The sequence below is a fragment of the Lolium rigidum genome, chromosome 1, assembly GCF_022539505.1.
Source record: "Lolium rigidum isolate FL_2022 chromosome 1, APGP_CSIRO_Lrig_0.1, whole genome shotgun sequence".
In the NCBI taxonomy this organism is placed as follows: Eukaryota; Viridiplantae; Streptophyta; class Magnoliopsida; order Poales; family Poaceae; genus Lolium; species Lolium rigidum.
The window spans coordinates 190,058,891-190,130,979 of NC_061508.1; the positions used below are offsets into that span (position 1 = coordinate 190,058,891).

Below are 72,089 nucleotides of genomic sequence, written 5' to 3' on the forward strand. Positions count from 1 at the left end.
GCCTCCTCGAAAACTGCTGTGGCATTGAATTTTTTCACCGTAGCCCCCTTTTATTTAACCGCTCCGAGCAGTTCGCCATTTCACCATCCTCGCTCTCGTCCCGGCCATCGGCACCAAAAAACCCCAAACTCCCACAGCCATGTCTTCCTCTTCTTCCTCTTCCTCGTCGGTCTTCCACGACTCCTCCTCCGAGCTTTCCTACGGGTCCTCCTCCTCCCGCGAGACGCCGCCGGACATCCGCGCCCCAGAAGCATGGGACCTGGAAGACCACGCCTCCTCTGTCCAGGTCCGAAGACGACCCAGTCCCTGACCAGCGGGGACGAAGATCTTCAGTTCCTCGCCGTCGGGGAACTGGAGTCGGAGAGCGAGGACGACCAGTTCCCCTGGGACGGCTGCCCCACCTCTGAAGAAGAGGAAGAGGAAGACGACGACGACGACGACTCCCTCGAGGGTTACCCGCCAGCGAAGCGTGTGGTGACCCGGCATACCACTGCATGGTGTAGTATGCAAGTCTGATATAATACCAATGAAACACCGTTCCACTAGTATTATATCGCTCAGAGTGGTACAACAGAAACATATGCGGGTCCAAGGCATGTCTATAGAATTACAACAATGACTCTGTTACATAAGATCATCACAGCCTCCTACTTTACAATGAGGTAAATCTGCAAATAACTCCAGAAGAACGACTCGTAGACTAGTCTAATCACGAACTCTATTTGTAGAGTATTTAACTAGCTACAGAGGATATGAATAGATTCTAACTAAATAGGAGCTAAGTTTAGGAAGCTAGTTCCTTTCTATTGCTAATCTAGGTTTCTCCTTGTTGAATGTGGTATCTGACTCTTCGACGAGTTCCCGTCCCTTGAAGTATTTGTTGACTCCTCGGTCTTCGTGTTGCACTCGTAGATCCTCCTTCGGTGCCTCCATATCTAAGCGGGGGATTTAAGAGTGGGATGAGTACGAGCGTACTCAACAAGTTCATTATAGGAAAGAGGTGTTTAATGCACTAGCTACGGCATTAGACCGAGAAAGTCTAATACCAATGCAGGTTTTCATAATCATTTCTTCAAGAGATTGCTTTTATTCGGAAGAACTATGTCCGTCGGCCTTCACCGGTTTACTAGAACTTCATGGAGCTCCTTTCCGGCCGCGTTCGCGATTCCATATCCCGGAACAGGGAGTGACAGGTCACGGTTCTTTACACTCTGCAGAGGTGTGTTGCTTTACCCATAAGAGATCTTAACCTTGGTGCCAACCGAGCTTAAGTTCTCGTCCACACTTCCTTTGGTGTGAGGCCCGGTATAAGGTCTAGCCAATCATGTTCCTCCGCTACCTCGAACACCCACCCTTTGTTGCATACCCCGACCCTGGGTCCTCGTCGGTCCTCTTATACCACTTAAGGATGGACCCCGACCACGACAACAGTTTGGGATCGAACCAAACTCCTTCGCCGGTAGCTGCAACCCATCATAGACCGCAATACCGTGGGGACTTTAGGCTTCCCCAGCCCACCGCTTGCACTTCGAGCGACAAGTGTCTACGGACTATGCCGTGGGGACTTAAGGCTTCCCCAGCCCACCGCTTGCCCCGACGGATACAAGTGTCTACGGTAAAGCGCATCCGTTGATGAACGAGAGGTGGAAACACTTTTGACTACTCCGTCCCACTCCGGATCTTATGGTTAACACGGATATTACGGCACAAGAATCACTGGCGACATTTGTTGTTTAATCCTAGATGGATATAAGCCCGTGCAATGGAACCTCCACCATATCAACACAATCCATGGTTCCATTGCCCACCACATAGTCATATTCATAGTTATGAAAGTAGTGGTTTTGATTTTTGTGCAATAGTGATAACCATAATACTCTGCAAGTAATTTGATAAAAATACTCAAATGACATGAGCAAGTGATGAACTTGCCTTTCTTGACTGCAAGATTATGCAGGCAAGGTCTTCGTTACGCAATAACTCCAAATTCTGAAATAGCATCATCGTCCGGTAAGGACGATGTTTAAAAGATTGGCAAGGATGCAATAATGCATAAGAATGAGATGCAATCGCTCTAAGCGTGGTCTAACCCCGATGATTTGGGATTAATGAGTGGTAATAATTGATTCAGGGTGTGTTGCACTTTTAGAGTGATTCACAAACAAGGTTCTTATTCAGGTGTGTTTACTTGGTATCATGAGCATGGAGATAATAAAGCACAATAATCAATTAAGCACACAAAGAATGATAATTGGCCTAATGTTAGCATGTAAAGAACAGTTGTCATTTTTAGTACTATATGGCATGGTTAATGATTACTTGTTATATTCTTCAAAAGAAATACTTTTGAAGAACATGTTCTTTAATATTGATCAAGTATGACAATTGGGTTTCTGGTTTGTTATAATTTATTCTGGTTTCAAGTAGTTTCTGGAGTAAGTATAAGATGGATCACGACATAGTTGGATTCATCAGCAACTAGGGCTTGTTAGGTTGAGATAAGCTTAGGCATCCTAAGCAATTCATTATACATGGTTGTTGTCAAGGTTGGTTTATCTTGCTAGTGATAGCTGGCTAGGATTTATAGGTCCTTATAAGCAGGGTTGGTGATGATTCCCTCTTTGCTTCAAAAGAATAACTTTTGAAGAACATACTTCTTAAATAATAAGAAGTATATCAATTAGGGTTGAAGTGATCTAGGTTTTACTTGTTGGTTCTATTAAGTAAGGAGTAGTTGACCCTTGAATAGGATGGTTCATAATTATGAAGTATTTGTAGGGTTCAGTGGACTATGGTTATGTAATGCTAAATATTGGGCCTAGATGCTATTTGGGTTCATCACCATGGTGTGATGCTAAATAGGAATGAATAAGGATGATGGCTTTGGTAATAAGATCTAGGGTTTACACTTGGTTAACGCTATTTGATTATCTAGGTCTAATGAAGATGAACATATGGGATACCCATATATTAGTGATAAGTCTTCTACCTTTTATGTGGCCAAGACAAGTATCTATGTTCTAAATGGTTCTATGTCTTGAAATGAAAGTATCATGATCACATATTCTAACCTAGGGTTTAGGTTAGAGGTAGGTTAAGGTTCTCATATAATATTAGAACTAGGTTTCTAAATGAATTTAGGGTTTAGGGTTACACATGAAATGATGAGTTCCAAGTTTTCTTCCATATGGAACTAGGGTTTACTATTTACCATGAAGTTTTATGTTTAGTAACTTCATTTTGAATTTGAAGTTATTAATAACTTCTAAAAATAATATTGAATTTGGCATTTATCATTTTTTTTAAATAATTAATAATTAAGGTAATTATTAATTAGGGTTTGAATTCCACTAATAAAGATTTAACAAATTAACAAATAAAGAAAATTAACTTTAATGTTTTCTTTATTTTTCTTACTGGTTTTTTATTTATTTTATACCTTTTTCCTAATTATTGGATTTTTAATTTAATTTAGAATTAGAAATAATGGCTTAAATAACAAGTATTAAATAATTGAATTTTTATTAAAAATAAAAATTTCATTTTATATTTTTATTGGATGGAGTTTTCTTTTCTAAGAATTTTAATATCTCATTTATATTTTTCTGACTTAAAATGAATTTTCTAAATTATTTTAAAGTTTCTGGAATTATGAAATTGATTTAAAATGACTCTAAATACTAATGTTACCCGGACAGAACACCCACACAGTCAATGACTGGTGGGGCCGTGTCCACCTCACCTGCCACGGGGCTCTTGACCAAGTCAAAATAGCCACCGTGGCAAGGAGGCCACTGACCGGCGGCCGAGCGAGATCGCCGCCGGCGATAGGGTGTTCCCGCGGGCGTGAGAAGAGGCTCATTGGGCAATACTCACCGAGGCGAGTCTAGTGGTGGCAGCGCCACCCCCTATTGGTCACCGGAGCGGCGGCGACGGTGATGCCCGACGGCGGTGTTCCCAGGCAAATGGTGCGGCGAGGCTACGGAGTGCTAGCGAGCCAGGCGAGCATGCTAGTTGGTAGAGGGGCTCACCGGGAGCACGACGAGCTTGACGGCGAAGCGAATGGAGCTCGGACGGCGACGAAATCATCCGAGAACCTGGCGGCAGTGGTCGGAGAAATTGGCCAAATTTGCCAGTCCAGGGGCTCCTCATCTTGCAAGCTTCGACGAGAAGAACGAGGAGAGGATGGTGGTGCTCGGGAGTATCCTCGGCGAGGCTCAGGGATGCCTTAATCACCGACGGTGAACGGAGGCCGGCGGGCTAGGGTTTCGTCGTTGGGGGAGAATGGAGCAGAGAGAGGAAAAATGGAGGGCGTCTGGGCGTTTTATACCTTCTCCGCCGTGCGCCGGCGGTCAATATTGGCGGCGGGGACGCGGGACGTGGCGACGTCGGCTCGGTGGCGAGCTCCCGTGCGCCCGCAGGAGAAGACGAAGACGACGACCTCCCTCCTCGTCTTTATCCATCGCGAAGGGGTACGGGCCGGTGCCTGGGTGGTGTTTCGAGCCGGGCCGGGCTGCTTACTCGGGCTGTGTTGTCTGGGTTGCGGTCGGGCTGCACCATGGGCTGCACGGCCGAGTGAGCCGAGTAATGTTTTTCCCTTCTTTTCTTTTTCTGTTTTATTTTCTGTTTTCTATTTTGAATTCTGTTTTATTTCACATCTGTTTTGCAGGATTCTTAATGCATGGATCCTTTTGGGAGTTTATAAAGATAATGATATAGCTTCATATAAGATCTTAAAAATATTATATATGTTTAATTACACCCTTGTTTATTAAATGTTATTAGAGATTGGAAATGGGCATCTATATAGTCAAAAATTTCAATATCAATTTAAGTTGGTCCAAACTATTTTCCAATTGGCCCTTTTAAGTACATGTTGGTAGTTAGGTTTATGTTACCTTGCAAGAAACAACTTTCAATGCATAGTTCATTATTTAGCTTCTATTTAAGAATATGATCCCATGACATTATTTCATGTGATCATGGTTGTTAAGGATTTGGGGAATTGTTTAGGCTATCTTCCAGTATTAATCTCTTCTTCTAAACCCTTTCGTTTAAAATAGTTAAGATGGATCTTATTCCTCTCATTAGACTTCTATTTATCGGAAAACAGTAGTTAGTTGCACCTATGTAGCATGGCTTGAGAAATAGGTTAAATTGGTATCTGGATTCATTTTAGGGTTGGCTGAACAATTCCCTTATTCCTATTTTAGCTTAGGCATGGTTTTAGTTTTATATTATGATCACCATAGTGATACATAAACTAGGGTTTGAGATTTACTTCTAGGGTGTAGAGATGAGATGACACCATATTGCATGTGATAGGGTTTAATCTCCCTAACCATGATAAGGTGGTTATTTACTTAACATTTTATGTTCTCCTCTAGTTATGATGATATTGAGAATTAGTTTTATCTTCTACCAATTGGCTTCTATTATTAAACTCAATTTAGCATTTAAGTAACTACAGTGGTTGTAGTTCTTTTTATAGTTAACTTTGGTCCTATGGATTGATGATTTCTCCAATATAAAGTATGGAGTTTTACTCTAAAGCTTTCTTAGATGAAGAACAAGTGGAATGTATGTGTGGTAGAATTCTACTTGTGATCACCAAGTGGTTCACAAGTTAAGGTTTAGGATATAAGCCTATTGTTGCATACTAATGATCTCCCCATGATTTCATGTGGTGAATGATATCTACTTATCCTATTAGGGTTTAACTTATCCTCACATTTCTCAAGGGCATGATCATGGTTTAGGCATGATCAACTTGTTCTTAATATCTTTACCTCAAGTTCTTAGGGTTTATGATCATCACTCAATCTATAATGATCAAGGTTTGGCTTCCTATGATATCCCTCATTTATTATTAGTGTACTCCATAGCTTGAGTTCTCTCATATAGGAATGGTTTATTCTAGGGTTTATGGTGTACTCTTTATATTTATTTAGGTTGCTGAGCTAATGATTCAATTGTCTAATTTAGTTGGATTAGTCCAACCCTTATTTCACTAATTCATGGATATAGTCTTATTCCACTTGGTATTTGGTTATCTCACCACTCCAAGATGAAATGGGTTACAACCCAATACTTTAGTTCAAAGATTGTCCTCTATTCATTAATAGGTAAAGATGGAATTGATATGGATGGGCTCTCTCACTTGAGAAGGACTTCAATACTAACCTAAGGTTATTCTCCAAAGATAATGATGTGGTCACCAATAACTATGGTTAATAGAAATGGGTTCTCTCTCTAAGGATTGTTTTGATTAACATCCTAGGTTTTCTCGAAAGATGATGGTTTGATTACATGGATGTATATCCAAGGTTTGTTAATGCTTCTCTAATAATTATAATAGAACTCTCACCTCTCTAGGTTTGGTGCTTAACTATTTGGAATAGAGAAGAATATTTATTTCTAGAGTTGATCTCCTTGTCATGTTTCCAAGAATGAAGTAGAATGAATACCATAAGGTTCATGGTAGGATCATGGATTTGTTTAAGACATGGAGAAGATAAGTGAGGAATAGTTTCTCCAATTATTGTTACTTGATTTCCCATTATTTGTATGTTCATATGTTATGTCAGGGAATTCCATATTATGATCTTTTATGAGATCAAACATTTGATCATTGATTCTAGTGTTGTTGTGTTGATTTTAATTCCATTTGATCTAACCCCTTAGATCTAATTATCTCTACCCAAAACAATGTTTTAACAAAGTCACATTGAGGTTTATAGCGCTTGACTTGATGAACTACTTCAATTCCACCAAGGTCAAGTGAAACTTCGATTCATTGTGACTTGTTTTACTTTAAAGCGCGAAAATTCCCCAGATTTTCTATGCATGAATGCAATGCACACATCTGTTTCCTCTATTTTTGTAACCCCAATACCTGGGATATTACAAAGCGCCTCCGCATGTGGTGGGACGACGACAGCAGCGACGATGAAGACGAAGATGAAGCTCCCGTAGAGGGCTATGGGAGCAGCGACGAGGAACCCATCGGCAGCAGTACCGATGAGAGTTCCGAGGACGACGACGAAGGAAGCGATGGCCCGTAGATTAAGATCTACTAGTATAGGCCTAGCAGTAGTAGATTGGTCAATAGACCCTTCTTTTGTTCTTCCTTCCCGAGCAATCGGCTCTTTCTTTGTAAGAAATCCCCTTATCAATGAAGAAAATCCCTTAATTAATTTTGCTCCCTTGCCGATTGTCGAATGGAGTTGTCGTACAGGGAGCCGACGGCAGAACATCGGCTCATCTTGCTGTCTGAGGCCAAGCTATTGTATAAACTTATTTCGCTAAAGTCGATATCAGCGTATCGGCTCTGTTCTCTGAAGTCGATGCCCGTGCATCGGCTGTACTTGCATACTGTTAATCTCCATACGTTTTCTCAAGTCGATGCCCGTACATCGGCTGTGATTTTCTATATATATATATATATATTTTTTTTTACTGGCCGATTCTGGAATCGGCCCCCACATCTTACTGTCCATCATCCCACATGCTTGGGAAATATTTCTTGAGGTGTTGACCATTAACGGCCACGGGGAACTTTTCGCCGCTCAATTCCTCCAGACATGTATGCATTACCCTTCAAGGCCTGGACAACTTTGTACGGACCGTGCCAATTAGGAGACCACTTGCCATATGCCTTATCCCCGGTTCCCAATGGCAACACAGCTTCCCACACAAGATCGCCAACTTGGAACTCCTTTGGCCTAACCTTTTTGTTGTAAGCACGAGCCACCCTGGCTTTGTTCTCCTTAATCTTCTCCAACGACCAAAGCCCGAGTTCCGTTGCATCCTCAATAGTGTCGCTCATCAAAGCTGCATATTCTTCAGCTGTCAGATCATTCTGAAACGTGACACGTCTTGATCCAGCCGTAATTTCCCAAGGCAATACGGCCTCCTGTCCATAGACAAGCTGGTACGGCGAGGTCTTTATAGCTCCATGGCACGACATGCGGTAGGCCCGTAATGCTTCTGATAACTTCTCGTGCCAATCCCGAGGGTTCTCGTCAATTTTCCTCTTGATCAGCTTGATCAGGCTCTGATTGGACGCCTCGGCCTGTCCGTTAGCTTGAGCATAGTATGGGGATGATCGGATCGGTTTAATCCCTACGTCATCACGGAACTTCCCGAATTCTTTAGAAGTAAAGACCGAACCTCCATCGGTCGTGATAGTCTGGGGAATTCCAAACCTATGAATGACGTGTTCTTTCACAAACTTGATCACGTCCTCTGATTTCACCTTTTTCATAGGGACGGCTTCCACCCACTTGGTGAAGTAATCTGTGATGACCAAAATCCATTCATGTTTTTTACTTGATGCCGGATGGATTTTGCCGATCATATCCATGCCCCACCCCCGAAACGGCCAAGGCTTGATGATGGGGTTCATCGCTGATGCTGGCACCATCTGAATTTTTCCAAACATCTGACATGCTTGGCACCCCCGTAATAATTGAAGCAATCTTCAAGCATAGTGGGCCAATAAAACCCCGATCGCCCGATCAACCACTTCATCTTATGAGCCGACCGATGTGTTCCACGGGCGCCTTCATGCACCTCATGTAAGAGCCGATTAGACTCGGTCGGTCCTAGGCACTTGAGTAGCAACCCTTCCAATGTCCTCGTAGAACATATCGTCTCCTATAAGGACATACTTCATGGCTCTGTATCTTACCCGTTTAGGTGCCCCCCGAGCCGAATCTTTCAAATAATCGAAGATCTCGGCTCTCCAATCATTCTGTTCCAAGAATTGTATCTGAACTTCCGATCCGTCGGCTATATCTATGTAGCCTGACGCCATTTGTGCGAGATTGTTGGCATCGGTATTCCGGGACCTTGGGATCCAATTAAAGTTGATGTACCGGAACTGTGTCATCAACTCACGGCATTCCACCCAATATGGGAACAACGATTCACTTTCGCAATTATATTCCTCCGTGAGCTGGTTAATCACCAACTTTGAGTCTCCAAAGAGCTCTACAGCCTTCCGCTCCAGCCTTCCAATAGCAATTCCATTCCCTTACGTATTGCCTCATATTCTGCTACGTTGTTGGTGCAAGGGGTAGATAATCCGATGGAGAAGGAGTATTCTGCCCCCGAGGCGACACGAGCGAGAATGCCGATGCCGCAACCATCGTCACAAACCGATCCATCGAAGAACATAGCCCATGCACGTATGGATAGTGCTGCTATATTGGTGCTGATCCGTTCAGCGATGAGATCGGCCAATGCTTGGCCCTTGATCGCCTTCGCGGTCGGTACCGGAGATCAAATTCCGACAGGCGCAAGCATCCATTTACCGAGTCGGCCTTTCAAAACAGGGGCCGACAACATGTGTTTGACGACGTCTGATTTACGGATGACGATGATCTCTCGCCGTCGAAGGATGTGATGAAGCTTGGTGCAGGTGAAGAATAAGCGAGAGGCAAAGTTTCTCGACCTCGTGGTATCTTGTCTCCGCGTCCGAAGCATCCTTCCGCCGAGGTAGAAAACGACTCTCTCAACGCCATCGTAAAGTTGCACCACCACCGAAGCAATGGACGTGTCGGCTACCGACAGGTAGATGTAGAATGGCTCTGTCTTGCTCGGGGCGGAACTAGCACGAGCGGCGTCGTCGGATATCGCTTAATTTCATCAAACGCCCGTTCGTCGTTCCGCCCCCAATGAAACTCGTCGTCAGATTTAGTCTTCACCAGCCGCCATGAACGGCTCGATTCGTCCCGACAGATTAGAGATGAACCGCCGGACGAAATTGATCTTGCCGATGAGGCGTTGAAGCTCCTTTTCGTGGTCGGCGGCTGCATGGTACGCACCGCCTCCCGACTTTTCAGGCCGATCTCAATCCCCCGTTCATGAACCAGAAAACCTAGGAATTGACCAGCCGTCACGCCAAAGGCACACTTCTTCGGATTCATTCTCATCCCGAATTTCCGAGTCCGGTCTAGGACGCGCCGTAGATCGTCCAAGTGCCCCTCCACGGAGACTGATTTGACCACCACGTCGTCGATATAGACCTCCACCAACTTGCCGATCAGATCATGAAATATATAATTCATGGCTCGTTGGTACGTTGCACCAACATTCTTCAACCCAAAGGTCATGACCACGTACTCGAACAAGCCTACTGCCCCGGTACCCCGAATGCGGTCTTGTGTATGTCTTCCGGAGCCATGAAAATCTGATTATAACCGGCGTTGCCATCCATGAAGCTCAACACCTTGTGGCCAGCAGCGGCGTTTATCAATGTTTCCGCCACGGGCATCGGATATTCGTCCTTTGGGGTAGCTCGTTAAGATCTCGGAAATCGATGGCCACGCGCCATCGGCCGTCCTTCTTCTCCACCGAACGATACTCGGAGATCCACTCGGCATACCCGCATGGCCCGATGAATCCGGCGGCCAACATTTTCTCAATCTCCTTCTTGACTTCTTCCGGAATCTCGGCCCTCATCCGACGTGCTCGTTGTTGGAACGGCCGAAATCCTTTCTTCGGGGGAGGCGATGCTCAATGATGCTCCTGTCCAACCCGGGCATCTCTCGTGTAATCCCATGCAAAGCAATCGGGTATTCCTTCAACAGGGCTATCATCCGTCCCCGAGCCGCGGATCTAACTTCTTGCCGATAAAAGTAGGTCGAGGCTTATCCCCGGGACCGATGTCGACTTCCTCTAGCTCATCGACTGATGTGAACCCGTACCCTAGCTTCCCGTCACCTGTGAGGTCGACGCCGCATACCGGGAGAGCGGGTGATACGGATACAACGGGCCGATTACTAGCGTCGGCTTCTACCTTGATCATCACCGGGATGTTTTGGCGGTGTCGGGGCCGATCACATGGAGCAGCCTCTTCCTTGTCTTCGCCACGAGAGCAGATTGCCCTCGCCTTTATCTTCATCAAGGGGGTCCCCGGCTCTATCATGTTGATGTTGAACGGATGTCCCGGTTGGCACCTCCCGGGGTGAGTACCGTTAATTCCTGTCAACGGTACGCGCCGGTGAATTATGCGCTCTTGGTGCCGCCGATGTGCGCGACAACGGCAGACGGAGCTGGAGTGGCACTTTTCCTTGGTAGGTCCTGAGAGCTGGCTCTAACAAAGAGTGCTGATTCTTCATGACCTCCTTGATCATCCGAACGGCGACATGCTCCAAAGTATTCACCAGGCTCTCGGAATGGAGACGCAACGAGTGAGCCACCATGTCACCAATCTCATGGCGTACGGCCCTGGTACGTTCCTCTGACGGGACGAGATAGGTCCACTTCATCGAGTGCGCCTTCCGGTGAGAACTCCTTCCGCCCGACGCCATGCGAACGGGTTCCGTGATATGAGCCGATGAGGTCGGCTTCGAGGGTAGCTTTGATCTCGTTGTATCGCTTCTTGAGCTCGTCGGGCAGCTCCTCGTAGGTGATCGGCGTGCCGTCCGCCATCTCGGATGTAGATGGCGATGTGGTTGATGTAGACGTTGGTCCCACCGGGCGTGCCGAATGTGTTGATCGCCAAAACCCACCGGCGGGCAGCGGCCTTGTCAACACCGTAGAGCCGGGAAGAGCCTAGAGCTGCGGCTGGCCGAGACCCCTCCGAGCGACGGCCCGCAATGCTCTTCTGGTCACACGCGGCGATGCGAAGTGCAAGGGCGTGCCACCCGACCTATACCCGGTCGGGAAGGTGATGGGGATGCCTCGCTTAGTTTCCTGCAGGGCATACATGTAAACATTAAATACGAGCCTCGATCGGCTCTCGGGTTATCCCGTGAATCGGCTCAAAGAGCCGATCCACCCATGATTCGTACGGGGTGCACGAATACTTGGTGGTCCTGCTTGATCAAGATAAAGCTAATGAGATCTACGACGATTTAGGGTTTTCACCGCATAATCGGATCATCCTACTCCAGGTTGGGCCTCGCGGCCACGCACGGTGCTCGTAAGCCGATCCTAAACAAGGCCTAAAAACCAACATGAAGTTGATCCTCGGAACATCCGGTTTAGGACTTGCGAACGCCACCCTACGTGCCACTCGGATCCTCCCCCTTTGTAAGGCCTAACTATTGCGGATATTAAACTAATCCTTGTAGAACAAGGAGCAATCGTAACGGATCAGATCTACTAAATAATGATCAAGCGGGGTGCCGCCCCACACCTGAGATAGGTGTGAGGGCGGCTAGATATGCAAGGGTTGCACTACGTAAGCATGCTTAAACGAAGAACAATGCTAACCCTAACACATCTATGATAACTACGTTGCTCGCCATCAAAAGCGCTTCAGATACGAGCAACGCATGAACAACGTGGGGCTTGTGCTGCCTAGATCGCAAGATGCGATCTAGGCAGCATGTCGCTACCCGATAGAAACCCTCGAGACGAAGGAGTTGGCGATGCGCCGAGATTGGTTTGTTTTGGGTTGAACGTGAGTTGTTGTTTTTTCCATAAACCCTAGATACATATTTATAGTCCAGCGGACTTTCTAATTTAGGCGTGCACCTAACCGTGCACGGGTAAAACTCTAACTCCTAACTTTAATATACGATCTAATATATTACAGATAAATGGGCCATCTAGCCCAACTTTGCATACAAGGCCGATCTTCGTATTCTCTCCATATATAACCTTCAAGCTTATCTCGATCGTGGCCCACTTCCACCTTGGTCAAATTCTGGTGATAACAGTAGTCATATGTGAAGAGTGACCCGGGCTTGGAGAAAGCCAAGCCGGCCACCCCGGCCTCCTTCTCCTCATCTTCCTCTTCATTATCGGACAAGTACTCGGCCCCAACAAAGGCTCTTCCCTTGTTCTTCTTGAATCGATCGTTGATTGGGTTTGGCTTCAATCTTGGCTTGACCCCTTTGATGAATCTTGGCTTGTCTACCCTTTTCTCATAAGGGCACTCATTTGCAAAGTGGCTATCTTCATCACAATTGTAGCAAGTTCTCTTCTTCTTCTTGTCATTGAGGAGCATTGGGAACTTTGCCTTGTATTTCTTGGCAAAGAAAGCAAAGTCGGTAGCAATGTCACTAGTTGAAGTCATCTCTTCTTCTTCTTCTTCTTCAATTTCATAGTCTTCATTGCTTCCATGATCGGCCCTAGCTTTGAGAGCAAGGTTGTGTGACGCTTCATGGTTTTGTGAGGCTTCATCAACACGGTTCATTGCCATGAGCCTCTTTCCCGCTTTGGCCATGTTTTCATTGGCGGCCACATAGGAGACGAGATCATCGGAGTTGAGATCGGCACTCTTGGTCATGATTTGCAAGTTGAGAGCAAGGTTGGTGTCTTGTTGCTTGACGGCAATCATAGCAATGACCTTGGACTTTATGAATGCTTCATTCATCTCGAAGCCATCATTGTACTTCTCAACACCAAGTCCCTTGACTCTTACTCTAAGAGCACCAAGCCTAGCATATGCATCGGACACGGATTCTCCATCTCGAATCATGAACTGGTGAGCCTCTTGCTTTGCGGTCTCATAAAGAGCCGATTGGATCAAATCGGTTCCCTCTTGGAGTACTACGATCCGATCCCACAACTCTTTAGCGGAGTCGATGTCATTGACTTGATCAAGAAGCTTGCGGTTGATGCCACTTCTAATCTTGTCAGGTGCGGAGGCATTCAGTTGACGGTTGTAGAATTCGGTGGAGGTCAACCGAATGGGATCTTGTGGTTCCCGGTATCCATGAACAATGATCTCCCATAACTCCACACTGCAGCTGCGAATATGAGATTCCATAAAAGATTCCAAAAAGGAAAGTGAGTTCCATCAAAATGGGGAACATTCCCACTATGGTTTATATGAGGCATGGGTGAAGTGTTTTTGGGATAGTCATGATTAACTTCATGGAAATTCCCTAGAGAGGCCGAGGCCGTACTAGGAGGAGGTCCACTAGTTAATTTCTTAAGCATGGAAGACATTTCTGTCATTTGGTTTTGTAGCTCATCCTCCTTTTTCTTCTTCTCGGCATCATATGCGAAGAGTCTAGATTTCATCTCTTTAACCGAAAGGTTAGAGTCGTCATCTAGACCCTCGAAGAGTTTATCCATCTCACTCTTAAGGCAGTGAAGCCCTTAATAAGAGTCCAGGCTCTGATACCAATTGAAAGTATAGAGATGGTAAACCTAGAGGGGGGGGTGAATAGGTTTCTACAAGTTTTAATTATTTCTTTGCAATATTAGGCTTTGCGGAATATAAAGGTGAGCCTAATGCAAACTAGGTGAAGCAACCTATATGAGGATACAACTAACTCGAGCACGAAGGCTCTCTCGAGCGCTTAAATCACAAGTAAGGAGTTCGGTTAGAGATAACCGATAGCACGCGGAGACGAGGATGTATTCCCGTGTTCCCTTGCTTTGCAACAAGGTACGTCACGTTTGGAGGGTGGAGGTCCCACGAAGGATTCCCCACGCCACGAAGGCTCACCCTATTCTCCGGAGCCTATCCCACGAAGGAATAGCTCACTCACTTGTGGTATACTTTGAGGTAGCCTCCAAACCTTCACAATCTTGCCCGGAGCAAATCCACAGCCCGGATGCTTCCGGACTCCTTCTTGCCCACCTAGGGTTTCCAAGGAACCCTAGGAAGCAAGCTTCTCGATGAATACAAGGGGGAATGAGATTTGGCTTGGTAGAACAGGTAGATCGGGTCCTCCTCTAGCGAATCCCCGGAGGGATTTGAGTTTGGGTGGAGGAGGAGGTAGATCTGAGGCTTTTGGTGTTTCTAGCAATGGAGTAAGAGAGAGAGAGAGAGAGAGCTCAAGAACAGCTTGTAGTGTAGTGCCTAACTGTTCAGAGGTAGGAGAAGGCCTATTTATAGTGTTCTTCGAAATATGGCCATTGGTCACTTGCCACCTCAGGTTTTTCCTCGAGAAACCCGGTTGACCGGGCCACAGACCGGACAGCCCGGTGGTGAGGCTGGTCAGACCGGATCAGTGACCGGACGCCCTTTGCTGGTCCTGGAGTTCCTCCGGTTGGCGGCCGGTTGGCGCCGGCTGGCGACCGGTCGGCCGGGCCGTGCGCCGGACTCGCCGGTCCGTAGGCCGGTTGACCGGTCGGCAACCGGATTTGCTTGTGTTCGGGTGTAGAGCCCGGTTGGCGGCCGGTCGACCGGTCGTGCGCCGGACTGCCCCGGTTGTCGACCGGTTGACCGAGCTGTGCGCCGGACAGGCCGGTTGCTGGCCCGGTTGAACCGGGCTGCAGACCGGATTTCTGCTGTAGACCCCTTTTTGATTGTTGTTGAAGTGGGGGGGGGTCTCCTTTAGCCTTCTTGTTCCTTTGATACATCATTTATGCCTCATTGCCTAATACCTGAGATTATCCTTATAAACATATTAGGCCAAATACTCTAGCACGGTGTCATTGTTACCAAAATAATGGATAAGGGTAAAATACCCTTACACATGCTCAGATGGAAAAACTCCAGTTGAACGAAAGTTGCGTACATATCTGAGGATTACTCATGATTTTTTTCAGAATTTATAGATTCTTCTGCAGAGAGAAAAGCTCAAATTCGTGACAGCTAAAAATCTGTTTCTGCGCAGAAATCCAAATCTAGTATCAACTTTCTATCAAAGACTTTACTTGGCACAACAATGCAAGAAAATAAAGATACAAAGGTATTGCTACAGTAGTAACAAGCACCTTGACTCAAATATAAAACAAAAATTGCAGAAATAAAATAATAGTTTGTCTCTCATAAGCGCTTTTCTTTAACGCCTTTCAGCTAGGCGCAGAAAGTGAAAATCAAGTAACATCAAGACAAGAAGCATCAACATCATAATTTGTTCTAATAATAGAATCAAAAGACATCTTCATTCTCTTTCTAGGGAAGTGTTACATACCTTTCTTAAGAGGGAATTGATATTTAATATCTTTCATATCAATAATAGCACCAACGGTTCGAAGAAAGGGTCTTCCCAAAACAATAGGACAAGATCCATTGCATTCAATATCCAAAACAACAAAATCAACGGGGACAAGGTTATTGTTAACCGTAATGTGAACATTTTCAATCCTCCCCAAAGGTTTCTTTATAGAATTATCAGCAAGATTAACATCCAAATAACAACGTTCCAAAGGTGGCAAGTCAAGCATATCATAAAGTTTCTTAGGCATAACATAGATACTTGCACCAAGATCACATAAAGCATTACAATCAAAATCATTGACCTTCATTTTAATGATGGGCTCCCAACCATCTTCCAACTTCCTAGGGATAGAAGCTTCAAGTTTTAATTCCTCTTCCCTAGCTTTAATGAGAGCATTTGTAATATGTTTTGTAAAGGCCAAGTTTATAGCACTAGCATTAGGACTTCTAGCAAGTTTTTGCAAGAACTTAATAACTTCAGAAATATGACAATTATCAAAATCAAAACCATTATGATCTAAAGAAATGGGACCATTGTCCCCAACACTTTGAAAAATTTCAGCACTTTTATCACAAACAGTTTCAGCAGTTTCAGGCAATTTTGCACGCTTTGTAGTAGAAGTAGAAACATTGCCAACACCAATTATTTTACCATTGATAGTAGGGGGTTTAGCAACATGTGAAGCATCAACATTACTAGTGGTGTTAATAGTCCAAACTCTAGCTATATTATTCTCTTTAGCAAGTTTTTCTTCTCTTTCCCACCTAGCATGCAATTCAGCCATCATTCTAATATTGTCATCAGTTCGAACTTGGATAGCATTTGCTGTAGCAAGAATTTTGTTATCATTATCCTCATGTTTAGCAGCCATCTTATTAATTAAAGAAGCTTGTGACTCAGACATGTATGAAATTCGGTTTTCAGCATTTGAAAGCTTAGTTTGCAAACCAGAAATTTCCATATTCAAATTCTCAAGTTGATTCCCTATATTTTTCAACAAGGCAGATTGTTCATTCATAGTTTTAGTAAACAATTGATTTTGCTCATATTGTGATTGCATATAGCTCTTAGTAGCTCTTTCAATTTCCAGCATCTTTTCCTCACTAGGCAAAACAGATCTACCATAAGAATTACCATAACCACTACCACTATTAGAAGGATATGGCCTATAGTTGTTGTTACCAAAATTATTCCTATAAGTATTGTTGAAATTATTATTTTTAATGAAGTTCACATCAACATGCTCTTCTTGAGCAACCAATGAAGCTAAAGGAACATTATTAGGATCAACATGAGATTTACCATTAACAAGCATAGACATAATAACATCAATCTTATCACTCAAGGAAGAAGTTTCTTCAACAGAATTTACCTTCTTACCTTGAGGAGTTCTTTCAGTGTGCCATTCAGAGTAGTTGATCATCATATCATCAAGAAGCTTTGTTGCAGCACCCAAAGTGATGGACATAAAAGTACCTCCAGCAGCTGAATCCAATAGATTCCTTGAAGAACAATTTAATCCTGCATAAAAGGTTTGGATGATCATCCAAGTAGTTAGTCCATGGGTAGGGCAATTCTTTACCAAAGATTTCATTCTCTCTCATGCTTGGGCAACATGTTCATTATCCAATTGCTTAAAATTCATAATGCTACTTCTCAAAGATATAATTTTAGCAGGAGGATAATATTTTCCAATGAAAGCATCTTTACATTTAGTCCATGAACTAATACTATTTTTAGGCAAAGATAGCAACCAATCTTTAGCTCTTCCTCTCAAGGAGAAAGGAAACAATTTTAGTTTTATAATATCCCCATCTATATCCTTATACTTTTGCATTTCACAAAGTTCAACAAAATTATTAAGATGGGCAGCAGCATCATCAGTACTAACACCAGAAAATTGCTCTCTCATAACAAGATTTAGTAAAGCAGGTTTAATTTCATAAAATTCTGTTGTAGAAGCAGGTGGAGCAATAGGAGTGCATATGAAATCATTATTATTTGTGCTAGTGAAGTCACACAACTTAGTGTTCTCAGGAGTATTCATTTTAGCAATAATAAAGCAAAACCGAATTAAATAAAGTAAAACAAGTAACTAATTTTTTTGTGTTTTTGATATAAAGAAAGCAAACAAGACAGAAAATAAAATAAAGCAAGACAATAAACAAAGTAAAGAGAATTGGGTGTGAGAGACTCCCCTTGCAGCGTGTCTTGATCTCCCCGGCAACGGCGCCAGAAAAGTAGCTGCTTGTGACGGTAAAGCACACGTCCGTTGGGAACTCCAAGAGGAAGGTATGATGAGTACAGCAGCGAGTTTTCCCTCAGTAAGAAACCAAGGTTATCGAACCGAGTAGGAGATGAAGATCACGTGAAGGTTGTTGGTGAAGGAGTGTAGTGCGGCGCAACACCGGGGATTCCGGTGCCAACGTGGACCCCGCACAACACAATCAAACTACTTTGCCCCAACTTAATAGTGAGGTTGTCAATCTCACCGGCTTGTCGAAAACAAAGGATTAAACGTATGGTGTGGAAAATGATGTTTGCTTGCAGAAAACAAAAGAGAACAATGATTGCAGTAGGTTGTATTTAAGATGTAAAAGAATGGACCGGGGTCCACAGTTCACTAGTGGTGTCTCTCCAATAAGATAAATAACATGTTGGGTAAAAAGAAGTGAGCCTAGCTCATTCGGTTAGGGAAAGTGGATGTACAACCCAGCCACCCAGGTTCAAGTCCCTACGGATACAGAATTGGGTTCTTATTATTTAAAAAAAATCAATGTAGGGGCTTCCCCTACCGTATTCCTTTCAAAAAAAAACATGTTGGGTAAACAAATTACAGTTGGGCAATTGACAAATAGAGAGGGCATAACAATGCACATACATATCATGATGACTACTATGAGATTTACTTAGGGCACTACGACAAAGAACATAGACCGCCATCCAAGCATGCATCTATGCCTAAAAAGTCCACCTTCGGGTTAGCATCCGCACCCCTTCCGGTATTAAGTTGCAAACAATAGACAATTGCATTAAGTACCGTGCGTAATGTAAACAATACAAATATCCTTAGACAAAGCATTGATGTTTTATCCCTAGTGGCAACAAGCACATCCACAACCTTAGGGGTTGCTTGTCACTCCCCGCATTCAATGGAGACATGAACCCACTATCTAGCATAAATACTCCCTCTTGGAGTTACAAGTATCAACTTGGCCACAGCCTCTACTAGCAACGGAGAGCATGCAAGATCATAAACAACACATATATGATAGATCAATAATCAACTTGACATAGTATTCCATATTCATCGGATCCCAACAAACACAACATGTAGCATTACAAATAGATGATCTTGATCATGATAGGCAGCTCACAAGATCTTAACATGATGGCACAATAGGAGAAGACAACCATCTAGCTACTGCTATGGACCCATAGTCCAAGGATGAAGTACTCACGCATCAGTCCGGAGGCGGGCATGGTGATGTAGAGCCCTCCGGTGATGATTCCCCTCTCCGGCAGGGTGCCGGAGGAGATCTTCTGAACCCCCCGAGATAGGGTTGACGGCGGCGGCGTCTATGGAACTGTTCTCGTATTTTGGCTCTCGGTGCTAGGGTTTTCGGGGATGAAGGAATAAATAGGCGAAGGGGCAGCGTCGGGGGAGCCAGGGGGCTCCCTCCCCACATGTCGGTGCGGGGGGGCCCACTGCCGCGCCGCCCTATGGTGTGGGCCCCCTGCTGGCCTTCCTCGACTCTTCTTCGGTCTTCTGGAACACTCCGTGGAAAATAGGGCCGTGGGCTTTTGTTTCGTCCAATTCCGAGAATATTTGTAAACCAACATTTCTGAAATCAAAAACAGCTAGAAACGAGAACTGGCACCGTGGCATCTTGTTAATAGGTTAGTCCCAGAAAATGCATAAAAACATTATAAAGTGTGAATAAAACATGTAGGTATTGTCATAAAACTAGCATGGAACATAAGAAATTATAGATACGTTGGAGACGTATCAGTTATTTATTTTTGGGTACCACAAAACAACCCTTTTCTTAAAGTTCATTGGAATCCGTATTAATTCAGCGTTGGATGTATATGTACAAAAGCAGAACCCACGAAAAGAACAAATTATAGCATGGCCTTGACTTGTACACAGAACACTATGCATCATATCACAAAAACGTGACTGAGTCCAAGCTTTTCGCCGAACAAGATAACCCTGCTAGCACAACCAGCTCTACCACCGCCCGGGACATGGCCACTTGGGGTAGTACAAGCGCATGATGCCACGTCGAGGCTGAAGAAGATCCTCCACAGGAGGATGACAAACTCGAGCAATTCGTGCTCAACACATCGATGCCAAGCTCTTGGCTGAAGATAGTGGGGGTGGAAGCAGTGGCGGAGCTGTGACTGCCAACTAGTGTTGTCAAAGCTTTAAAAAATTGTAGTGATGTCAAAAACTAGAATTTATGGGGTCAATCTTGATGTATCCATAGCTAAATTTTCTTTGCTCGCCATTTTTGCGTGTTGTCAATTGACCACACAAACATAGTGCAGCTCCGCCACTGGGTGGAAGGCGTACTCACTTGGGGACCACCGCAACAAACGCAGACTCCGCAAACTCCGATCCCTTCGCCATCTCCTAGAACCAGAGCTTTCACTTTCCTCTCCCTCGCCACCGAGGTCAGCCAAGAGGAAGAATCTAGCTTGAAAATTGTAGATCAAGAGAGGGTAACACTTATTGACTTAGCCCGCGTCGACACTCTTCTCCCCTTCCTTGCTCCTCATGACCATGATGAAGAAGCTCGACGATGAGGGCCTAGTGCCGCACCAGAGCAACAAGATGCAGAAGCTCGAATCCATAGCCTTATTGGCGGAGATCCTTGAGGCCAACTCATCCGCCTACGACAACTATGCCTAGGCATCCTTCGGTCCATGCCTAATGCCAGGCCAAAGAAAGCCCGACACACATAAACTAGGCCTTGGCTTGGCTCGGCCCAAAAGCCCAAAAGCCTGTCAGGCTAGGCATCTTCCATATATTATGTATTTGCACTACCCAAGCCTAGCCCGCCATCGGGCCAACATTTTTAGGCCCATGCCCAGGAATTTCAGGCCGGGCTTCGGGTCAAGCTATCCATGCACAGGTATAATGGCATGGCCCGCCAGTAGCGCATCATCGCGAAGAAAGATCTCCCACATGTTTTACCAGATTTGTCTTGGAAGACCTAGTGTTCTACACAGAGACGCCATATAGGATCAAACACATTTAACCCTAGACCTACTATGCACACTACGCTGATCGGCACCTCGCCTAGCCACTCTGGCCTTGGTCTGCCTCGGGTGTGAAGAGAAATCTCTCAAGATAATGTAGCAAAGAAAGAAAGGGGGAGCGTGATGACCGCCATCGTTGGTGTGATAACAAGTTTCGCTAACCAATGAATATAATCATCATCGAGAAGATATATTCCTTCAGCTAGAGAAAATACTCTGCACCATTTTTTTGCACACAAGGCGGGGTCTACGACCCCAGAGGAGCTTTTTCATTAAAGCAGACGTGGCAGGTACAATTTGCAGTAAGGCCCCTTATCATCACTTGCCCTAATAAACCAACTATTTGAAGATAAGGCCTCACACTTTACACAAAGCACCCTAAAAGTATAGAGGAAATGCGATCAAGGACAGTGCCTCTGCCACCAGCCGCCGACGAGCTCCAGGCGTCTCCACCGAGCTCCGATAGCAGAATGCTCGAAAGCTCTTCTCTGGCGTGAAGATCCAGCTGCTCGCAACCAGAAGAGGGCCGGGGACGAACCACTTGGCCTTCTAATGGCATCGAGCTCTAGCAAATGAACTTGAGGGCCTCCGAGCTGGAGGTTGAAGAAGGGTTACCCTTATGACCAAGGATCACGGCGACGAACCTATTCACCATGTAATACGCGCAATGAAGGACAGCGGCTCCAGATTTCCCCTCCATGGAATTCCCAACGATCGAACCTTCCAGCCTCTCCTCATCTTGCCCACCACCGCGGTGGCTTGGAGGAGTAAGAAGCAGGGAAGCACCGCCAAGATCCAGGGAGAGAGAGCTTTATTGAAGGGGGCGATGAAGCGCTTCCGCCATCCGCTTCTGGCTCCACCCATTGGAGCACCACGGCCAACATCCACGCTACCACCGGCCAACGGGAGCAGCTCAAGCTCCGCCGTGACCAAACCCCCGATGGCATGACGCTAAACTTCACAGGGGTAAGATCTACAAGAGTAACACTAGACCTAGACCTAAACCTAACTACTCCAACACCTCTCCAAGTCCTACTTTGGCTGGCTACTCCGTCGGAGAGGGCCCTGGATCGGCCCGGCCGACCACGGGAGATTCTCAAGGAACTGTAGAGGACTGAGAGAGGGGGAGGGGGAAATGAGCCGGGCAATACTCTACACCATCTGCATGCCCTCCTCAGCTCCGCTGCACTATGTTCTTCGGTATTTACCTTGTATAGTGAATCAAAAGAATAAGTAGTACTTCCTCCATCCCATAAAATATGTTTTAACATTGTCTGAATTTAGATGCTGCTAAATAATAAATAGATATATCTAACTTTTAGACAAAGTTTAAGACATGTTTCATAGGAGGGAGAAAGCACATAGAGTATTTGTATATCTAGATTTACTTGATCTATCTTAACCAAGGCCATATAATAGCGAAGCGCTGTGTATTTTCCCAATTAAGTCAGCAACTGTGCTTTTTTCTATGAAACTTATGTGTAGGTCAAGTGAGACGTTGACTCGTAGCTACAATGCAAAAGTGGGCCGGTTTGAGAGCAACTACTACGGTACAGTAGTACAGGGAGGCTGAGAGCAACCGGCTCTGTCTATACGCACTCAAGAAAATGATTGGTCGGATACATCAGAATCAATGGCGCCTGGCCCCTTGGATAGGTGTTGGTTACAGCGTTTTCGCGCCAACCAATTTCATTTCCAGCCCAACCACAAGTTCGCACCCAGATCTCTTGCTGCTAATTTCCAGCTCACACACAACATTCTGCTCTTCTCGCCTAGTGACAGCGACAACTTCCGTGTCCGGATACCTGGTACTCCACTGTACCGGTGTCTGCGTAGTGCGTAGAGCGTGCCGGACATACGCTAGAGCCATATGATTCCTGAAGCAGCCGAAAGTGAATCAATCGAACGCAGCGGCAGTGTGGGCATTGTCATGTCATCATCAATCAGTTCGATCGCGCTTGCTTGTGTCTGTGGGAGCCATGTGGCCGTGCTTTGCCTTTTCCCCGTGCTCCTCGCCACTTTGCTTGCTGTTCAATAATGCAACTGCAAATGTTCGTTAGTGCTACTATAAAACCTCAGCAATCTATCTATACATACATTACCAGCAGCAGCAGATAGTCAAGCCTACAGTACACAGCACTGTATTCTGCATCCGTGTCCATCCCACACAGGGGAAACATCAATGTAATGTCAAATTTCTAACTATGCGAGATACTAGCTATAGTAACAAACAATATGAAAGAGAGGACTAGAGTACTATGTTGTAGACTATTAACGTATAACCACGAGTGTCTTGGAAAGAATCAAACAAGAGAGTTAAGCTCAACATTCTTTTTCCCTCTAGATGCCATGCCCAAATCTCTCATCTGTAAAGCTATTCTCTCTCACGTGCTTTTCTTCTTCCGATGACACTGCTTGCTACAGCCCAGCCTGCGCTCTCAAACATCTCCAAATCCAATGCCACGCTGGTCCTGCATTGGCACCAGAATCATTAAAGTACTACTGGTACCAAGCGTGATTACTGTACAGTGCTGGGTACAAAATACATGACAACATACGCAAACAAAACATACAACAACAAGCCATTATTCCTTTCTTCCCTCTTCCAGCGGCGCAGCTCCGCAGAAAGCCAAGGCCAGAGCCAAAGGCGCGCCCTTTGACCCACCACTCCTCGCCGTCGCGGTGCCCATGGCCGCGGAGAGTGTCTCCGCCTCGTCGTCCTCCTCCCACCCTCCCGCCGCTCCTCCTTTCCCGGCCACGCGCCAGGAAATCCAGGCGGCCATCGCCAAGGCCACCGAGCTGCGCGCGCTCCACGCCGCCCTGCTCCAGGGCGCCGGCCCGCCGCCTGGCGCCAATGTCGGAGCGTATGCTGCTTACGCCGGCGCCGGAGCCGGCGGTAGCTGGAGCCCCGCCGTCATCCGTGTGCCGCCTGCCGCGTCGCCGGCGCCCCCGAGGGTCGCCGCTGTCGCCGAGGACTACCCCGTCTTTACCCCGGTGAGCAGGCTCCTACCTTTCCGCAGCAGCACCCTTTGCAATCCTGTGTGATTTATGTGATGTTTCAAGAGTGTGAGTGAGAGGTAGCTCGGTAGCTCCTTTGTGGCTAGATTTGCCCGTTCTGCCTGGCATGCTAACATTTCCACATTTCTGCATCTGTCTGTCATCATTGTAGGTTAATAGCTGCAGGATTTGCTTCTTATTACTGCGAGGATGTTACTGTGTAGGTTGGTAGCTCGTAGTACTTGGCAGGCACCATTGAACTTTAACTTTCTTTAGTGATGGACCACGATGGAATGGAGGCTAAAATAATGTTTTTTTTTGCTATGGCAATCTCTGGCTTTATTTGTGTGATGGATTTTAGGATTTTCTGTCTTAGAATTTGCATTTGCCATGACCAAGTTAGGTTAACCAAGAAAGGGTGGTGATTATCATTTTCACGGATAAAAAATTGAAGGACCCTTTTCAGATATGTTTAGGCTGTCTTCTCTCTAGTTTAGGTTGCAACATTCCACAGCAACCTACATGTATAGATTGCTGAATGAGCTAACTTCTCAGCACCATAATGCATTTACTAAAATGTAGCACTACCAAGCTGTTAGATTGGCTGTTAGTAATGGATTTTAAGTTTTTCTGTATAAGCATTTGCAGTTACCATGTTGGAAATAATCACGAAACGATGGTGATTATTATCTTCCACAGCAACTTACATATACAGATTTACTAACAAGCTTTTAGGTTGGCTGTAAATGTTGTTCTGGTACAGATTAAATTACAAAGCAGGAACCGCTAGTACCCAGAACAATCGTAACAAACTGTTGATGGATAAGATAGCAAATGCCTATTATCTTAGCATCCTCGCCTTTTTTACCCAAGTTCTGTTTCAAGTTGTTGGTAACTTGGTGTATATCACTCTTTCATGAAATCACATTCATTTTGCTTTCTGAATTGTCTTCTGCGATCAGACATTGACACATGTTGCTTCCTTGATAAATCCCCTCAGGCTTATGGTGAAGAGCCCTTGGGTGGAATGAACTACATTCGGCAAGATAACCGGAGCCTATCTGAGAACTGGAGCGGAATTGGTCTCGACCATGAAGGTCAGGAAGATGAGGTGGCCTTCTCGGATGTCGACTATCACAACACCTTCTCTTCATCAAACAGTGAGCTCCACTTCTCTTCATCAAACGAACATCTGCGCAACAGAATCACTCGGAGAAACCATCATACCTTCCTTCATCATGCACTATCTGATGACAGTTTGCTCAAGTCGGCTGGTAGGAGAACAGGTATGTCAGAATCAAAAACTGTGACGACATGCAACACCTGCAAGCCTGCAACAATCAGCAGGGGGGCTGAAAGTGAAACTGATGCCAGTTCCCTTAAGAACCTCAGTGGAGCGCCGCTATCGAACTACCACCCCTCCATCAGCTCACGTACAAAGCAAAAAGGGACACACGTACTATCATGGCTCTTACCCAAGTCAAAGAGGAAACCAAAATCAGACATGTCACCGAACACCAATGAAGGTGAGAACATGTCACAGATTCTGAAGGAGTGGGGTGTGTTTTCATTAGAATCTCTGAAGAAAGAGCTTGCTGAGGCCAACGAGCACAGGGACGCTGCGCTTCAAGAAGTTGGAGAGATGCGATCATCTTTGGGAGAACTAACTAGCAAGCTGCTGAGCTTGGAAGCGTATTCCTCAGAACTGAAGAAGGCTCTAAAGAAAGCAACAAGCACAAAAACCGTGCAAACTCACTCAAAGAGATCAGCCAGATCAGTGGGTGTCAGCAGAGATGATTCGTTGCCTGTCAGCCACGAAGTAATGGTGGAAGGGTTCTTGCAGGTAGTGTCGGAGGCCCGCCTTTCTGTCAAGCAGTTCTGCAAGGTGCTACTCCAGCAAGTCGAAGATGCTGACAACGGGCTATCAGATAAGCTAAACGTACTCCTGCAGCCATATCAGCTCACACTCGCTGACAAGCACTCAAAAGCAATATTATATCATCTTGAAGCCCTGATGAACCAAGCGATGTATCAGGACTTTGAGAACTGCACGTTCCAGAAGAACGGTTCGCCGAGGTGTCTCGACCCAAAGCAGGACCTCCAGGACAACTTTGCTTCCTTCGTCGCGCTGCGCAACCTGAGCTGGAACGAGGTGCTGAAGAAGGGCACCAAGTACTACTGCGAGGACTTCAGCCGTTTTTGCGACCAGAAGATGAGTTGCATCGTGTCCACGCTGAGCTGGTCGTGGCCATGGGCGGAGCAGTTGCTGCAGTGCTTTTTCGTGGCCGCGAAATGCATCTGGCTGCTCCACCTGTTAGCCTTCTCTTTCAGCCCGCCACTGATGATACTGCGAGTCGAGGAGGACCGGGCGTTCGACCCGATGTACATGGAGGAGATCCAGGTTGAGAGACAAAAACCGCAGCAGAACCCGTCTCGAGTAAAGGTCATGGCGATGCCCGGGTTCTACGTCCAAGATCGGGTGCTCAAATGCAGGGTGATCTGCAGATACAACTAGGAGTCTAGGACCCGTAGGTTAATGAGCTGACGTGCCTCTTAACTTTGTTTTGGCTGGGTTTTTTTGTAGTAGCATTATGTAGCATTTTGCTCTTCGGTTGCAGAATGTACAGTTGTGTTAGAATGTTGGTTCACTTGCCTGCCAATAGGTCTACTTCTGTAAGAAATATGTATGCAGAATCTGGACGCGTAGATTCCTCAGTAGTTTGTGATGATCAGCATGACATTATGAGTTGAACTACTTACGCATGAAACATAGAACTGCTAGACGTTTGTAACTTGCCACGGAGAAAACAATCGAGTGCCTATTTGGTAGTTGGCACAGAGGATTTAGATTTTGATTGATTTGATTAGAAACAGAATCGGGAGATTAAGTGGATAGGAACTCTCAGAGCATACGAATACAATTAATTGGGATCTTATGGTTTAACTTTAGAAATGAAAGGGTTCCAAGAATTTTTTATTCAATGGACTAAGTTTGTGGTTTCTAATGGTAAGGTTTGTATCACGATTAATGATGTGTTGGGCAGTTATTTTCAAACTAGAAAATGTCTAAGGCACGGTGATCTTTGTTCTCCCTTGTTGTTTGACATTGTTGTCGTCTTCGTGGTTGATGATATGGTGATGCTTGTAACGGGCGTGAACAGAGGTATCATGGTGGTGTTTGTCTTCGTGATCGGCGACATGGTGATGCTCGTGACCGGCGTGACCGTCGGTGTCATGGTGGTCTACATCTTCGTGGTCGGCGACATGGTGATGCTTGTGACCGTCGCGAACGGCGGTGCCATGGTGGTGTTCGTCTTCGTGGTCGGTGACGTGCCCATGCTTATGATCGGCGGTGTTATGGTGATCTTCATCTTCGTGGTCAGCGACATAGGCGAATCTTTGTGGAGACCAAACCGGGCCATGCCCCCCCAAGCTAAATTGCAAATTTACTAGTACCCCTACTACTTCAGCCCACCAGCCCATCAACCCATCAACGAAATATGCAAGAGTATGCAGTATTAGCCCATTAAGTCACAGAGACGGAGAGTTCCTCACGAACACCAGCAGGGCAAAACCTATATACCGACCAGGTCGGTGGCTACCGGCCACCGCACACCCCCTGGTCGGGTATGGGCCAGGCCCATTTGTGGCTGTTTAGCCTCGTTTTTTCTTTTTTCTTTTTTATCTTTTCTGGTTTCTTTTTTCTGTTTTCTTTTCTTTTTTCTGTTTTCGGTTTTGTTTATATTTTTTTTAGATTCGAAAATTTTGATTTTTAAAAATTGTTCAAATTGAGAAAATGTTTAAATTAAAAAATGTTCAAATTTGAAAATTGTTTAAATTTGAAAACCGTTTAAATTCGAAAACCGTTCAAATTTGAAGATTTGAAAATTGTTTAAATATGAAAATCGTTCAAATCAAAAAATCGTTCAAATTCGAAATTTGTTCATATTCAAAAAATGTTCAATTTTGAAAATTATTCGAGTTAAAAAAAGTGTTCAAATTTCGAATTTTGAAAAATATTCAAATCCAAAAAATGTTCAAATTTAAAAACTGTTTTAATTTCAGAAAACTGTTCAAATTTTATGAAAAACTTTTTCTCGAAAAAAGTTTTTAAAAGTGTTAGATTTTAAAAAACGAAAATATAAACAGAAAAGAAAAAACAGAAAATAAAAGAAGAAAAAGGAAGAAAAAAAAACTCACCTGATGCAATGGGCCGCGGCCCACTAAATTACTGGATCGTGGGGGGTGTGCGGTGCCTTCCACCCACCGACCAGGTCGGTGGCGAGGAGCTCCCCACCAGCAGTTCCACACAGTTCTTCTCGTCTGCTCTCTCATAGGCTCCTAGCCTGGGCGGTCGAGGTCAAGCCGGCGTGCGGGGCAAATTGCGCAGAGCCGCGGAGGCGGCCGCCGGTGGTCGGCCGACGCCGGTGGCAGGTGGGGCTCCTCCCGTCTGATTCCGAGCAGCACAGCAGGTGCCGGCCGTGGCGCCGTGCGGTGAGCACGGAGCAGCCTCCTGAATCCAGATTCCCAGACGTGTGGAGTACCTGCGCTGATCTCCTCTTAAATTCCTTTTTCTCTTCTGATATGCTCCCAATTTCTAAAGGTAATTTTGTGTTTAATTGAAAGTAATTCTTTGAAAACATTGGCTTGTCGACGCCCAAACTCCCCTGCTCTCGCGAACCTCCCCAAACCCTAGCAGCCGCCGCCGCCTCCCTCCCCCCCTAGCTACCTCCCCCAGCGCCCCCAGGCCCAAGCGCCTCCTCCCTCCTCGCCGCCGCCTCCGCTGGGCAAAGCCCAGTTGGGGACGGCGGCGGCGGGGCGTCTCCCCCCGGGCGGCGACCCCTGGTTGAAGACGGCGACGCTCCTCCACGTCCGGATCCGGCAGCGCGGAGCAACGGGATCCCGGTGGCCGGCGGATCGATGGCGACGGAGATGAGGGGCTCAACTCCCGCTCTGGGGTGGTGGCCCTGCTGCTGTGGACGGCGGCGCTGGGCTCGCTTGGGCCTGGTCGGCCGAGTCCTCGGCGGCAGCGTGGCGGCGTCTGGCTGCGTCCTGGCACCATGGTGGTGTGCGGTGACCGGCCAGGCGCCGGTGACAGGCTGGACCTCCACCATCCAGTCTGCCCGGTGGTCGTGGTGGCACGGCGGTCTCACGTGGACGTCGTGATGCCGGTGGTGACCGACATCCCTCTCCTTCTTCGGCGTTCCTCGCTTCTCGGTGGTGGTGGCTCAAGACGATGGCTTTCATCCTCGTTCTCCTTCTCTAGTCCAGGTCCGGCTATTGAGGTCATGGTGTTTGGCCGGGGTGAAAACCCTGCTCGGCGGTGACCGATGCTGGCCACGGTGACGCTTGCGGGCACCGTTCCCTTCTTGGAGGCGTGTTCATGGCCCTCACCGTGCCTCCCCTCCCCTCGGATGCCGGGGGAAACCCTAACTCCGGTTCACCGGACTAGGCGGCAGCGGCGTCACGGCGTCGTTATCTTCTTGAAGATGTCGTCTTGGCCATCTTGAGGGAGCTGATGCAGCTTTTGGAGTTTGGAGCCGATGTGTTGTAATACCGTCGTCGGCCGCTGCCCGAGGCTTGGGCTCCTAGGGCGCTATGTACGACATGGTGGACACAACTTGGTCGGCGTCTTTCTCTAGTCTGTCGGGACCCTGCCTTCTTCTCGCTGTCTCTTCTAAGCGCATGGGAGGAGGTACGTTGGTCCTTGCAGACTTGGAGTGGAGGTCGGGCTTTGGCGGTGTCTTGCTTGGTTCGTGACGCGGCCCGGAGACTATGTGCTCCTTCTCCTTGCCACTTGTGGCTGGATGTTGGGCAGAGCGGGTCGTTTATCATCGAGTCTGCAGAGGTCGTGTTGTTTGCCGCTTGACACGTCCATTTTGCATCACTATTTTATATCATAATTTACTATTATTCATTGATATATTTCATATTTAGAGATGATACTTATGTTATTTCACCTATTTTGCATGTTTCATGATTATTGGAGAATCATTCACCGGAGTCAGGATTCTGCTGGAAAAAGCACCGTCAGAATGCAATATTTCTGGAGATCAACAATTGACGAAAATTACACCGAAGATCTTATTTGTCCAGAAGAATGAGCCAGCCAAAAGGAGGAGCCGAGGAGGGCCGCCATGGGCCCCCAATAGGCCGGCGAGGGCCCTGCCCTGGCTGCGCCGCCTTGTGGGGAGGGGGGCCCATAGCCCCCTTCGGCCGCCTCTCCTTCGCGTACTTCTTCTCCCCGAAAAGCTAAGCTCCAGGGAATAATCGCGAGGAGACACAGCCGCCTCTGCGGGGCGAAAAACACAAGAGAGAAAAGAGCTCTCCGACAGGCTGAAATCCGCCGGGGAAATTCCCTCCCGGAGGGGGAAATCGACGCCATCGTCACCGTCATCGAGCTGGACTTCATTGGGATCATCGTCACCGTCATCTCCACCGCTGCACCTCGTCACCGCTGTAACATCTAGGGTTGAATCTTGATTGTTTGGTAGGGGAAACTCTCCCGGTATTGATTACTCCTTGTTATTGATGCTATTGAGTGAAACTATTGAACCAAGGTTTATGTTTAGATTGTTATTCATCATCATATCACCTCTGATCATGTTCCATATGATGTCTCGTGAGTAGTTCGTTTAGTTCTTGAGGACATGGGTGAAGTCTAAATGTTAGTAATGAACTATGTTGAGTAATATTCAATGTTATGATATTTAAGTTGTGGTGTTATTCTTCTAGTGGTGTCATGTGAACGTCGACTACATGATACTTCACCTTTATGGGCCTAGGGGAATGCATCTTGTATTCGTTTGCTAATTGTGGGGTTGCCGGAGTGACAAGCAACTCTGAACCCCGTTGGTATATCGATGCGGGAGGGATAGCGAGGATCTCAGAGTTTAAGGCTGTGGTTAGATTTATCTTAATTACTTTCTTGTATTTGCGGATGGTTGCAAGGGGTATAATCACAAGTATGTATTAGTCCTAGGAAGGGCGATGCATTAGCATAGGTTCACCCACACAACACTTATCAAAACAATGAAGATTAATCAGCTATACGAAGCGAAAGCACTAGACTAAATTCCCGTGTGTCCTCAAGAACATTTGGTCATTATAAGTAAACAAACAGGCTTGTCCTTTATGCTAAAAAGGATTGGGCCACTCGCTGCAACTATTACTCTCGCATTTTATTTACTTGTACTTTATTTATCTGCTATATCAAAACCCCCCTGAATACTTGTCTGTGAGCATTTACAGTGAATCCTTCATCGAAACTGCTTGTCAACACCTTCTGCTACTCGTTGGGTTTGACACTCTTATTTATCGAAAGTACTACGATACACCCCTATACTTGTGGGTCATCAAGACTATTTTCCGGCGCCGTTGCCGGGGAGTGAAGCGCTATTGGTAAGTGGAATTGGTAAGGGAAACCTTTACTGTACGTGCTGATTTTATTTCTGCCTGCTGCTATAATTCATTATGGAGAGGTCTTCTCTTGAATTCCTATTTGGAAAATCTACTACTACTGCAAAGGTAGTGGATGAGGCGCCAGGTGAGAAAGAGGTTCCATACAAAATACCTATGAAAATTATTGAACGTGTTGTGGATAACCGCTATGAAGGGGATGGAACAGTCCATCCTGGAGATCATTTATTGTTTTTACATGAATTATGCGGGTTATTCAAGTGTGCGAGGTATTGCTATGGATGAAGTTAGGAAGAAACTATTCTCTATATCGTCTGTGCAGTAAGCGGCGCATTGGTATAAATTGCTTGAAGAATGGGGATTCTCTTGATTGGAAGGATATTGTGCCTCTATTTTATTCTAAATTATATCCTCCAAGTGAAATTCACAAAGACCGGAACCGCATATATAATTTCTGGCCTCATGATGGAGAGAGTATTTCCCAAGCATGGGGGAGATTGAAGTCTTTAATGCTCAAATGCCCCATTCATGAGCTTCCTGGTAATATCATTATTGATAACTTCTATGCAAGACTTTCTTTCCAAGATAAAACCTTGTTGGATACTACTTGTTCTGGATCATTTACACGCAACAAAGAAGAGTTTAAAAGGGACCTTCTTGATCGGATCCAAGAGAATACTGAAGGATGGGAGAACGACAAAGATAGAGAGTCAGGTATAAATTATGATTATGAATGCATTGAAACTTTTATGGATACTCGATAAATTTCGTAATATGAGTGCTGCTTATGGTCTTGACTCTCAAGTTGTTGCAAATTTTTATAAAGCTTTTGCCTCTCATTTTGAATTACCTAGGAAGAATTTTGATAAGTATCATGAACCTTACAAAGATAAAACTGATTCATCTATAAATAAATGTGTTGAAATTAAAACTGTTGATCATATTCTTCCTGAAGCTTATATTGAAAAAACTCCTTTTCCTGCTAAAATGAAGGAGTATTCTGTTATAACTAGTGCGGTTAATAAAAGTGCAAAGAAACCTATAGAACCTGAAGAGCAAATTAAGGTTGAACCTGCTATTGCAATAGTTAAAGATCTTGTGACTGAAAATGTAGAAGCTGGTCATATTATTTTCTGTGAAGATGCTTCTAATATTGTTTCGCATCCTAATAAGCCTAGGGAAGCCAGTGTCCTATGTTCTCTGTTAGAATTGGTGATCATTGTTATTATGGTTTATGCGACATTGGTGCAAGTATTAGTGCCATTCCTTATGAGCTTTACACGGAAATCATGCATGAAATTGGTTCCTGTGAACTTGAAGATATTGATGTGGTTATTCGGCTAGCTAATAGAGAAACTATCTCACCTATTGGTATTGTTCGAGATGTGGAAGTTCTATGTGGCAAGATTAAATATCATGCTAACTTTTTGGTACTTGGTTCTGCTGCTAGTAAGTCTTGTCCTATTATTTTTGGTAGACCTTTTCTAAATACTTGTGGAGCTATTATAGATTGCAAGAAATAGAAAATTGTGACTAAATTTGCTGGTGAATCTTATGAGTTTAATTTCTCTAAATTTGCCAAAAACTCCTTATAAAGCTGATTTGCCTAACGATTATTTTAGAGTTGAACACTGTGCATCTATTGCTCTTGCTCCTAATAATCCTTTGCAGCAACATTTGGAGGATAGTGAGAGTGAAGTTTTTAGGGAAGAAAGGAATGAGCTTGATGAAATTTTCCTTCGTCAACCTATTCTTAAACATGACTTGTCGGTTGAAGATCTAGGTACAAAACCACCACCAAAGGAAGATCCTGTTTTTGATTTAAAACCGTTGCTCGATAATCTTAAGTATGCTCATATTGATGATAAGAAAATATATCCTGTTATTATTAGTTCTAAGCTTTCGATTTTGAGGAAGAAAGGTTATTGGAAATATTGAAGAAACACCGAGGAGCTATTGGCTACACTCTTGATGATTTGAAGGAGATTTCTCCCGCTATTTGCCAACATGCCATCAATATGGAAGATGATGCAAAGCTTGTTGTTGAACATCAGCGTCGTTTAATTCCTAAGATGAAGGATGTGGTAAGAAATGAGGTATTAAAACTTCTTGAAGCGGGTATTATATATCCTATTGCTGATAGTAGATGGGTTAGTCCTGTGCATTGTGTTCCTAAGAAAGGAGGAATAACTGTTGTGCCTAATGATAATGATGAGCTCATCCCTCAAAGAGTAGTTGTAGGGTATAGAATGTGCATTGATTTTCGAAAAGTTAATAAAGTTACTAAGAAAGATCATTACCCTTTACCTTTTATTGATCAAATGTTAGAAAGGTTATCCAAAAATACTCATTTCTGCTTTCTTGATGGTTATTCTGGGTTTTCACAAATTGCTGTTAGAGCTAAAGATCAAGAGAAAACAACTTTCACTTGTCCCTATGGAACTTATGCTTATAGGCGTATGCCTTTTGGTTTATGTAATGCTCCTGCTACTTTTCAAAGATACATGTCTGCTATTTTTCATGGCTTTTGTGAGAATATTGTAGAGGTATTCATGGATGATTTTTCTGTCTATGGAAATTCTTTTGATAATTGCTTGCGAAACCTTGATAAAGTTTTGCAGAGATGTGAAAAAACTAACCTTGTTCTTAATTGGGAGAAATGCCACTTTATGGTTAATGAAGGAATTGTATTGGGACATAAAATTTCCGAGAGAGGTATTGAAGTTGATAGAGCTAGAGAAGATGCCCTATCCGAGGGATGTTAAAGGTATTCGTAGTGTTCTTGGTCATGCTGGGTTTTATAGGAGATTTATTAAAGATTTCTCTAAGATTTCTGATACGTCTCAAACGTATCTATAATTTCTTATGTTCCATGCTAGTTTTATGACAATACCTACATGTTTTGTTCACACTTTATATCGTTTTAATGCGTTTTCCGGAACTAACCTATTGACGAGATGCCGAAGGGCCAGTTGCTGTTTTTGGTTTCAGAAATCCTAGTAAGGAAATATTCTCGGAATCGGACGAAATCAATGCCCAGCATCCTATTTTTCCACGAAGCTTCCAGAACACCCGAGAGCCGCCAGAGGGGAGCCCTGGGGGCCCCACACGCCAGGCCGGCGCGGCCCAGTCCCTGGCCGCGCCGCCCTATTGTGTGGCTGCCTCGTCAGCCCTCCAACTCCGCTTCTTCGCCTATTTAAGCCTCCTCGACCTAAAACCTCGATACGAAAAAGCCACGGTACGAGAAACCTTCCAGAGCCGCCGCCATCGCGAAGCCAAGATCTGGGGGACAGGAGTCTCTGTTCCGGCACGCCGCCGGGACGGGGAAGTGCCCCCGGAAGGCTTCTCCATCGACACCACCGCCATCTTCATCAAACGCTGCTGTCTCCCATGAGGAGGGAGTAGTTCATCCTCGAGGCTAAGGGCGGTACCGGTAGCTATGTGGTTAATCTCTCTCCCTATGTACTTCAATACAATAATCTCATGAGCTGCCTTACATGATTGAGATTCATATGATGATGCTTGTAATCTAGATGTCATTGTGCTAGTCAAGTGGATTTTACTTATGTGATCTCCAGGAGACTCCTTGTCCCACGTGTGTAAAGGTGACGAGTGTGTGCACCGTGTGGGTCTCTTAGGCTATATTTCACGTAATACTTATTCACTGTTATGAATAGCATAGTGAAGTGCTTATTTATATCCCTTTATGATTGCAATGTGTTTTGTATCACTATTCATCTATGTGCTACTCTAGTGATGTTATTAAAGTAGTCTATTCCTCCTGCACGGTGTAATGGTGACAGTGTGTGCATTGTGTAGTACTTGGCGTAGGTTATGATTGTGATCTCTTGTAGATTATGAAGTTAACTATTGCTATGATAGTATTGATGTGATCTATGCCTCCTTCATAGTGTGATGGTGACAGGTGTGCATGCTATGTTAGTACTTGGTTTAGTTGTGTTGATCTATCGTGCACTCTAAGGTTATTTAAACATGAATATCGAATATTGTGGAGCTTGTTAACTCCGGCATTGAGGGTTCGTGTAATCCTACACAATTAGTGGTGTTCATCATTCAACAAGAGAGTGTAGAGTATAGCATTTATCTATTTATTCTGTTATGTGATCAATGTTAAGAGTGTCCGCTAGTGAAAGTATAATCCCTAGGCCTTGTTCCCAAATACTGAAATCGCTGCTTGTTTACTTGTTTTCATCGCATCTTTACTTCCCGCAATATTACTACCATCAACCGCACGCCAGCAAGCACTTTTCTGGCGCCGTTACTACTGCTCATATTCATTCATACCACTTGTATTTCACTATCTCTTCGCCGAACTAGTGCACCTATACATCTGACAAGTGTATTAGGTGTGTTGGGGACACAAGAGACTTCTTGCTTTGTGATTGCAGGGTTGCTTGAGAGGGATATCTTTGACCTCTTCCTCCCTGAGTTCGATAAACCTTGGGTGATCCACTTGAGGGAAACTTGCTGCTATTCTACAAACCTCTGCTCTTGGAGGCCCAACACTGTCTACAGGAATAGAAGCGTGCGTAGACATCATGCACTTTTCTGGCGCCGTTGCCGGGGAGGAAAGGTAAAAGGCATTCATACTCCGGTCCCAGGTAACTAAGTACTTTTCTGTTGCCGTTGTGTGTGCGCTCGAAGCTATTTCTTTTAGATCCTGCAATTACATCTTTTGGTTTCTTGTTTTACACTAGTAAGGCTTAATGGAAGACAACAACAAAATGAGAGATCTTTATGAACTTTATCTTGAATTAGGACATGATGTGTTTGAAGAGAAAATTAAAAAACCCATGGAACTTATGCATGCTAATGGGAATTTTATTAGTATGAATGCTTTGAACACCATTGTTGCTAATGCTATGGAAGAATTTAAGCTTGGGGAGGTTGGTTTTGATGAAAATGATCTCTTTAGCCCTCCGGGTATTGAGGAGAAAGTTTATGTTGATTATGATATGCCTCCCATATATGATGATTATAATGATAGTGGTCTTTTGGTGCCGCCTACTATGGAGGATAAAGTTTATTATGATTATACTATGCCTCCTACACTTGATGAGAATAATAATGATAGCTACTTTGTTGAATTTGCTCCCACTACAACTAATAAAATTGATTATGCTTATGTGGAGAGTAATGGCACTTTTATGCATGTGAATAAGAATGCTTTATGTGATACTTATATTGTTGAGTTTGTTCATGATGCCTCTGAAAATTATTATGAGAGAGGAAAATATGGTTGTAGAAATTTTCATGTTACTAAAACACCTCTCTATATGCTGAAATTTTTGAAGTTACACTCGGTTTTATCTTCCTATGCTTGTTACTTTGCTCTTCATGAACTTGTTTATTTACAAGATTCATATGCATAGGAAGCATGTTAGACTTAAATGTGTTTTGAATTTGCTTCTTGATGCTCTCTTTTGCTTCAACTCTTATTTCTTGCGCGAGCATCATTAAAATTGCTGAGCCCATCTTAATGGCTATAAAGAAAGAACTTCTTGGGAGATAACCCATGTGTTTTTTTTACTACAGTACTTTTGTTTTATATTTGAGTCTTGGAAGTTGTTACTACTGTAGCAACCTCTCCTTATCTTTATTTTATTGCATTGTTGTGCCAAGTAAAGTCTTTGATAGCAAGGTTGATACTAGATTTGGATTTCTGCGCAGAAACAGATTTCTTTCTGTCACGAATCTGGGCAGAATTATCTGTAGGTAACTCAGAAAAATCTGCCAATTTACGTGAGTGATCCTCATATATTTACGAAACTTTCATTCAATTTGGGCATTTTCATCTGAGCAAGTCTGGTGCCACTTTAAAATTCGTCTTTACGAACTATTCTGTTTTGACAGATTCTGCCTTTTATTTCGCATTGCCTCTTTCGCTGTGTTAGATGGATTTCTTTGTTCCATTACCTTCCAGTAGCTTTGAATAATGTCCAGAAGTGTTAAGAATGATTGTGTCACCTCTGAACATGTGAATTTTTGATTATGCACTAACCCTCTAATGAGTTTGTTTCGAGTTTGGTGTGGAGGAAGTTTTCAAGGGTCAAGAGAGGAGGATGATATACTATGATCAAGAAGAGTGAAAAGTCTAAGCTTGGGGATGCCCCCGTGGTTCATCCCTGCATATTTCAAGAAGACTCAAGCATCTAAGCTTGGGGATGCCCAAGGCATCCCCTTCTTCATCGACAACATTATCGTGTTCCTCTAGTGAAACTATATTTTTATTCCGTCACATCTTATGTGCTTTGCTTGGAGCATCTGTTTGTTTTTATTTTTGTTTTGTTTGAATAAGATCGGATCCTAGCATTCTTTGTGTGGGAGAGAGACACGCTCCGCTGTTTCGTATGAACACATATGTTCTTAGCTTTATCTTTAATGTTCATTGCGAAAGTTGGACTATTTCATTCATTGTTATATGGTTGGAAACGGAAAATGCCGCATGTGGTAAATGGTATAATGTCTTGAATAATTTGATACTTGGCAATTGTTGTGCTCATATAGATCATGTTTAAGCTCTTGCATCATGTACTTTGCACCTATTAATGAAGAACTACATAGAGCTTGTTAGAATTTGGTTGGCATGATTAGTTTCTCTGAGTCTAGATATTTTCTGGTTAAGGTGTTTGAACAACAAGGAAGACGATGTAAAGTCTTATAATGTTTACAATATGTTCATATGTGAGTCTTGCTGCACCGTTTTATACTTGAGTTTGCTTCAAACAACCTTGCTAGCCTAGCCTTGTATAGAGAGGAATTCTTCTCGTGCATCCAAATCCTTGAGCCAAAAACTATGCCATTTGTGTCCACCATACCTACCTACCACATGGTATTTCTCTGCCATTCCAAGCAAATACTTCATGTGATACCTTTAAACAATTCAAAAGCTATTACCTCTTATTTGTGTCAATGTTTTATAGCTCATGAGGAAGTATGTGGTGTTTTATCTTTCGATCTTGTCATTTACTTTTGATAGACTTTCACAATGGACTAGTGGCTTCATCCGCTTATCCAATAATTTTGCAAAAAGAGCTGGCAATGGGGTTCCCAGCCCCAATTAATTAACTTGCATTAATAATTCTCTTCACATGTTTTGCTCTGATTCATCAGTAAGCAACTTAATTTTGCAAATAGACACTCCTCCATGGTATGAGATTGTTGGAAGGAACCCGAGGATTCGGTTAGCCATGGCTTGAGAAAGCAAAGGTTGGGAGGAGTGTCATCTAAAAAAATAAAAAAATAAAAACTAAACTAAAATACATGTGTAAACAAAAGAGAAGAGGGATGATCTACCTTGTCTGGTAGAGATAACGTCCTTCATGGGAGCCGCTCTTGAAAGTCTCGGTTGATAAGGTAGTTAGAGTACCCGCTACCATTCGTTGACAACAACAAACACCTCTCAAAACTTTACTTTTATGCTCTCTATATGATTTCAAAACTTAAAAAGCTCTAGCACATGATTTAATCCCTGCTTCCCTCTGCGAAGGGCCTTTCTTTTACTTTATGTTGAGTCAGTTTACCTATTCTTTCTATCTAGAAGCAAACACTTGTGTAAACTATGTGCATTGATTCTTACATGTTTACTTATTGCACTTGTTATATTACTTTATGTTGACAACTATCCATGAGATATACATGTTACAAGTTGAAAGCAATTGCTGAAACTTAATCATCCTTTGTGTTGCTTCAATGCCTTCTACTTTGAATCTATTGCTTTATGAGTTAACTCTTATGCAAGTCTTATTGATGCTTGTCTTGAAAGTACTATTCATGAAAAGTCTTTGCTATATGATTCAGTTGTCTACTCATTGTCTTCATCATTGCTTTGAATTGCTGCATTCATCTCATATGCTTTACAATAATGTTGATCAAGATTATGTTGGTAGCATGTCACTTAAGAAATTATTCTTGTTATCGTTTACCTACTCGAGGGCGAGTAGGAACTAAGCTTGGGGATGCTTGATACGTCTCAAACGTATCTATAATTTCTTATGTTCCATGCTAGTTTTATGACAATACCTACATGTTTTGTTCACACTTTATATCGTTTTAATGCGTTTTCCGGAACTAACCTATTGACGAGATGCCGAAGGGCCAGCTTGTCTGTTTTCGCTGTTTTTGGTTTCAGAAATCCTAGTAAGGAAATATTCTCGGAATCGGACGAAATCAATGCCCAGCATCCTATTTTTCCACGAAGCTTCCAGAACACCCGAGAGCCGCCAAAGGGGAGCCCTGGGGGCCCACACGCCAGGCCGGCGCAGCCCAGGCCCTGGCCGCGTGTCAACACCCGGATTTTTAAGTCCAGATGCCTACTATGCCGTACATCGCAATCCCAGGAATATTGTTGTTGCGAGACATAATAGTTGAATATCATAGAGTCATCATTTATTACAACACATAATCGTCTTACAAAGGTAGATCACATGATCCAATATTACAATAGTAGTTGATCTATCGATCAACGAACATCACAAATAGCGGAAGCGAAGTAGTAGTGGCTATCTAATCCACAGGCCAACGCTTGACGTCGGGAGCGGTCCTAGTTGTCGTAGACGTCCCGCTGTCCATCTTCCTCGTATCGCTGTTCACCTTCATAGTCCGGCCATTTGAATAGCCAGGGACAAAGCCATGAGTACTTTTAAAGTACTCGCAAACTAATACTAGTGTAAGCACTATCAACTATAGTAAGGGGGTGCTAAGCTCTAAGTTTATTTGCATAAAGCCAAGTTTATTTCATAAACATTTAGAAAAGACTCTTCATTTGCTAAACTAACTCAAGGGGGAACATTAGTGTCATTCCCACAACTCGTTGTGATTCAATTTAAAGTCACCATTCACCTTTCAAATTCAAGTCCCAAGTCATATGTCACATTTTTGAAAATGGTCTGATGACGGAACAGTATGGCCTTCCCAACCGTCCATAACCGTGGACACGGCTATTCGAATAGTTCTACACTCTGCGAGGTCGTACACTTGTGCCACAATATTTGCAATAATCCGTCGAGGTTAATCGGCTCTGATTTACCATACTCCGTATGCGGACTACCAACCATAACCTTTCACTTACATACTCTAGTATAGGCACCTCTCCCCATGAGCTTGGCCTCCCGGTGAAAACCGCAGATCAACCCGGAACCGCACGGGGCTTGGGCCGGACATTCACCTCATTCCACGTCATATCGTATTGTTTTGTTTGTTGTAGAGGCAGCCCTCGGCCTAACCCCGATGACGCTTGTTTAGAGGGAACCCATACTAAAGCACATAAATTTCTAGTTAAGCCCTTACCCATATTGGGTATTGTGGGGGTACTTTCAAATTGGAATGGTATCGCATCCGAACCCAACCATCGGTTTTGTAAAATTCACCAAGTCATTCACAAGTCATATTCACCTTCAAAATCTTTCAATAGAATGAAGCATCATTCCAAGGTTTTCAAAGTCATTTCGTTTCACATGATCCCATCTAGAGTAGTCACTTTTAATTTAGCACTAGCATCTATGTATGAGGGGTGCTAAGTACTTTGCTTTGCTTCTAGGCTAACCTTGATACTCTTGTACTAATCCAAGTACTAACCAAGTGAATCATAATTCAAAAAGGTAAACTTTGATAAACAAAATTTAGAAAAGCTTGTAAAGTAAAACTTGGGATAGGAGCATTCAAGCATAAAGTAAAAATATTGGTGCCTTGCTCTTGTAGAGCCTTGCACAAGGGAACCTTGCAAGAGTGTTAGCTTGCCTTGATTGGTGTATTGATCAAAGTTTTCTGGCTCTTCCTCCTGGTAGAATACCTCCTCCTCTTGATAGTCTCCGGTACTAGCGTCTATAAATGAATACGAGGATACAATCACCAAACAACACTTAAGTACTCTTAATTAGCCTTAATGGCTCACTCAAATGATCTAGCCTCACTACTTAACATTTATTCACAAATTATGCTAGGTTTTCTTTATTTAATATTAGGAAAATAATTTCCTCTCATTGAAAATGTGGGTTAGGGTTTCTATTTGGTTTGGGAGAAATAATTTCCTCTCATTGAATTATTCTTAAGATTTAATCTTCTCAAATAACCAGGGATGATCCCATGTTGACCAAGGTCAACACTTCACACTTAGTATTTGAGAAAAGTGATTTAAATGAGATTCATCATCTCATGTGATTTAAATAACTAGTGCAATTTAAATACTATGTTGATTTAAAATCTACAAGTGAACAAGTATGAGCCTAAGCATTGTAAAGGTCAACACCTTACTTCATATCACTTGTGAGAATGATTTAAATGAGGTGCTACACCTCATTGGTTTAAATTCCTAAAATTTGAAATAGTTTGAATGGGCTAGTATTGACTACATAGCCAATATTTTGATTCTAGCCCATGATCATGTACAGAACCCATATCATATTTTTACATAGTAAATTAGAGTTTGTTAAATGTGAATTATTGCAATTGGATTCACTTCAAAATTCAAAGTGGTTGATTTTTAATAATTATTCTAAGTCGGAAAAGTCTATGTCTTGTTTATTTTGCTACTTTAATTCTACAACAGCTATTGGTTTGAATCCAGTGGCATTGGATAGATAATTTCACAGGCTTTCCAACCATATGAAATTCACTAAAAATGGCCAAGTAGATTTGGAGATATTTGATTTCTAGCAAAGCATCCGATAGCAATTTAAATGAAAAAGAATTAAACCAAATTTGAATTCAAACGGGGCGGGAAGAAGTTGGGCCGAATTGGTTTGAATGGGGGAAACAGGCCCTGTAACGGTTCGGTGTTTTAGTGGGCTGTCGGGGTGGGGCCTACATGTCGGTCTCTATTTTACACCGAATCGGTACCGGCAACGTCGACCGTCGGATTAGAATTGAATCGTGCGGTTCAGGTTCGTCTTCTTCTCCGGCGAGAGGAGGGCGTGCGCGGCGACGGAGGTTGGGGGTCGGGGAGCGTCCTGGGCCGCCGGCGGTCGAGGGAGAGGTGCGAGGCGTCGTTGGCGAGGACGAAGAGGCTCCTGCGTACAGCTTCGAGGCTCGGGCGGCTCCGGCCGAGCGCGATGATCTCGCGGGCTCCGGCGGGAACGAGCTTGCGATTGGGGCTGCTCCGGCGATGGCTGGTGAAATTGAGGGGTGGAGAAGGATCAAGGATGAGAGGGGAGCAGATGTTGTGAAGAATCGAGGCTCAGAGCTTCTCTATTTATAGCGGAGGGAAGGAGGCCGTGGGTGCCGAGAGGGGTCGTCCATGGCGCGGCGTTTACGGTGAGCGAAGGGGCAAGCTAGGGGGCGCATGGCGTAGGCGTCGTCTAGGCGGAGCTAATGAGCTTTACGGCACGGCGTAGAGGAGGTCCGTGGCGAGCTGGCGATGATGGCGTCCGTGCGGTACCGGCGCGGCGAGACGTCAATCATGGCGATGGCTAGGGCGTTCCCGCGTGCTGATGAGGATGTCTAGGAGGACGCAGGAGTGTAGGCGCGTGCGTGTGCAAAGGGAGAAGGCGAGGGAAGGGCGAGAGCGACCGGACCAGTGGCGTCCTGGCGCGTCCAGGGTTGGGTCGGGCGCGGTCACCGCGTGCGCCGGCACGTCCCGGGCTTGTCTCGGGCGCGTTTGTTCGGCCGCGTGCCGTGGCTTGGAGAGCTAGGGCAGTGGCACGGCGTGCTCGGGGAGGCTCGGTGATGCTCCCAGGACAAGGTGAGAGGGGGAGGTGAGGGCCAGAGATGATTAAAGAGAGGGTGGCCGGCATGGGTACGGCATGGCCAAAGTGCTGCCCTCTCCCCACTTTAATCGAAGGGAGCAAGGACCTGGCTCGATGCAGGGGTTGCAGAGGGTGGTGATCATCACGAGTTGAAAGGGGTTTAGGCCAAAATCCTCTGGATAATAGCATGTAACCTGAAACAAAGATGCTGCCTGCCATGTGTTCGATAAAATGGCCGCAAGAAGATTTTTGTGGAAATTTGAATTTCTTTTTGGTACAACTCAAACATATAATTAAAGAGAAAGATTGGTGGTGGTGGTGGTGGATTTGGTTAAGTTTTGCAAGATTTCAAATTTGGGGTAATCTTCTCATTCATTCAAAGTCTCCACTTGTCACCTCACTACTCGGTCAACCTGGTCAACATCAGCACTAATGGTCAACATGAGAGTTGTTCACCATCACTTGTTCTTGGATGACATGGCCTTAGTTGACCAAGGTTAGGTGAGAAATCGAAGAAAAATTGGTGCCAAGTGGGGAAGAAAATAAAATTGGGACATGTGACCATTATCACATGTATGTGAGTTTTGAATTTTCCTTTGATTTGATTTTGGTTTCTTTGTGTCAATTGTGTTTGTTTTTGATATCTAAGAGTTTTACAATCAATGGCACAAGCCAAAGTGGCCTTGGTTGAGGTATTGCAATTTTGGCCAAAGTGTATGTGCGAGAATTTTGGGGATTCTCTCACTATGTGATTTCTCTCCATTTGTTTTGACTTTGGTTGACTCTAATGTGGTTCTTATTAGTGTAGAAACATTTTAAGATCATTGAAACCAATTCAAATGGTCTTGTTCAAAGATTTGCAAATTTGGCCTTAATACATAAGAGATGAGGTGTCACTTTTTATTATTTTTGAAAAGGGTTCATCTTGCTTTACTTGGACATGGGTTAGGGTCAATTTAGTGTTATAATAGGTTGAGAGAAGGTTTCACATCATTTGGTCAAGGTTTAGAGTCATAGGGCAAAAATTGGTGAAATGGCTATGTGCCACATATGCCTCTATGCATATGTTGCATTTGATTTTAGATTTGACTTGGCTTGACCCAATTGGTGTGGTTGAGTGTTGAAATGGTATATAGGAGTGATCCCTCCATTCATAACAAATATTAGGGTCAAGGTTCCCAAATTCATAGATTTGCATTTTACTCTCATATGTCTCTATGGCATTTTTAATTTCTTTTTAAATTTCTTTGGAAACCACTTGGAATTGGTTTGATAGGTACTAGGTATGGGGTATGAAGGTTTTCCAAATCTCTAAGCAAAGTAGAAAAGCTTAGGGTAAGGTTTTATAAATATATCCATAGGCATATATGCCTCTATCTTATTTAATTTCCTTTTATTTTATTTTAACTAGGATGGTGATAGGAGGGGTGAGGTTTAGGGTTTAAGATCATTTCAAATACTAATAACAAGCAATCATAGCAATAACACAAGAATTAAGCAAGATCACTATGTATCATACTTAATTTAATAAAAGTTTTTGTTGGTTCCAAAATTTGGAACTAGGGGAAATTCATTTGTTTTGTTTTGAAATTCTTGGGATGTTACAAACCCTTCCCCCTTAAACAAATCTCGTCCCGAGATTTTAAGAAAAGTTAGGTTCCTAAGAGAGATTGAGCATTTTGATTAACAGGAAGACATACTTGTCATGGTCACGGGGTGCTTCCCTGGACTTCGATGGCAATCATGTGGTAGAGGCGGCCGTTGTTGTTGTTCTGGTTCCTTCTACCGGCGAAGCGACGTTGTTGCTCGGGCAGAGTGCAGCGGTGTTGGCGGCAATCTTGGCAAGCTTCTTGGGGCATTCATTGGAGTAATGACCCACAACTCCACATTCATAGCAGTTGATCGTGGATTTGTCCTTGGGGTTGACGGGGATGGCATTGTTTCCGGTTCTCGGGCAGTATTGGTGTTGTTGTTCCCATTGTTGTGGTTGATGTGGTGGTGGTTGTTGTTGTTGTGGTTGTTGTTGTTGTTGCCTCCGGTCTTCGGGGGTCCTCCGTTGTTGTTGGGGTAGTTGGGGCGATTATTCTGGGCAGGGGGCTTGTTGTATCTTGGTGTGAATCCTCCAGAGGAGTTATTGCGGTACTTCTGGGTATGGTGGGGTCCATTCTGATTCATCATTCTGCGCTTGCGGTTCTCATTGGCCTGATGCAGCTTTCCTTCCATCTGTATGGCTGAGTCTACGAGGGCTTCTAAGTCAGCGAACGGAATGTTCACTAACACAGTCTGCATCTCGTCGTGTAGTCCGTTCAGGAATCTTTCCTTTCTCTTCTCATTGGTGTCGGTCTCATCCGGGGCGTACCTTGACAGAGTAAGAAACCTGTCGCGATATTCCACCACGGACATTCTTCCTTGCTTGAGTTCACGAAACTCGTCTCTCATCTTCTTGATCAGTCCTTGGGGCACATGATACTTGCTAAACTTCAGCTTGAAGTCTTCCCAGGTCATCATCTGTCCCGCATTCATTGCGCGGGCACTTGTCCACCAGGCTCCGGCGGGTCCCGACAAGTAGTGGGTGGCGAACAATACTTTTTCTCGGCTTCAACTCCCGCAACTTCGAGGTTGTTCTCCATGGTCCGGAGCCGGTCATCGGCATCAAGGGGCTCTTCGGTCTTGTTGAATACCGGAGGGTTGGTGTGCTGAAAGTTCTTCGGCTTGGATCCGGGGTGATCATTGTTTCCGTGGCCTTGATGGTTCCTGAGCTATCTCGTTGCGGTGCGAGCAATGTTTGCTTGGCGTTCAGCCTCTCTCGACTTCTCGGTCCGCCATCATCGTCTCGCAGCAGCTTGCATCATGGCATCCTCGGGTGGTGTTGCGGGTTGGTGGGGCCATCTCGAACATTGATGTAGATGATAAGATAAGAGGGAAATTTCTAGGGTTTGTTTTGTTTAAAGTTTAAGAAGTTCATAAATTGAAAACTTGAGTAGTGTTGCGGGGGTAAAAACCAACAACACTTTTTCATTCATACCAAACATCACATATTACAAAGATAACACACCGTTGGTTTGAAGAACCATTCATCGCTCTACGATACAAGGGGATCCCGATACAACTCACACCTACTTAAGTGCTTGGGTGATACTACTCTTCAGTGGTGGAATTCTGCGTCTTCACGGTTAATGTGCTTGGCGAGAGGCGAGGGCGTTGTCCAAATCCCCGAGGGTTTTGTACCGTCCGAAGTCCTGAGGGGCTTCATAGGGGTTCATCTTTGGTTGTGGTGGGGGCATGGTCATTGGTCTTCCCATGGAGTCATGTCTTGGGTAGTAGATGAAGCGAGTGTTCTTGATCTTGTCCTCATTTTGTCCACACAGACGGAAAATTGCTTCTTGCATAGCTTTGTCTAGCCCTTCCTTCCAAGTGTTTCCCGTTACGTAAAACCATATGGTTTCCCATACCGGGGCATCAAGCTTCCTTCGTAGATCAGTAGAAACGTCCCACTGAGGTGGTTCTCCCAACTGAGCTTTGAGGGGTATTCCGAAAAATTCGGGATACGGGTGTCCTAGATGGTCAACCAGTTGCTTCAACTCCTTTTCGAACCTTAGGTCGCCTCCGGAACCAAGCTGATAGGACTCCCATTGGTACTCCATCTGTGAGCAATGAGGATGAGTAAGTTAATGAAGTGATCAAGTGTGCAAAATTTTATGTACCATTTCAAATAAAAGTAGAGCATGGATTTATTATTTTGAAAAGATCTCAAGGGTAAGAGTGAGAATATGTTTTCACAAATATTCACTTCATTGGTTTTGAAACTAAGTTTTTCGGACGTCCATTCTAACTAGGGTCTCCTAAGGTCAAACAATGGCTCTGATACCAACTTGTCAACACCCGGATTTTTAAGTCCAGATGCCTACTATGCCGTACATCGCAATCCCAGGAATATTGTTGTTGCGAGACATAATAGTTGAATATCATAGAGTCATCATTTATTACAACACATAATCGTCTTACAAAGGTAGATCACATGATCCAATATTACAATAGTAGTTGATCTATCGATCAACGAACATCACAAATAGCGGAAGCGAAGTAGTAGTGGCTATCTAATCCACAGGCCAACGCTTGACGTCGGGAGCGGTCCTAGTTGTCGTAGACGTCCCGCTGTCCATCTTCCTCGTACCGTCGTTCACCTTCATAGTCCGGCCATTTGAATAGCCAGGGACAAAGCCATGAGTACTTTTAAAGTACTCGCAAACTAATACTAGTGTAAGCACTATCAACTATAGTAAGGGGGTGCTAAGCTCTAAGTTTATTTGCATAAAGCCAAGTTTATTTCATAAACATTTAGAAAAGACTCTTCATTTGCTAAACTAACTCAAGGGGGAACATTAGTGTCATTCCCACAACTCTGTTGTGATTCAATTTAAAGTCACCATTCACCTTTCAAATTCAAGTCCCAAGTCATATGTCACATTTTTGAAAATGGTCTGATGACGGAACAAGTATGGCCTTCCCAACCGTCCATAACCGTGGACACGGCTATTCGAATAGTTCTACACTCGCAGAGGTCGTACACTTGTGCCACAATATTTGCAATAATCCGTCGGGTTAAGCGGCCCTCGATTTACCATACTCCGTATGCGGACTACCAACCATAACCTTTCACTTACATACTCTAGTATAGGCACCTCTCCCCATGAGCTTGGCCTCCCGGTGAAAACCGCAGATCAACCCGGAACCGCACGGGGCTTGGGCCGGACATTCACCTCATTCCACGTCATATCGTATTGTTTTGTTTGTTGTAGAGGCAGCCCTCGGCCTAACCCCGATGACGCTTGTTTAGAGGGAACCCATACTAAAGCACATAAATTTCTAGTTAAGCCCTTACCCATATTGGGTATTGTGGGGGTACTTTCAAATTGGAATGGTATCGCATCCGAACCCAACCATCAGCTTTGTAAAATTCACCAAGTCATTCACAAGTCATATTCACCTTCAAAATCTTTCAATAGAATGAAGCATCATTCCAAGGTTTTCAAAGTCATTTCGTTTCACATGATCCCATCTAGAGTAGTCACTTTTAATTTAGCACTAGCATCTATGTATGAGGGGTGCTAAGTACTTTGCTTTGCTTCTAGGCTAACCTTGATACTCTTGTACTAATCCAAGTACTAACCAAGTGAATCATAATTCAAAAAGGTAAACTTTGATAAACAAAATTTAGAAAAGCTTGTAAAGTAAAACTTGGGATAGGAGCATTCAAGCATAAAGTAAAAATATTGGTGCCTTGCTCTTGTAGAGCCTTGCACAAGGGAACCTTGCAAGAGTGTTAGCTTGCCTTGATTGGTGTATTGATCAAAGTTTTCTCGGCTCTTCCTCCCGGTAGAATACCTCCTCCTCTTGATAGTCTCCGGTACTAGCGTCTATAAATGAATACGAGGATACAATCACCAAACAACACTTAAGTACTCTTAATTAGCCTTAATGGCTCACTCAAATGATCTAGCCTCACTACTTAACATTTATTCACAAATTATGCTAGGTTTTCTTTATTTAATATTAGGAAAATAATTTCCTCTCATTGAAAATGTGGGTTAGGGTTTCTATTTGGTTTGGGAGAAATAATTTCCTCTCATTGAATTATTCTTAAGATTTAATCTTCTCAAATAACCAGGGATGATCCCATGTTGACCAAGGTCAACACTTCACACTTAGTATTTGAGAAAAGTGATTTAAATGAGATTCATCATCTCATGTGATTTAAATAACTAGTGCAATTTAAATACTATGTTGATTTAAAATCTACAAGTGAACAAGTATGAGCCTAAGCATTGTAAAGGTCAACACCTTACTTCATATCACTTGTGAGAATGATTTAAATGAGGTGCTACACCTCATTGGTTTAAATTCCTAAAATTTGAAATAGTTTGAATGGGCTAGTATTGACTACATAGCCAATATTTTGATTCTAGCCCATGATCATGTACAGAACCCATATCATATTTTTACATAGTAAATTAGAGTTTGTTAAATGTGAATTATTGCAATTGGATTCACTTCAAAATTCAAAGTGGTTGATTTTTAATAATTATTCTAAGTCAGAAAAGTCTATGTCTTGTTTATTTTGCTACTTTAATTCTACAACAGCTATTGGTTTGAATCCAGTGGCATTGGATAGATAATTTCACAGGCTTTCCAACCATATGAAATTCACTAAAAATGGCCAAGTAGATTTGGAGATATTTGATTTCTAGCAAAGCATCCGATAGCAATTTAAATGAAAAAGAATTAAACCAAATTTGAATTCAAACGGGGGCGGGAAGAAGTTGGGCCGAATTGGTTTGAATGGGGGAAACAGGCCCTGTAACGGTTCGGTGTTTTAGTGGGCTGTCAGGGGTGGGGCCTACATGTCAGTCTCTATTTTACACCGAATCGGTACCTGGCAACGTCGACCGTCGGATTAGAATTGAATCGTGCGATTCAGGTTCGTCTTCTTCTCCGGCGAGAGGAGGGCGTGCTGGCGACGGAGGTTGGGGGTCGGGGAGCGTCCTGGGCCGCCGGCGGTCGAGGGAGAGGTGCGAGGCGTCGTTGGCGAGGACGAAGAGGCTCCCGGTACAGCCTTCGAGGCTCGGGCGGCTCCGGCCGAAGCGGATGATCTCGCGGGCTCCGGCGGGAACGAGCTTGCGATTGGGGCTGCTCCGGCGATGGCTGGTGAAATTGAGGGGTGGAGAAGGATCAAGGATGAGAGGGGAGCAGATGTTGTGAAGAATCGAGGCTCAGAGCTTCTCTATTTATAGCGGAGGGAAGGAGGCCGTGGGTGCTGAGAGGGGTCGTCCATGGCGCGGCGTTTACGGTGAGCGAAGGGGCAAGCTAGGGGGCGCATGGCGTAGGCGTCGTCTAGGCGGAGCTAATGAGCTTTACGGCACGGCAGAAGGAGGTCTGTGGCGAGCCGGCGATGATGGCGTCCGTGCGGTACCGGCGCGGCAGGACGTCAATCATGGCGATGGCTAGGGCGTTCCCGCGTGGCCGATGAGGATGTCTAGGAGGACGCAGGAGTGTAGGCGCGTGCGTGTGCAAAGGGAGAAGGCGAGGGAAGGGCGAGAGCGACCGGACCGGTGGCGTCCCGGCGCGTCCAGGGTTGGGTCGGGCGCGGTCACCGCGTGCGCCGGCACGTCCCGGGCTTGTCCGGGCGCGTTTGTTCTCGGCCGTGCCGTGGCTTGGAGAGCTAGGGCAGGGCACGGGCGTGCTCGGGGAGGCTCGGTGATGCTCCGGGACAAGGTGAGAGGGGAGGTGAGGGCCGGAGATGATTAAAGAGAGGGTGGCCGGCATGGGTACGGCATGGCCAAAGTGCTGCCCTCTCCCCACTTTAATCGAAGGGAGCAAGGACCTGGCTCGATGCGGGGGTTGCGGAGGGTGGTGATCATCACGAGTTGAAAGGGGTTTAGGCCAAAATCCTCCGGATAATAGCATGTAACCTGAAACAAAGATGCTGCTTCGCCATGTGTTCGATAAAATGGCCGCAAGAAGATTTTTGTGGAAATTTGAATTTCTTTTTGGTACAACTCAAACATATAATTAAAGAGAAAGATTGGTGGTGGTGGTGGTGGATTTGGTTAAGTTTTGCAAGATTTCAAATTTGGGGTAATCTTCTCATTCATTCAAAGTCTCCACTTGTCACCTCACTACTGGTCAACCTGGTCAACATCAGCACTAATGGTCAACATGAGAGTTGTTCACCATCACTTGTTCTTGGATGACATGGCCTTAGTTGACCAAGGTTAGGTGAGAAATCAGAAGAAAAATTGGTGCCAAGTGGGGAAGAAAATAAAATTGGGACATGTGACCATTATCACATGTATGTGAGTTTTGAATTTTCCTTTGATTTGATTTTGGTTTCTTTGTGTCAATTGTGTTTGTTTTTGATATCTAAGAGTTTTACAATCAATGGCACAAGCCAAAGTGGCCTTGGTTGAGGTATTGCAATTTTGGCCAAAGTGTATGTGCGAGAATTTTGGGGATTCTCTCACTATGTGATTTCTCTCCATTTGTTTTGACTTTGGTTGACTCTAATGTGGTTCTTATTAGTGTAGAAACATTTTAAGATCATTGAAACCAATTCAAATGGTCTTGTTCAAAGATTTGCAAATTTGGCCTTAATACATAAGAGATGAGGTGTCACTTTTTATTATTTTTGAAAAGGGTTCATCTTGCTTTACTTGGACATGGGTTAGGGTCAATTTAGTGTTATAATAGGTTGAGAGAAGGTTTCACATCATTTGGTCAAGGTTTAGAGTCATAGGGCAAAAATTGGTGAAATGGCTATGTGCCACATATGCCTCTATGCATATGTTGCATTTGATTTTAGATTTGACTTGGCTTGACCCAATTGGTGTGGTTGAGTGTTGAAATGGTATATAGGAGTGATCCCTCCATTCATAACAAATATTAGGGTCAAGGTTCCCAAATTCATAGATTTGCATTTTACTCTCATATGTCTCTATGGCATTTTTAATTTCTTTTTAAATTTCTTTGGAAACCACTTGGAATTGGTTTGATAGGTACTAGGTATGGGGTATGAAGGTTTTCCAAATCTCTAAGCAAAGTAGAAAAGCTTAGGGTAAGGTTTTATAAATATATCCATAGGCATATATGCCTCTATCTTATTTAATTTCCTTTTATTTTATTTTAACTAGGATGGTGATAGGAGGGGTGAGGTTTAGGGTTTAAGATCATTTCAAATACTAATAACAAGCAATCATAGCAATAACACAAGAATTAAGCAAGATCACTATGTATCATACTTAATTTAATAAAAGTTTTTGTTGGTTCCAAAATTTGGAACTAGGGGAAATTCATTTGTTTTGTTTTGAAATTCTTGGGATGTTACACCGCGCCGCCCTATTGTGTGGCTGCCTCGTCAGCCCTCCGACTCCGCTTCTTCGCCTGTTTAAGCCTCCTCGACCTAAAACCTCGATACGAAAAAGCCACGGTACGAGAAACCTTCCAGAGCCGCCGCCATCGCGAAGCCAAGATCTGGGGGACAAGAGTCTCTGTTCCGGCACGCCACCGGGACGGGGAAGTGCCCCCGGAAGGCTTCTCCATCGACACCACCGCCATCTTCACCAACGCTGATGTCTCCCATGAGGAGGGAGTAGTTCATCCTCGAGACTAAGGGCTGTACCGGTAGCTATGTGGTTAATCTCTCTCCCTATGTACTTCAATACAATAATCTCATGATCTGCCTTACATGATTGAGATTCATATGATGATGCTTGTAATCTAGATGTCATTGTGCTAGTCAAGTGGATTTTACTTATGTGATCTCCGGAGACTCCTTGTCCCACGTGTGTAAAGGTGACAGTGTGTGCACCGTGTGGGTCTCTTAGGCTATATTTCACATAATACTTATTCACTGTTATGAATAGCATAGTGAAGTGCTTATTTATATCCCTTTATGATTGCAATGTGTTTTGTATCACTATTCATCTATGTGCTACTCTAGTGATGTTATTAAAGTAGTCTATTCCTCCTGCACGCTGTAATGGTGATAGTGTGTGCATCGTGTAGTACTTGGCGTAGGTTATGATTGTGATCTCTTGTAGATTATGAAGTTAACTATTGCTATGATAGTATTGATGTGATCTATGCCTCCTTCATAGTGTGATGGTGACAGTGTGCATGCTATGTTAGTACTTGGTTTAGTTGTGTTGATCTATCGTGCACTCTAAGGTTATTTAAACATGAATATCGAATATTGTGGAGCTTGTTAACTCCGGCATTGAGGGTTCGTGTAATCCTACACAATTAGTGGTGTTCATCATTCAACAAGAGAGTGTAGAGTATAGCATTTATCTATTTGTTCTGTTATGTGATCAATGTTGAGAGTGTCCGCTAGTGAAAGTATAATCCCTAAGCCTTGTTCCCAAATACTGAAATCGCTGCTTGTTTACTGTTTTACTGCATCTTTACTTCCTGCAATATTATTACCATCAACTGCACGCCAGCAAGCACTTTTCTGGCGCCGTCACTACTGCTCATATTCATTCATACCACTTGTATTTCACTATCTCTTCGCCGAACTAGTGCACCTATACATCTGACAAGTGTATTAGGTGTGTTGGGGACACAAGAGACTTCTTGCTTTGTGATTGCAGGGTTGCTTGAGAGGGATATATTTGACCTCTTCCTCCCTGAGTTCGATAAACCTTGGGTGATCCACTTAAGGGAAACTTGTTGCTGTTCTACAAACCTCTGCTCTTGGAGGCCCAACACTGTCTACAGGAATAGAAGCGTGCGTAGACATCAATTTCTCTAAGATTTCAAAGCCTCTTACTAATCTTCTTCAAAAAGATGTGCCTTTTGTTTTTGATGATGATTGTAAGGAAGCTTTTGAAACTCTAAAGAAAGTCTTAACAACTGCTCCTGTAGTTGAACCTCCTGATTGGAACTTACCTTTTGAAATTATGTGTGATGCTAGTGATTTTGTTGTAGGTGCTGTTCTTGGACAGCGAGTAGATAAAAAATTAAATGTTATTCATTATGCTAGTAAAACTCTTGTCGCTGCTCAAAGAAATTATGCTACAACTGAAAAGGAGTTATTAGCTGTAGTGTTTGCTTGTGACAAGTTTAGATCTTATATTGTTGATTCAAAAGTTACGATTCATACTGATCATGCTGCAATTAGGTACCTTATGGAAAAGAAAGATGCTAAGCCTAGGCTTATTAGATGGGTGCTTTTGTTGCAAGAATTTGATTTACATATTATCGATAGGAAAGGTGCTGATAATCCTGTTGCTGATAATTTGTCTAGATTGGAAAATATTGCTTATGATCCTGTTCCTGTTAATGATAGTTTTCCAAACGAACAATTGGCTGTAATAAAGGTGAGCTCGCGAGATAGTCCTTGGTACGCTGATTATGCTAACTTTATTGTTTCCAAGTACTTGCCTCCAACCTTTTCAGCTCAGCAAAGGAGGAAATTCTTTTATGACTTGAGGCATTATTTTTGGGATGACCCACACTTATATAAAGAAGGAGTGGATGGTATTATGCGAAGATGTGTTCCCGAATATGAACAACAAGAGATATTGAGTAAGTGTCGTGGTAGTGTTTATGGAGGACATCACGCCGGAGATTGAACTGCGCAAAAGGTTCTACAATCAGGTTTCTATTGGCCAACTCTCTTCAAAGATGCAAGAAAGTTTATTTTATCTTGTGATGAATGTCAAAGGGTTGGTAATATCTCCAGATGCAATGAAATGCCTATGAACTATACTCTTGTTATTGAACCATTCGATTGTTGGGGATTTGACTTCATGGGTCCTTTCCCTTCTTCGAAGGTAACACTCATATACTTGTCGTTGTTGATTATGTTACTAAATGGGTGGAAGCCATACCCACAAAAAGTGCCGATGGTGAGACCTCTTTAAGAATGCTTTTAGATATTATTTTTCCTAGATTTGGAGTTCCTAGATATATTATGACTGATGGAGGTTCTCATTTTATTCATGGTGGTTTTAGAAAAACTCTTGCTAAATATGGTATTAATCATAGGATTGCTTCCGCTTATCATCCTCAAACTAGTGGGCAAGTAGAATTATCAAATAGAGAAATTAAATCTATCTTGGGAAAGACTGTTAATAAATGTAGAAAGAACTGGGCTAGTAAGTTGAAGGAAGCACTATGGGCTTATAGAACTGCTTATAAAAATCCTATGGGTATGTCCCCTTATAAAATGGTCTATGGAAAAGCTTGTCATTTACCTCTAGAACTAGAGCACACAGCTTATTGGGCTGTAAGAGAACTTAATAAAGATTTTAAACTTGCCGGTAAGAAGAGATTGCTACAATTGAGTTCTCTAGATGAATGGAGAAGTGAAGCTTATGAAAATGCTAAACTCTTTAAAGAGAAAGTTAAGAAATGGCATGATAGAAGAATTATCAAAAGATAATTTAATGTTGGGGATAAAGTCCTATTGTATCGGTCTCGTCTCAGATTTTTTGCAGGGAAATTGCTCTCAAAATGGGAAGGACCATATGTCATTGTGGAGGTGTATCGTTCAGGGGCAATTAAAATTAGTTCTCTGCAAGGTGATGCCACACAAGTAGTGAATGGACAAAGGCTCAAGCACTATATTTCTGGAGATTCTTATAATGAAGATGTAAGCTTTCATCAAAGGTCAAATTGACAGTTCTGCAGAGTTCGACTTTGAATAGGTAACAGTTCTGGTAATAAAAAGTCCGCGTTTAACTTTCCGAACAATGTTTTTGCTATTTTTGGAAAATATGAAAAATTACGAGATCGAAACGGAGTGGAGGAGACGCACGAGGGCGTGCCCCATAGGCCGACGCGGGCCCCATCCTGGCCGCGCCGCCCTATGAGGACGGCCCCTCGGTGTCCCTCTCCGACTCTGGTTCGACCTGGTACTTTCCTTCTGTCGTGAAAATTTCTGCTATATAATCCCCCGGACCCCTGGAGGTCCGTATATCGTTTTCTCATCGCGTTTTGTTTCGAGCTGTTTTCTGCCAGGATCTATTTCTGATCTAGAAGCACCATGGTCTCCAACAACAAGGGCAAGGGGCTTTCGGAGGAAGATATTCAAGATCCCGAGTGGAAAGAGGTGGATGAGAGTGTCAAGGAAGAAGATGAAGAAGAAGTGGAGGAAAACTCGCGTGCATACCCGCGTGCCACCGTCGCAAGTATCGGGGTGGTGGAAAATCCTTTCAGTTCCGAAAGAGCGCAAGAATTAGCACCGGAGGAAAAGTTCCACGTCACTTCTTAGCTCCAAAGACATCTCCTCCAGGCACCTACAACCCCTTCCACAGTCTAATTCATAATAATCAAATTGAAAGGGTTCCCAAGGCAGTATTGCCTAGCAATTGGGATATAGATCGTTCTAACACTGCAGGAAGGATGAAGCCTGAAGCTGAAGAGTGGGGAAACAACTCTAAGAGTTGGGACTCGCCGTCGGACATACTTCTTAACCGCGTCGAGCACAATTCGGAGATGATCCGCAACCTCATGTACGAAATTGATGAGCTAAAGGAGCTTGTTAAGAAGCTTATCAAGAATTCATCATCACCACCGCCGAAGGAGTAATTCATCATTGGTATTGGCACCCCCTTGGTTTCTTCCAAGCTTGGGGGGAGTGCCGCGATATCAAGTAGTGTCATATCATGAGTAGGGAAGTTATCATATAAGATGTGTTGCAGTATGGAAGTATCTCTCTTTTAGTTGGTTATCTATGTATCCCTTGGTGTGAGTTATCGTTATGGAATATTAATGAGAAGTTCTATCATTTACATATTGCACATCTTATTTTAGTTTGCAATCTCTATTATATGATTGATCTTGTTGTTAAGTATTGGTATTACTTTGGGAGCATTGAGTAAATCTATTTGGTTTTGGCAAACTTAGCATTGGTCAATAGCAATAACACTTTGAGTTTAAGTAGAAAAGAAGAAATACATGTAGATATGTTGTTTCATTATCTTTCTTTCTTGTTAGCTATGAGCTTAGTATTCTGAAGTTAAAATTATTTGTGCTTACAAGAAAGATGCATGATTATTTCTATCACATGTATATTTGTTTGTTTCCATCAACTCTTATGCTTGCTAATCAACCTTGCTAGCCAAAGACCTGTACAGAGAGGGAATGCTTCTCATGCATCCAAACTCTTAAACCAAACCTATGCCATCAGTGTCCACCATAACTACCTACTATGTGGTATTTCCCTGTCATTCCAAGTAAATACTTCATGTGCTACCTTTAAACAATTCAAAAGTTATCATCCCTTATTTGTGTCAATGTTTTATAGCTCATGAGGAAGTATGTGGTGTTTCATCTTTCAATCTTGTTGGGCAGCTTTCACTAATGGACTAGTGGCTTCATCCACTTATTGTATAATTTTGCAAAAAGAGCTGGCAACGGGGTTCCCAGCCCCAATTAATTAACTCTCATTAATAATCCTCTTCACATGTTTTGCTCTGATTCATCAGTAAGCAACTTAATTTTGCAATAGACACTCCTCCATGGTATGTGAAATGTTGGAAGGCACCCGAGGATTCGGTTAGCCATGGCTTGAGAAAGCAAAGGTTGGGAGGAGTGTCATCCTTAAATAAACTAAAGTACATGTGTAAACAAAAGAGAAGAGGGATGATCTACCTTGCTGGTAGAGATAACGTCCTTCATGGGAGCCGCTCTTTGGAAGTCTGTTTGGCAAGGGGGTTAGAGTGCCCACTACCATTCGTTGACAACAACAAACACCTCTCAAAACTTTACTTTTATGCTTCTATATGATTTCAAAACTTGAAAAGCTCTAGCACATGATTTAATCCCTGCTTCCCTCTACGAAGGGCGTATCTTTTACTTTCATGTTGAGTCAGTAAACCTATTTCCCTCCATCTTAAGCAAGCAATTGAGTTGTTGTGATCCAACCATCTATATTGTGATTTATTTAATTATGCCTTTTATTCTTCCTTGTTTAGTACAAGTTTTATCTGAATGAATATAGCTTTGAAAGTTATCAATGATTATGAGGAGATTATTATGATTGAGTATGCAAGTTTTGCTATATAAGCTTTAATATAAGAGCGCTGCTCGATAAATAAGTACAATCTGTTAACTGTTCTCTGACCAAGAACGAAGTTTGCCATCACCAATTATGATTTCCTTCTACTTGTTTCAAGTTTAATTATATGAGTAAGTTGTTCACTAGAATGTCTTGTGTGAATTGATGTGATGCTTCTTGTCCGTATTTTATTTATCGTCTCTTCACTCCATAAACATGTGGTCTTGTTTATCGAGTTCGGCTTCGCTTGGGGACGAGCGAAGTCTAAGCTTGGGGGAGTTGATACGTCTATTTTGCATCACTATTTTATATCATAATTTACTCGTTATTCATTGATATATTTCATATTTAGAGATGATACTTATGTTATTTCACCTATTTTGCATGTTTCATGATTATTGGAGAATCATTCACCGGAGTCGGGATTCTCGCTGGAAAAAGCACCGTCGAATGCAATATTTCCGGAGATCAACAATTGACGGAAATTACACCGAAGATCTTATTTTTCCAGAAGAATGAGCCAGCCAAAAGGAGGAGCCGAGGAGGGCCGCCATGGGCCCCCCATAGGCCGGCGCGGGCCCTGCCCTGGCTGCGCCGCCTTGTGGGGAGGGGGCCCACAGCCCCCTTCGGCCGCCTCTCCTTCGCGTACTTCTTTTCCCCGAAAAGCTAAGCTCCAGGAAATAATCGCGAGGAGACACAGCCGCCTCTGCGGGGCAGAAAACACCAGAGAGAAAAGAGCTCTCCGGCAGGCTGAAATCCGCCGGGGAAATTCCCTCCCGGAGGGGGAAATCGACGCCATCGTCACCGTCATCGAGCTGGACTTCATTGGGATCATCGTCACCGTCATCTCCACCGCTGCACCTCGTCACCGCTGTAACATCTAGGGTTGAATCTTGATTGTTTGGTAGGGGAAACTCTCCCGGTATTGATTACTCCTTGTTATTGATGCTATTGAGTGAAACTATTGAACCAAGGTTTATGTTCAGATTGTTATTCATCATCATATCACCTCCGATCATGTTCCATATGATGTCTCGTGAGTAGTTCGTTTAGTTCTTGAGGACATGGGTGAAGTCTAAATGTTAGTAGTGAACTATGTTGAGTAATATTCAATGTTATGATATTTAAGTTGTGGTGTTATTCTTCTAGTGGTGTCATGTGAACGTCGACTACATGATACTTCACCTTTATGGGCCTAGGGGAATGTATCTTGTATTCGTTTGCTAATTGTGGGGTTGCCGGAGTGACAAGAACCTGAACCCCCGTTGGTATATCGATGCAGGAGGGATAGTAGGATCTCAGAGTTAAAGGCTGTGGTTAGATTTATCTTAATTACTTTCTTGTATTTGCGGATGGTTGCAAGGGGTATAATCACAAGTATGTATTAGTCCTAGGAAGGGCGATGCATTAGCATAGGTTCACCCACACAACACTTATCAAAACAATGAAGATTAATCAGCTATACGAAACGAAAGCACTAGACTAAATTCTCGTGTGTCCTCAAGAACGTTTGGTCATTATAAGTAAACAAACCGGCTTGTCCTTTGTGCTAAAAAGGATTGGGCCACTCGCTGCAACTATTACTCTCGCATTTTATTTACTTGTACTTTATTTATCTTCTATATCAAAACCCCCTGAATACTTGTCTGTGAGCATTTACAGTGAATCCTTCATCGAAACTGCTTGTCAACACCTTCTGCTCCTCGTTGGGTTCGACACTCTTATTTATCGAAAGTACTACGATACACCCCCTATACTTGTGGGTCATCACCGCTCGGCATTGTATCGTGGTGTTGGTGTTGAGTGGTAGCCTTCCTGACGTTGTATCGTGGTGTGTGTGTGGAGTTGTAGCCTTCTTGGCGTTGGCGTTGTTTTGGCCATATTGGTCTTTCTTCTATATGATTGATACGCCTTCCATGGTGTATTCTCGAAAAAAAATTCTGTTTAATTTTGCTTTTCTTGTTTAGAATTTTGCATCTAACTTGGGATGTTCAACGTAGATAATGATATAGTTGCTTACATATTGTTTGTGTGAATATGTAGTGAGGAGACAATGGTTAAGGAGATACAAATTGAATCATTTTTTTAAAAGAAAGAGGTCTGCTTGTGATTTGTGAAGCTCATGAACCTGACCACCAACACATGCAACACCTCAAACAAGAGCACTACTGAACCAGAACACCAACAAGTGTATTTTGTGGAAAAGTCAGTCTAATTATATAAGTTTATGAAAATATTACAAATTCTAGCTTGTTGTTGTAGTATAATTTGGGATTTGAATTTTTTTCATGTTCTTTTGTAGCTTCATCCCCCAAGGATTTTCTGCAAGGTCCGCCACTGGTCAGCGACGTGGTGATACTTGTGACCGACGGTGCCATGGTGGTTGCTTTCTTTGTGGTCGGTGACGTGGTCATGTTTGTGATGGGTGAGGTAAGGTCACCATGTTGCCATACATGTAAGGTTAGGAAAAACATGAACCAAACAATGGGGGCTCGCTTCTATATCCGGTGCAGAAATGAACGGCCCAAACAACCAAATAACATGACTTTTCTGGCGCATGGCCCGTCTGCAATGTGCAGGTGCTTTCTTCCTACTAACGCAGTGGTGCAAGAAATCAACCTAGGTAACATAAAGCGTCCTTAAGCACAATATCACTTAAGGGTACACCACTTGGGCCGGGCCCATTTTATTGTCAGTACATGCTAGCTTTTGTCGTTTTTCTGGTGGCTTTTATTTACAAAAAAATTCACGTTTTGAATAAATGTTTGAATTTGAAAAAGGTTTAAATTTTGAAAACAGTTTAAATCTAAAAAATGTTCATACTTTAAACCATTCAGATTTGAAAATTGTTTAAACAAGAAAATCAAACTAGAAAAATGTTCTCATTTGAATAGATTTAAATTTTGAAATAAAAAAATTTGAAAAGTGTTCAAATCTGAAAGTTATTCATTTAGTAAAACCATTCAATTTTAAAAATGTTTAAATTTGAAGTTTGTTTGAATTTAAAAAATTCTTTTCAATTTTGAAATTTCTTCTATTAGAAAAAGGATAGTATAAAAAAGAGGAAAGATCGAAAAAACCGAACTGAAAAAAGAAACACGGAGAAGAATCAGGAAACACACGACATGGTCGGAATGCACGAAAAACCGAAAAAAGCAACACCATTACTAATTTACTAGTAATGGGCCGGCTAACAAATCTGCCCTTGTGCGGCACCCCAGATAGAGCTCGCAATGATCCCTATTCGGCGCTCATTGCGGAAGCGATTCGCTCCCGCTCAAGCGACAGACGGGGTGGGCCGGCCCATTAGCGCCTAACATGTACGGTTTTTCCCTTTGTTTTCCTTTTTTTCGCGGTTTCTTAGGTTTTTTCGGTTTTTGGTAGTTTCCTTTTGGTTTTTGTTGCGTTGGTTTTCTAATTTCGAAGTTTGGTCAATTTTTTTTGTCTTGATTAAAAAAATATTTATACTATAAATTTGTTCAAATTCGAACTTTGTTCAAATATGAATTTTGTTTGATTTAAAATTATATTTTTAAACTAAACAATTGTCAAATTTAAACATTTTTCAACTTTAAACAATTTTCATGTTTAAACAACTTTCAAATTTGAACAATTTCGAAATCTGAATAATTTTCTGGTTTGAAAAATTTCAAATCTTAACAAATTTTAAGTTTTAATTAAAAAAACCACAGAGAACCAAACGATAGTATTCAAGGATTTTAGTCCCGAACAACCGGAGGTCTAGCGACCGAGGACGCGACGACCGCGAACACAAATGGGCCAGGTTGTATTCCTTAAGCCGTTTGGTCCCTTGCAATCGCATGTGAAGTTCGGAGTCTTACCTTTCAGGATGAAAACCAAGATTTGGTCTTAACTTATTGTGCCTCGCAATGTCCTTGTTGATGACATTGTTTTGAAAGCGGAAACTATCTTCAGGGTGAAAACCTAAGATCTTTGATCGGCGACGACGGCGCTGGTGCACTGTTCCCTTCTTGAAGGCGTCGCTTTTGAAGAGTCTGAATTTTAGGTGTTGTCTTGGTGGTGAATGTATTATTGTTGCTAGGTCTAGGATACTATAGCGGGACTTTTATTTCTTAATTTTCTTTTTCTCCTTTTTAGCTATGTGCATCGTTATGTTATTAGGGCATTGTGTTGTTGATGAGGCTGTGTGCAATTGGTATCTTTTGATATTAATATATTCTTTTTTAACGAAAAAATAACTGATCTAATGGTTAGTAATGTGGAATAAAGCCCGGCACGGCGGCGTTCCTAGTCCATGGAGCTTTGATGAAGTGTGATTTCTCCGTCATCTTTGATCAGCCCCAAACGCCGACGGCGGCGCCCTACCCCCGTGGCCCGTGGCTGGAATACCCGGGCCGGACTTGGGCCTGTCTTCTTTCGGGCGTTCGCGCCGCGCGTGGCCTTTTCAGAGTCCGGAACAACACCCGCGATCCAGCCCACTCTGGAGCCGTGCGGCCATCCATGCGGCGGTGCGGGCCGCTACCGCTCCAAATCTTCCTCCAAGTACACAATCCGCGGGGCCCAAACCCCCGACTACCTGTGCCCGCGACGTCAGATTCCGTTTCCGCGCGCAACGTCAGCCTACGGCCGTACGCCCGCCGATCTCACTCGCACTCGTACATACCGACGTGGACTGCGCATTTTTTTTTTGATCCAAATATCTGAACTATATTAAGTAAGGAAAATACAAGAACAGTCCAGACATGGGACAGCTGTCCCCGAAAAACAGAAAGAACCCTGGAAAAGAAAGAAATAACAACTAGGTCCCTGGGATCTTACGCGCCAAAGACGATCCGCTGCCGCCCGCACCGGAGCCACATCCTCGCCGGAAGGAGAGAAGAAGCCCCCACAAGCTGCAGCAGAGTCGCCGGAGAGGAACTTTAGAGGAGAACTCCTCGTTGAAGTCGCCGCAGTATCCACCCGACGCGAACGTCGGGATCTAGCAAAGGCCAAAGCCACATCGGCGGGGGCAGCACCCCGAACCTCACCGGCAGTCAGGCCAAGAACACCGGCCCGAGCCAGCCTCCAGGCCTGCAATAGCACCACGAACAACACGGGGAGCAGCTGGAGACCCGCCTCTGCAGACCGAGGCGCCCGGACTCCATGAACAGGACGCCGAGGATCTGGAAGACCAGATCCGTTGCCACCCTCCTCCACAAGCTTGCCGCCGGCCGCGGAGCCGACGGCGACGGCAGCGACGAGGAAGAAGCCGGGAGGACCAAAACACGCCGAGCGATGAAGTCCCCCACGCCGGGACAACACCGGCGAGACCGACGCCGGAATCTCGTCGGCAGCACCCCACAGAGCACCGCCGAGATGGGGAACAAGATCCGGCAACTTTATTCCAGAGCGCCGCCGCCGCCACCACCTCGCCGGCGCCGCCGGAAACCCTACCCTACTATCTACACGCCTAAGACACGGATCCGAGGGCTCGCACTCTCCCACCACCTCAAAGGCGGCCGGAGAGTGAGAGGACCGGCGGACCGGCCGTCGGCGGAGCGAGGGACCTGGACAACCTCCCTTTCGCCTCTCTCGACTGTAGCACGGGAGAGGAAAAGAGTGTGGACTGCGCATTCGTCACGAATAAATGGGTACCCCGACCCCGTGGGCACCACCGTTTTTATGCGGACGCCACTAGTGCAGCGCACGCGGACGGAATTCCAAAACAGGTTTCAATCCATCGCTTCCTCAGTCAGTCCCCACGGCGGCGCCTGCGACTCCATTGCTCTGTGACCACTACATCCTGACAGCGAGCGATGACACTGCACCGTACCACGAACCTAGGCAGAGCCTAGCGTGAGCGTGAGGCCCAGAACTCAACCTTCCTCCACGGTCCACCCAAGGCAAAAGAGGAAGAAACTGTGGGTTTGTGGCAAAGCTACTACCGTGATCGGCGAAACCTGCCACAGTCGGGAAGCTTTTCTTCGTTGGTGCAGCTGCAGGGACTCATTGACTCCTTGCCGATTGGCTCCACTAGGCTACGATGGCTCTCCTTCGGCGCGCGCCCGGCCGCTTTCGCCGTGGACACCATCATCGATCGATCGACGGACGGATCTCATATCGGATGCTTGCTTGCAACCACCGCACTGTTCCGCTTCCGCCATCCCGAGTGCGCCCTAGGATGGACTCGGGCATGAACAACGTGCGACCGCTGTGGCTGATGCTGCGCCCGGCCGTTTTCCTACCAGGAAAGAAACGGGGGTGCAGCGACGAGTTTCGGTGGCGCTGGCTACAAGCTACATGCATGATGCTCGATCGTAGAATACCTTTGGATTTGTGGCTGAGGATTGTACTACCTCCGGGACTACGGCCATGACATGATACCACCTCCGCGTTTAGGCCTGAGTTAGGCCTTTAGAGCATCTCCAAGAGATTCCCAAAATACGAGGTCCGCACGGTAAATATCGTCAATTTAGCACGCTGGCGTCGAAAAAATACGCTCCAATAGACGCGCCAAAATTTTGCGCGCTAATTTTTTTACCGCGTGTGGGAGATTTGGCATGCGCTCTTTCACGCGTGGTATAAAATGGCGCGCGCGACGCGTCAGCAATTGCACTGAAACTTCCCTCCTGCAACGTGCCCTTGCCTGCCCACGCGCACGGAGCTTCGTCGTCGACACCGCGCCGCCGCCATGCCCCCCTCGCAAATCCTCGGGTTTCATCGGCGTGCGCGCCTGCCCGAGTGGGACATTCTGTGCGGAGATCCGCGCTGGCGGCACACGCCTCACTCTCGGGACGTTCGATACCGTCGACCAGGCGGCACGCGCGTACGACGCGGCGGCATGGCACCTCGGGCGCGCCTGGCAGTTTCTCAACTTCAAAGATTGCGCATCGCTCGCGGAGGAAGAGTTTTTGGCCGGCTTCGACGACCTCTTCATCGTCGAGCAGCGCCGCCTCGCCATTGCGCAGGAGGATGAACGCGCCATGGAGGCGTGGGCTGCCGCCTTCCCGCAGGACGTCCTCGACAAGCGCACCTTCTACGCGCAGAAGAAGGTGGAGCGCAGGGCGGAGAAGGACGGCATTGACGCGCGCAAGCGGTTCGTCGAGGTGCAGGAAGCCGGCCCGTCGACGATCGACGAAGACCGTTGGTTCGATATGTTCTTGAGCGAGCCATTGAAGTCGTCGGAATCGGACTAGGACTTATCTGATTAGATGTTTCTATTGTATCTATTTAATTGCTGTTCTTCTCATCGTTTTATAAACCTATTTTAGTAGTATGTTTAATCTTATTTTCAATCAATGTGTATGCAAAAGTTGTTTTTGGCGCTGTATTTTAGCACGTCTGGTAAAATGTTGTTTTTGCGCTATATTTTTTCGAGCGTCTGAAAAATCTAGGAACGCTCGCGTCTAAAAATAAGCAAAAACCGGCACTGTGTAAAACCAATCTGCTCAGGACAAAATGGTAGCAATCAGTTGAGTACCAAAAAGTCCACGACGAGTGTGGCAAGGGGCGGTTTGTCTCTGCTAGGAACGGCATGACAGGCAGAAGCGAACGAGTCCAGTCATGCAGCTGCCGGCAGCAATCCAGGCACGGGCGACCGCGACTCTCCCGACGGCGGTGGGAGCGAACATCGCGATCCCGCGGGAGGACGCGCAACGAAAACCGTTAAATGCGGACGCGCGCCGCCGAGCCGACCAGCGAAGGCGCCGCTAATTCCAAAACAGCATTCACAATCAAACTCATCCTCACCCAATCGCTATGGCGTGCTCCGTCTCCCCATCGATCGATCATTCCCCACAACGGCGACTTCATCGGGCGCGTGGCCCTGCTCGATGGTGCGGAACCTGACAGCGATCGCCGGCCGTACCATGGACCGGGCAACTCCCTAGGAAACCCTAGCGCGAGGCCCAGAGCTCAGCCTTGTCTTCCAGTGTCCAACGCACCCGGCACTGAACCCGTCGCAAGCAAGGCGAAAGAAGAAGGAAAATTCGCCGCTCATACTGGCGCATTGGTGAAAGCTGCACGATCGGCTTCCAATACTGCACTGGCTCTCCACCGGCGCGTCCCCGGCCGCTTTCGCCGTGGACGCCATCATCCATGGATCGATCTGACGGATCTCATATCGGATGCTTGCAACCACCGCACTGTTCCACGATCCGAGTGCGCGCATTACGCGTTCGTACGATACGTCGTACGCCATGGCTAAGGTATCTAGAGTCTAGACGTACCTAGGATGGATGGGAGGTCGCGGCATCACGCGACTCTGGCATGAACAAAGTGCTGATGCTTCGTCAATTCGTCCGTTTGCCTTCTGGGAAAGAAACGAGAGGCGCAGGGAGCCGGCCGGGGTTTGGCGGTGCTACATGATGCTCGATCCGTGGAATACCTTTGAGTCTGCGGCTGAGAATTGCATCTCCGGCCCTGACATGATACCACCACCTCCTGCGCCTTTGTGCGTACTACGAGGAGTCTAGGACTCATGTAGTAGAGTAGTCATGCTGTCGGTCAGTCGTGCTGATCGGCACGACATCATGTCTTTTCTTGTTGACAGCCACGAATACTACACCCTTTAAAATTTCCTTGTGCTCTTCATCGTGGAAAAAAAAATACTCCCTCCGGTTCATATTAATTGACTCTAATATGAATGTATCTAGACACATTTTAGTTCTAAATACATTCATATTGGAGTCAATTAATATGAATCGGAGGGAGTATGCGGGATTCTCCCTCTTTTATCTACCCGGTAAGTTGAAATGCAATTGTGAATTGCTAAAGTTCCAAAAAAAATTAGGTAACTCACTTTTATTTAGAGATAGGCGTTGCGTCAGGTGGTGACGCGCTGGCCGGTGGCTACTGCGGCTCGACCGTAATGGCATACCTTTAGTATGGTGGCGAAGCGGCGACGGAGGGGGTGATAGAGGTGGGAGCTAGGGAGGGCAGGTGCGGCCGGGTGTGTGCCTGGCTAAGGACAGACAAATACTCATGCCTTACAGACATGCGGCGTGTCCGCTCAGCGCAAATCCACCCTAAATTTAAGTTAGGTTTGCTCCAAATGAGACACATTCTATTTGTGTTCTAACGTTGGGCGTCCCTATTACACCAAGTGGACATCGACATACACTATCTATCAGTTTAGAGTTAGAAAAATTTCACTCGTTCTCTCGTTCCTCTTGTCCGCTCCCACGGGGAGACGGGGGGAACTCTAAAAACAGCCGCCGCCAGCACCTTCCCTCCTCCTCCTCATCCTCCCACCGCCAGGGTGTGGCTGGGCAAAGCCTGGCCGATGTGGCGGTGGCGGGGACTTCCCTCGCCACCTCACCCGAAGGAGCCGGCCCGGGATAGCGCCCTAGGGCTAGGGAGCGGTGTGATCGCTAGCGCCACGGCATTGCTGCTTTCCGGCGGCGCGGCGGGAGCTGTAGTGGTCTTCCCCATGCAGATCGACGGCGGATGGCGTGGAGACATCCTCCTATCCTGCGGCGGCCCCTTGGGCTTATGCGGGTTTGCGAGATGAACGGCCGGTGAGAGCTGGACTCCGACCATGTTGGAGTTGACGATGGCGGCGTCCCCGGGCGCCGTACCTTGCTGAAGGTGTCGTGGCTGCGTATCTTTCGCCTCCTGCCAGATGTTTTGGGGGAAACCCTAGATCTGGGTCTCCCGGGACGGACGATGGCGGCACTCTCGGTGTCTCTCACCCGGTGGGGGCATCATTTTGGAACACGTGATGCCTGGAGGGGTCTGTTGGTGGAGCGGTGTTTCATCTACCGTGTCGACGACGGCGGGTCTTGGCGGCGGGCGTGTGAAGATGGATGCACGCAGAGCGGTGGAACTATCTGGCGCCGTGGTGGCGTCAACGGCATGCCTAGCAAGGTCAATGCCTAGATCCAGAGTGAAGAAGGGTCTGCGGAAGATGGTGGCGGCGACTTATCGAGTGTATGCAATGGTGTGCGTTGTGAGTTCGCTGGACCGGTATGTGTTCCCGACTCGCTGTTGGGACCACCATATTTTTTATGATGTGCGCTGGTTGAGGTCCGGGCATGAGGCCCCGACATGGTCACCTCCTTCATCATGTTTGTAGGTGTTGAGACATCTGTTGTTAGTGAGGTGGCTTCAATTTGATATTTATATTTTTCTTGCAAGGCTTCAATAAATAATCTTAATAAAAGAAAATTATGTGCATTATTTTGATGCAGAGAATGAGGGCATAACCTCCATTTCGAAAAAAATCTATCAGTTTAGAGTGACCCGTTGAAGATGGCATTAGAGCATCTCCAGTCGCGTCCCCTAAACCGTCCCCCAAAGGGATTTGGGGCGCGCCGGACAAAAAAAGCATTCCAGCCGCGTCCCCCAAAGCCCTTTTTTGTCCGGCGCGGCCCGATACGGTGTCCGGCGCCCGAGCCCGTCCCCGTCCCACGGGGGACGCTCCGGGGACGCCGGACACAACGAAAAGCGAGGCGGGGAGTGGCGGGGCCGACGCGTCAGCGGCACAATTAATTTTAACCTAACCGTCGCCTACCTCGCGACGGAAGTTATTCGCGCGCAGTGACACACGGCGGCATCTTTGCCTTAATGGCGACGGAGGGGCAGGCGAGACGTCTCGTCGGTGCTGCGCGGCCTCCACGCGTCGCCGGCGTTCGCACGCCACCGCCCGTTCCCGCGCGATCTTCCCGCCTCTTCTCGTCCGTTCCCGCGCTTTCTTCCCGACGCCGGCGTCTATAAAAGGTCTCCCGGCTCATCAATGGTAGCCACCACACCCCGCCGGTAACAAACACAGCCCTCGTCGCTCCACGGCCGTCTCCTCCATCACCGGTGGCAATGGCGAACCGCCCCGGCGATGGCCACTTCCTCCACCGCCGTCTCCTCCATTGACGAGCCGGCAGCGGCGTGCGGCACTCGAGGAGGCACTCGAGGAGGAGGCCCGCCAGCGGCGTGAGGCGCAGCAGGCGGCGGATCTAGCGGCGTTCTCCGCCCCCGCCTCCGCAGCCCGAGGAGGCCGCGGCGGCAGCAGCGCGTGGCAGAGCAGCAGTGCGACACCGTTGCGGCGTTCGACGCCTCGACGGGACAAGAGGCGCGACGGCGCCGGTACCGGGAGGAGATGGAGCAGCGATGGGCCGACGAGCGCCGGCGCCGGCCGCGATGAGCGGCAGGCGCTGTTCCGCGAACGGCGTGACTCGATCGAGCGCCGGCGGCGTGAGTCGATCGAGCTCCAGCCAGCAGGCGACGGCGGAGGAGCGTCGACAGCGGGAGTCGGCGCTACGGCGCTATGGGGGAGGCGGGCGGAGCAGCTGGCGGCGGCCGACGCGTATGCGGCGGCGATGATGGAGGCGCCAGCCGTATGTGGAGGAGGAGGCGCCAATGGAGGAGGAGGCCGAGGCGGAGGAGACCGAGGTGGAGGACGACGACGACGACGACGAGTTCGACCGGGTCCGACGACGACGCCCCGCACCCGACGAGACGGCCGATCAGCAACGCGCCCTCGTCGAGTCCTTCGAGTCGGAGAAGAAGCTCCAGGACGACGCCCGTGCCCGCGAAGAGGCGCAGATTCGTCGTGCCGTCGAGCTCTCCCTCCTGCCGGCCCGAGCGAGGGAGGGCGGAGGAGGACTATCGGCGGGAGCGGCACCGTCCGGCCACCGCCGAACGCAAGGAGAGGAGGCGCGCGCAGGAGGAGCTGCGGCGTAGGGGAGGCGACGACGGGGCGGGGCCGTCGAACGCGCCGCCGGGCGGTCGATAGCCTAGGTTTAGATGAAATCTAGCCGTTTTCATTCAAACTTTGTAATATATAATCAAAATTGAATGAAAACCTTTATTTTCCTGCACAAATATTCATTTGGGGGCGGCGTTTGGGGACGCGGCTGGGGAGCGACGTCCCCCAAACGCGGCACGAGCAAAACACGTCCCCCAAACGCTCAATCCGGCGCGGTTTGGGGGACGGTTTGGGGGACGCGGCTGGAGATGCTCTTAGCGACAGTCCTAGCCGAGGGAGAACCGCGCGGACCATTGCAGCTGCCGCGATCCGCGCATGCACCCGCGGCGGCGCTTCGATTTGGCTCTGAGAAGCGGTCGTGGTGGTCTCGTTGATTCCGTGGGCGGCCACGCAACGAAGAAGACCGCCGGCGGGGCGTTTAAATGCGGACGCCGCGAGTGCACCGCACGCGGACGGAATTCCAAAACAGCAGTCAAACCATGGCTTCCCCCTCCTCCTCCGATCGCTGTAGTACGAAGCTCCATTAGTGCCCACAGCCGCGCCTGCATCTCCATTACTCCATCATCATATGCGCGGTCCTGCTCGATGTGGAACCTGACAGCGATAACGCTAGTATCACGAACCGGCGTACCTACGAACCTGTAGCTATTTTCGGTAGAGGATAGCGCGAGGCCTAGAATTGAACCTTCTTCTTCCAGTGACCAATGCTGTGCCCACGATGCGGAAGCTTTTCTTGGCAGTGGGAGGAGCAGGCAGGCTGGCTCCGGCGCGCTTTTCGCCGTGGACGCCATCATCGTTCGATCGACGGATCTCATATCGGATGCTTGCTTTTGCTTACAACAACCGCACTGTTCCGCGATCGCAAGTGCGCCTGTGCCTGCGCGCACATTATTCTCGTCCTTCGCTCACACTGAAAAGGTCACGCGCGCTTAGAAATGTGGTACCGGATGAGACGTCACGGCAAGGGATCTATCCATCCAAGGCCTACCTGAACTGAACAACGTGCATGACCCGTGGGGCTGATATATCCTGCGTCCGTTGCCCTTCTCGATCGTGATAGAATTCTACCACCCCGAGGCTTGCATCTCCGGCCCTAACATGATACCACCACCTCTGCATGCTGCGTCAAAAGTCAAAACTCATGTTGTTGGTCGGTGCTGATTGGCATGGCGTCATTTTTTTTTAGATCTCAAATCGCTGCAAATTTATTAAACATCAGCCAAGTCTGAAGCCAGCAAGTCTACAATATACCCTGGAGTACCCCCAACCAGGATTTACACAATTTATTTTCACAGCTGTCTTTCGCTAAACGATGTGCCACCTCATTGAGCGAGCGTTTCACATGAACTACTTAATGGTCAACAAAACCATTCAGAAGATCCTTGACATCTTCTATCAGCGGCCCATTGATCGAACGATCCAAGTTCCTGTTCCGAAGCTTTGTCACAACTCCCTGACAATCCGTCTCCAACCCTCGCTAGCTGAACAACCCGACGACATGCCAGAATCTCTGCCCTCCCTACATCCACCACCGATGGAAAAAATAATAGCAAGCTCCCGCCACGAAGCCGCCATGGTGATCCAGTAGGACCGCTCCACCACCACCACCATGATCTGAATTGCGCGGAAAATCTCCATCAGCATTCGCCTTGTGCCATCCCTCGGCAGGTTTGGACCAGTGTCCTTGCCTAATAGCCGAGCCACTCGTCGACACGGTGTCATTTCTCGTCCTATCGGCACGCATGAAGCCTACACCCTTTCGAATCTCCTTGTGCTCTTCATCGGAAAAAAATGCACGGATTAATTCTCCCTCTTTCCGTTTGCGAGTCTGGACGTTGAAATGCAATTTGCAAACATAAAAATAAGCCTTTTTAAAAAGCTAGGAATGGATGTAGTAAGAAATTAACATTTGACTTGCAAGTTATAGCGTTTGATCAATTTTACCAGCTGCACGGTTGATGTACGGTGCATTCAGGAATTACCGTGAGGCATGTGATTTCATAGACATCCGGACTCCAAAAAAATTACCGTGCTTCTGAGCACGGACAACTGCATGCTGCGTCAAGCCTCCCTCGTGTTGGCGATTGGTGCGTCGTACCGATTAGCACGACATCAGTGTGTCGTCGTGTTGGCAGCCATGAATCAGATGCAGTTCAAAATCTACACCAAAAACAACAAGACAATTCTACCGCGAAAAAAAAGGATTAATCGAAGTACTACATAGGATTGTTAGCGTCATTTATATAAATGAATAAAGAAACAAAGTATATATTAGCATCGGCAAATTACCCTCGTGCTGCTCATTCTTGTCGTGAACTGGGACATGGCCGTATGGCACGCCAGTGGCGGATCTAGGTTGAGAATATTAGGGTGCCATCGTTTATATGACCATCACAACTTCAATGCATTGACTTAAATTTGAATGTTATATAATTTATATTATATAGATCAAATTGATGACTTAGGTACACGTGCACATCTAGTACTGAAAAAGAGGAACAATCCATTATTACAATTGGTGTATTACAATTGGTGTAGTCAATTTTGGTTGGATTTCTCCTCTATGTCAACGTACATACCCTTGAGACTAGCTCTAATCAGAATACGTAGTAGGCGTA

At 45.4% G+C, this 72,089-nt stretch overlaps 1 protein-coding gene across 1 annotated transcript; it reads left to right on the plus strand.

Annotated features, from left to right (window-relative positions):
- Nucleotides 1-23,796: 23,796 nt before the first annotated feature.
- LOC124682866 (IRK-interacting protein-like) lies at nucleotides 23,797-26,640 on the plus strand. Its single transcript, XM_047217479.1, has 2 exons — nucleotides 23,797-24,122; nucleotides 25,126-26,640. The coding sequence occupies exons 1-2, from the start codon at nucleotides 23,817-23,819 to the stop codon at nucleotides 26,638-26,640; spliced, it is 1,821 nt and encodes a 606-aa protein (XP_047073435.1). The 5' UTR covers nucleotides 23,797-23,816.
- The last annotated feature ends 45,449 nt before the right edge of the window (nucleotides 26,641-72,089 follow it).

Excerpts from the sequence above, each read along its gene's own strand:
- LOC124682866 (XM_047217479.1), top strand. The coding sequence starts at position 23,817 with ATGGCCGCGGAGAGTGTCTCCGCCTCGTCGTCCTCCTCCCACCCTCCC. Across the intron at positions 24,123-25,125 it reads ACTACCCCGTCTTTACCCCG|GCTTATGGTGAAGAGCCCTT; the intron begins GTGAGCAGGCTC and ends AAATCCCCTCAG.